We start from the raw sequence: 71,829 nt of genomic DNA on the forward strand, positions 1-71,829 counted from the left end.
AAAGTCAGGGAGTAAAAAAGCATTACCGAGAGGAATATGACTTTCCTAAAAGGCAGGGTTTGAAAGTTTGAAGGTCGAAGTCAGACTATTAGAGTGGAGAGCTGTGCATATATCACCTATTCATTTTATAAATTTCTAAGTGAGGAAGCTCAGATTCAACAAGGTATAGGACATGAACGAATTTGTGTTAGAACAAGGACAAGAACTGGGTCATGATCATATTGGCAGTTGTCTATGGATGTGAGGATAAGGAAGTTGCCATCCATTGTTCTGTTCTCCAGCTCCTAGTTCAGTGCCTGCATAGAGTACCTGCTTTATGAGCACTGACTGAATGAATGCATGAACCGTATGACTGCATTTTATATTCCCCGTTAACCAGCCCAACTTGCACACTGTCCATTTCGGACCTACTTAACCTAAGTAATAAGATGAGGGTTCTTTCTACTGGCTATGACTAACACTTTTGTTCCTCTGAAATATTGCTTCCTCTTTGTTGAGGCACCAGGACAAACATCATCATGTTCACAGGATATGTGGGGTGTGGTATGACAAACAACTGGGGCTTCTTTTAATGTGACTGAAGATTTAGCAGCGTCAGTACAGACATCATTGGTAGTTAGACACCCTCAAGTGTGGTCTGGCAATTAGCAGAAGTAGCTGCCATTCATGTGATTGTGGAGGAAAGAGACAGTTGGAGGAAACACTTAGTTCATCTGCAGAGTTCAAACTGTGCCTAAACAGAGTCATCCTCTGACTCTTCCTCTGAAGAGCCCATGTTTTCACATCTTTCTTTTAATGGTATCCTGTTACTGCTGCTGCTGCTGCTACTTACAAGTAAGTGTGGTGTGGTTATTTACAGTTGGAGAATGATGCTGGACGGAGGGCAAGATAGCAAGAGATGCAAGGTGGTCCTCACAACATCATTTGTTGAGGTACAAGTTTGGAAGCCACCTAAATGTCCACCGGTGGAGGAGTAGGTAAATAAATGTGATATTTCATGATACACACAGTAAGCCTGACTGAATATACTGGTATAGAATGTCTCTCAATCACAATGCTTTTGAAAATACCAAGGGGTCAGCATAATGTACGGCAGGCTCCTCTTTGTGTGTATGCATTGGGAAGGAGAGGGCAAATCTAGACATTTCTTAATGTGGGCTCTAGGGAGGAGAACTGGGAAATGGGAAAAAGGTGGGGGAGGAAGTCAGACTTCTGATGCACTTTTTATACTGTTTGAAGGTCTTAACCTATAAATGTGTGTGTGCTGTAAAAGGAATTAGTTTTAAACCTCAAAACAACCTGTGAGTGGCTTCAAATATACAAGCTTCTTATTTGGCCAAAGCTATTTATTCACTGTGCCCCTGGACCTTTTGAAAAAAAGAGAGATTTGTGTTTGGATAGCCACCCTTGATTCATGAGTAAGTAGTTCCTGACTGACAATGAGATTTTCTGTTCGTCTGTTCCAACAGCTGTGTCTTCTCATGTTCACAGAACTGTCCACAATTTTCTCCTAGTTCTCAAAGTGGTGGTTCTGATAGGAAGGGTCAAGGACCCACGATACCTGGAAACTGTTAGAAATACATGTTCTCAGACTCCACCGCAAACCAACTGTGCCAGGAACTGCAGTGGTGGAGTCCCCCATTCATGTTTTCACAAGGCTTCCTGGTGATTCTGTGGCTGCTCAAACATTAGCATAGTGAACCATCCTCCAAAGGGGGCATCAGCCGTGTTCTCCTCTGCATTCTATAGAGCTTTGTTTGCTGTATTCCTAAAATAAACTAGCCTTACTCAAGGTCTTGCTCTCCTTCCCTCTTTCTTCAGTGTCTTCAGAAGGGGAATACATAGTTGAGGTGGGTCAGGATGCCAGTTTGCCCTGCAGCTACAACCCCATCTCTTCAGAGAGTCTTGTGCCTGTGTGCTGGGGCAAGGAGTCCTGTCCTGTATTTGGATGTAAGGATTTGGTGCTCAGCACTGATGAAACGAATGTGAAAGATCAGAAATCCAGCAGATACCAGCTAAAGGGGAATTTACACAAAGGTGATGTGTCCCTGACCATAGTGAATGTGACTCCAGCTGACAGTGGGACCTATTGTTGTCGGATCCAGTTTATAGGACCAATGAATGATTACAAACTAAATGTGGAGTTGATCATCAAACCAGGTGAGTGGAATCTTTGCATGCCTTCTCTATGCCTAAGATTCACATCTTAATCACAATAAACATTGATTTTTTACTACCTCTGAGTCCCCTAATTACAGTTCTGGGGATGGACCCTGAAGACCTAAAGTTTTATAAGCCCTACCTATGATTTCCAGCAATGTTTAACACCCTCCAATATATTTTGAATGTCCTGGATGGTATCTACAGAACTGGAAGACAGCCTAGATTAGTGATTAGATACCCTAACTGCTCATTAGAATCACCTGGAAAAGCTAGAGTATGGTGGCACATGTCTGTAATCCTACTGACTTGGGAGGCTGAGGCAGGAAGATTGCAGGTTTGAGATTGGCCTCAGCAACTTAATGAGGACGTAAGCAACTTAGTGAGACCCTGTGTCAAAATACAAAATAAAAGGGCTTGGGATGTGGTTAAGCACCCCTGGATTCTCTCCCTGGTACAACAACAACAAGAAAATCATCTGCAGAGATCTTTTTAACTACTACAATGCTTGGGCCCCACCCACAAACAGAGAAATCAGCATTTCTGGAGATGGAATCCTGAACATCAGCTTTTCATGGATTCTACCCCAGATACAACCAGGATGTGAACCACTGGACTTTGCATGTGTGTTGGGGGAGGGGTTCAGGTTCTTGTATGTTTTAAGATTTATAGGGCACATACTTTGTGACCGAATGGGGCCAGGTTCCAATCCAACTCTGCATTGTACTAATTGCATAATCTTAGAAAAGTTATTTGAACTCTGTGACCTCCTCTGTAAAATATGATAATAATACTTACATATAGGCAACTGAATGGATAATATTTTATGCAAAACCTTGGGTATGGCCACTTGTGTGATTCTTAGTTCCATTAATATTTAGACTGTCACAATGATGACTGCCTCTTACCTCTGTCAAAAGTTTGAAGTGTGTGTTCTCCCTCAATGAAGGAGTTCAGCTTGGTTTGGAAGCTGAGGATGTGTCTGTCTTCATTTATTGTCTTTCACATTTTTTCTGCTGCTCCTTTGATTCTCTGAAACAAGCTCTCTGCACTCAGAGAAGTCTCATCCTTAATGTTGGTTTCTGACATTAGCCAAGGTCAACCCAGCTCCAACTGCCCAGAGAGATGTTACTACAGTCCTTCCAAGGATGCTTACCACCGAGGGACATGGCTCAGGTAATACATGGGGCATAGGAGGAAGCCTTTAGCTGGTAACTGAGCTCAGAGGATGAGGCATGGATGTTTTTCTGCACCTGAAATAGTGTTTGAGGTGAAGGTGGTAGTGAAGACATCCTGAGTTCAGATTCTGGATTAGCTACACACTAGCTAAGTGACCTGGGCCAAGTTCTTTCACTTCTCAGGACATTAACTTCCTCTTCTGTTCAAGGAATGAGTTTGGAGACTTTTGGATTCCATGACCCAGTGAAGTTCCCCACCCATGCTAAGAAAGAATTTTGGTGATCTATATATTTGCCAAATAAGGAAAGAAAAGTATCTATTGCCATTATTTCATTAAAAAAAAAAAAAACATTGTCTCTTAATCTTATTTAACTTTTAAACAATTAATAAAAGTATTTTATTTAAATATTAAGTAAATCTAACTTAATGGAAAAACTTATTACATCATCCTCATTATTTTCTGATTTATTCTTGGACCAGTGATATTTCTGCATGTATTCACCCCAATCCGTGTTCAGGGACTCTTAGATTAGATGACTTTTAGACTTCTCTCTAGCTGGAATAAAGCCATCAGCTTCCTCAGATTAATTCTTTAGCTAGTTCACCAAGGTACTTCAGAAGAGAAGGTAGGACAGAATACAGACCTCAGGTCACCTTGATCAAGGATGTTAATACTATGATTCCTGGTCCGAGTCTTTGTCTCTCTCAAATTCTATGAAGCTCGTTTTTTTTTTTTTTTTTTTTTCTGTAAATTGAGGTTAAAAATAGGGAAGTGTCACCTCATAATGCTATAGACCATATAAGTCATGCCTTAAGAGTTTTAAGTCAGAAAATGTATCTAAAATGCTTAGTTTCAGTACTGATTATAGTACTTACTCAATATAGGTTAGCTATTGCCATGAATAATATCAGAAGGAAGAATGAGATTATGGTTAACTACTTCAGTGACAAGTAGAATGGGTACAAAATCAAGCTCTTCTTATGAGCTCTGTAAAGTTTCCCACCTCTCTGAATCTCAATTTTCTCATCTGTACAAGGAAGGCAATACCAGTGTCTACTTCATGAGGTACTATAAATAATAAACAGTAGGGGCTGAGGATGGGGCTCAGTGGTAGAGCACTTGCCTAGCTTATGTGAGGCACTGCGTTTGATCCTCAGTACCACATAAAAATAAATAAATAAAATTAAGGTATTGTGTCTAACTACAACTAAAAATAATAATAATAATAAGAGTAAACAGGATAATGTATGTGTAAATACAGCACAGAACCTGGCCTATAGAATTCATTTAAATATTAGTTATTATTATTATAGTGATTAACTTCACCTCTTTAAAGGTTCAGGCTTTGGTTGTTCTCTAGTGACTGGAAGCCGTCATCTCTTTTGTGATTAGTGAGGAAATTAAATACAGCAGGAACAGATAATCACCCACATTGTGGGCTAATCAATCATACAGGTGTTTATTATGTGCCATTGTTTTATTTTAAAGAACTTACAAATATAGACCTAGGTGGGACATCAGGGATCATTTAGTTCCACTTTTCCACCCTGTGCTTCCATGCATCTTCCAATATCACCACTGAGTAGGTACCTGCTGTATATCACACATGCAGGCATACAGGACATAGGGAGTTCACTTCCTTGCCTATACCATGAGCCGAAGTCCCCTTCCCCTTAGATTTTGCTTGTTAGTTACTCTCCTCCAAGACAACAACAAAGGGGCCATCTCTTTCATCAGAGAATATAGGGACTTTACCTAGATAGAATTTCTGAGCTTTTCAAGGGCCTGATTTAAGAAAATAGTTGAATAGACAAACCAACAACGCCGCCGCCCCCTCCCCAAAAAGGCAATTGCTCCAAAACAGGAAAACAAAACTAAAAGTGAAGTTAATGAACATCTAACAACTTGCCTATATGTAACATTATGTCAATTAATCAAGGTGAGTCAATTCATAGGTAGTCTATGATTTTGTTTAATGTGATGTGGTTGCTTTTAATGTGTTCAATATAAAGTGGAGTGAAGCCTTAAAAAGCCAGGGTTCCCAGGGCTGTGGAATGTGCTAAACCCACCTGAACACAGGACAAGTGTCCTCTCCCTTCTTCCTAAAGGAGGTGGGACTGGGTCATGGGTGAGTCCTCAGCTCTGGGAAGACTAGTTTGAATTCCAGATTTCTCATAGGTAAAGTACTTCTCTAAGACTCAGTCTCTTCATCTGAAAAAATGGGGAAAATACTCTTACATACCTGTTGTGGTGAGCACTAAATGGGATTGTGGCTTTAATAGTGCTAAGCACCATGTCTGGCACACAGACAGTGCTGAGCAGATAGGGACCACTGCATTTATACACTTTGATATTCTCTCTGCCTGCAACCCACCCACCTCCTGGGTTCTCCAGAAAGAAACACTGCAACTTCTTCCAACTGTCCCCCCCCCACCTTGGCTGATGGGCAAATCTGTGAAAATAGGCTTTGATAACTCAATGTGCTCCATCCATTTTATAAATCATTGTCATAGCAAATGAAGTTAAAAAAGAAGAAGAAGAGTCAGTCTTAACAGTTAGGCCAACAGCCAAAATTATAGGGAAGCAGAAACTGGATTTTCATTTGAAAATCTTGCATGTGGTTAAGATTCATGTTTACTTAGCAGTTCCATTGTAGTTTTTATACTTTAATTTGCTAAATTCCTTTCAGGTAATAGGCAAAATATAATCTTGTTCATATCTGTTTCTTAAATAATTTTAGGACGAGAGTATACCTTTATAATACTGAAATCATAGTCTGCTAAACTATTATTTAGTTGAACCTGATATGCATCTTAAAGGGTTTAGACTTCAAGGTTTCCAGGAGACAGCCATGGTGTTTAAGGAGTTTAAGAGTCTCTGACTTAGTCATAAAAATGAGGAAGCATGTTTTGTTTTCCCAAAGCTGACAAACAATTTGTGTTTAGAATATAGTGTCCACAAGATCAGGGTCTGGGGCCTGGGTTTGTGGCTCCATGGTAAAGTGCTTGCTTAGCATGTATGAGGTACTGGGTTTGATTCTCAGCACTGCATATAACTAAATAAAATAAAGTCCATTGACAAAACTAACAAAATATTTTTAAAAAAATATCAGGGTCTGTTCCATCAGGTTTGCTGCTCTCCCCTAAACCTGGCATAGAGTTATACATTATTCCTTGACTACTTAATCAGATAAAAGAAATAAACAAATCAACCAAAAGGAAAGATGGTGAGTTGACAGCTGAGCAGCGTGGTCTTTGAGGTTGTGAGGGTAGATGGTAGAGAATGTATGCTTGAAACCAAGTGGACCTAAATTGGAAGGTCATTTCTATCATTCACTAAACTCTGTGACCTTGGAAAGTCACTTAACTTCCCTAATCCTCAGTAGCTTCATCTGTCTAAGGGGACTAACAGTCCTGACACTTTAGGATCCTTATTTCGAATGCTAAGTGAGATACTTCATTAAGAGTTTGGCACAATGCCTGGGTCCTGGTAAATTGTAGCTAGAGTTCTTATTTTCACTTGAAGGTAACCGAATACTCTGTCTCCCTCCTAATGAATAAATGTTAAACTTTTTCTAGAAAATGGATTTTTTTCATTTCTTTCAAAGTCTAATTAGAATATAATGACTGTCATCATTGCTATTGAATTTTTGTAGAAGCCACTAAAGCCCCTGTGGATAAAACAAACTACATATTCAATATAAGTCTTCCTGACAAAAATCTGTATTTCAGGAAATAGAAATAGGTAGGGTTCATTATCTAGATGAATGTTCCTGGTCATCCAAAGTTGATTTATAAGCAATCAGTAAATTATGTTGTCTCTCAATTAGTTATTGTGAAGACGATGGGGAAGAATTAGTTTTAAGTAGGATTATAGACATCATTCAGCTTTTTCTGATACAAAAAAAATTTTAACTATTGACTATCTTCCCTCATTTGTGTGTGTTTGTGCTTGTGTAGTGGAAACACAGACCCTGGGGACCTTCCATAATAAAAATCAAACAGTAAGTAATTTTTTTGTGTGTGTGCTAACAATCTCAACTGCATAAAGAAAATCTGGCTTTAGACGTCTTCTCACCTACCATTTCCTTGGGATGGAGGAGGCTTACCCCCCTTAGCTTCAGATTCCTTGTCTGTAATGTGTTGATGATGACAAACCAAAAAGAAGAAACATTAGCTTGTTGTCCCTCTTCTCAAATTTTACAGTTGTTACCACTGTGGAAGTTTCTGAGACTTTCCAGCTTCTTCCAATACACTTCTTCTTGCTTCCCTTATATCCCAGGCAAAAGGTTGATTCTGAAATTTGTTCATTTATATTGACAGAACATCAATCCGGAATATTCAAAGCCAAGAATTTATGTCATTTAAGCATAAAGTAATACTTGATTTTACCATAGTTTTAGTGTTCCCCACATTTCCAGAGTGAAAGAAAAATCACAAGAAATCAAGCTTGTAATGGTGACTTAAAAATTCTTTGAGGGCACATCTGGGAGTCTGTGTTACTTTGACTGAATCTCCTACCTGTATGTTCACATCTGGCCCTCAGCATCCCGTTTTTGTCCCTCCCTCTTTGCAGTACCTCTGTGTGACCACAGCGCTTACTGCACAATACTTTGCAGGCACAGTCCAGCTGCTGCAGAAATAATGTGCATTGAATAAATGTGTACATGTTTATTGAATAAATGAAAGGTTTAACTCTTCCCCAATTGTTTTAAAAGTCCCCACTACTACTGGTTTTAAAGGAAGACATGGACTGAAATTTTTGAAATAGGAGGATTTTTTATGTCTCTCGATTATCATAAAAATAAATTAATTAGAGAAGTAGCAATAATGTCTACCATTGATTGAACATTTATCATGTGTCAGGCCTTGTGCTAAGCATTTTATATTATATAAACTTAGGTTTTCCAATAATTCTGGAAGTTCACTTAACACTTGGTGGTAGAGCTGAGATTTGAATCCAGCCCTGTTTGATTGCCAAGTCCTGGTTCTTTTGTTACATTATTTCTGGGAAAATAGGGGTTTCACTGCAAGGCATCCAGTGTGGACCACTCTGAAACTCTCTGGGGGGACACAGGGTATGCTAAAAGAGCAGGACTCCACTCAAAAGCCCATTTTTTGGAGTGTGGGGCGAGATCCATTTATTAAGAGCTCTTTCTACAACCACAGTACAGAAGAGAATACTCCATTTCTTTGTTAACTCCAATAATTACTAATCCATTTTTTTCGTGGTTTGAGGCTTGTCTAAAAGGAGACAGATCAGGGGTAGTTTTAAAGTCCCTTCCATACTGTGATGCTGTGAAAGGGATGGTCTGACTCCAAATCTTGGTATTGGCTGAGTATACAGCTAATTTCTGAACATTTGCATCTTAAATCCTGTTTTGTGTTTGCATAGCAGATATCCACATTTGCTGATGAGTTCCAAAGCTTTGGAGCAACCACCAGAAGAGGCCTCTATATTGGAGTAGGAATCTCAGCTGGGTTGGCTCTTACGCTTATCTTTAGTGCTTTAATTCTCAAATGTAAGTTGTTGGATATGGTTTATCTTTCCCTCCGATAGGAACTGGAAATGTTGGAATGAGAACAAACCGAGATAAAATTTGACTTTGTGCTGGGCATGGTAACTCCCAGCAACTCCAGAGGCTGAAGCAGGAGGATTGCAGGCCAGCCTCAGCAACTTAGGGAGACCCTAAGCAACTTAGTGAGACTCTGTCTCAAAATTGAAAATAAAAAGGGCTGGGGATGTGGCTCAGTGGTAAAGTGCCCCTGGGTTAAATCCCCAGCACAAATATATATATATATATTTGTGTATATAAAACTTTGTACCTAAAGGTGATTAGGTAGGCTAAATACCCACTATACTTCTAAACCCTCACAATAGCTAATAATTATTCAGTGATTACCACATGTCAGGCAGGTCCTGTGTCAAATGTTTCACATACATTTTATCATCATCACCATTAGCAAGTTTCAGAGCTGGGATTTAAATTCAGGCAGGCTGATTCCAGTATCTTTTCTGCATATCATTAATTAAGAAGACTTTTTTTTTTTCAGTGCTGTGAATTATTGAACCCAGGGGTGCTCTACCACTGAGAGACATCCCAGCCCTTTTTAAAAAATTTTATTTATTTACTTTTATGTGGTGCTGAGGATCGAACCCAGTGCCTCACATGTGCTAGGCAAGTGCTCTGCCACTGAGCCTCAACCCCAACCCCATCCCAGACCTTTTTATTTTTCATTTTGAGACAGGGTCTCCCTAAGTTGCTGAGGCTTGAACTTGTGATCCTCCTTCCTTAGCCTCCTGAGTAGCTGGGATCATAGGCGTGAGCTGCCATGCCTGACTCCTGTCAGCTCTTGAAGTGTAGCTATTCCTTGTCTAACTGCCCAGTCAATAACTCCACTTGGATATTTCACACATTTATCAAAACGGAGCTTCCAATTCTGTGTTATTCCACCTTCCTTCTCTGGTCTTTTCCATCATATTTTACCATTGTCTGTCTCGTTGTTTAAGCCAGAAATGCAGAAGTCATCCTGCTCCCATTCCTACCTCTTAAGATACAGTCCAACTTCAGTTCCTGAAGTCTTTCTCCAAAATATATTTAAAATCCCTCATTCTGCATGTCTTGGCCACCACCTTACTATAAGGCACTGCCTTCTCTGCTTTCTTCCCATTTCTTTGTTCCTCCTCCCTCCTTCCTCCACATAGCTGACAGTGATACTAACACCCAAACAGACCATATCTCTGTCCTTCAGTGATTTCCTATAGGTCTTAAAATAAAACCCTAACTCCTTATCACGATGGAAAAGTCCTGTGGCCCCTAGTCACAGCTTACTCCTCAGCCTTCACCTGGGGCCGTTCGTTCTCTTAGCCACTTTTTGGTTTCAAAGAATCACCAAGATCTTTCCTAGGGCTTCTCTCTTCTTGGAAGGCTCCCCGTGGCTCTTGACAGAGCTGACTCATTCTTTTCTTTCAGAGCTGAACTTAATGATAGTTTCTGAGAGTGTTGCCCTATTCTCTGTTTCAGTGTGTTTTTGGTTTCTCTCATACATCACACTTTGAAATTATTTCGTTTTTCTACTTACTTACTCTTTTCTTTTCCTTCTACCCTATCTGCTTTCTTCTCTTTTTTCTCGTTTCTCCCATGCAAGCTTTGTGAAGTTAGGACTCACAATTCACCTTTGTGTCAACCATGCCTAGCAAATTGCCAGACACTTAGAAGAGGCCTCGTGGTATTTGTTAAATAAGAAAATGCATCTTCTTTATTTTCTAGCATAGTACATAGAATAAACTAAGATACACATGGGGAGTTTGATTTAGTTTCTTCTAAGCAGAGACCAGATTTCCCTAAACAACAATTACCCACAGTGAGCCCATTTTATTTCTTATTTATTTTACCTAAGCACATTTATTCATTTTACTTTCCTCTTTACCTAGGGTATTCTCATAGGAAAAAGAAGTTACAGAATTCAAGGTAAGAATAGGAATGGGAGAAGGAGAATCTGAGCGGCCCCCTACCCTAATATAGCTTTGATTTTTGCCCTGAGAAGGTTTGGCCTGGGGTTTGGGGGGTCTAAGCTTGTATTTCTTTTGCCTGCAGTCTAATTATGAAATGCAAATTTAACATGCTGCTCTGTTTGCTCCCTGATCCGGTTAGCTTCCTTAGTTCTAACATTAAGGTATAGAATTTATCTCCCTATTATTAAGAAATGCTTATTTATCTCTGTATTAATGGGGATTTTTTTCAGTGAACTGAAACCTCAACTTATTGAGCACTTACTATGTCCAGGGGGGTCAGGGCTGGACACTGAGGTAACCAAAGTGAACAGGAAAACCAGTCTGTTTTCAGGGTTTTTATAGCCCCACTCAGGCTTTTCAGCTGATGATGTATAGGATCACCAGGGCACTTAAGCCAACTGATGCAGGACCAGCCCTGTAGCAACTGAATTGGAATTTTGATGATGAGGACTGAGCAGGTGTTTCTCTGAAAGCTCTCCGGGTGGTTCTGTTGTGTAGTCAGGGCTGAGAGTTAATTCGGATCCCTGTCTTCATCATCATTCCTTACTATTTACACCATCCATTCCTGATCGACATAAGTCACACCCTTATCAGATTTTCCAGTTTTAGTAACATTTGGTGCATTACAAGAATGTAATGTATTTTGAGAAGCAAATGACCGTCCATTAAATACTATCTAAATCACTGATCATTTTAGACTAAGATAAATGTGGTATATTATAAAGACAAAATAACATGTAATTAGAAGTCAAATAAATTAACAAGTAAAATATTCAATGATTAGTGTTCTTCATTAAAGCAGAAATTGGGAAATATGATTATTATTCAGAGGTAACATTGATAGGAATTAATTCATCATTTATGAAGTTATATGATTAATGTTCATCCCTGTCTACAAATTGTAAACTCCACAGAAAATTAGGAACTTGTCTGCCATATTAATGACTGTATCCCCAGAATAGTGCCTGATCCTATTAACAATCAATATTAATGATGGAATAAATTAGTATTTTTCACGGTTGACCTGTGAGGCAGGACTCACATTATTTCCATATTACAGACAAGGATACTGAAACACAAAGTTTACTAACACTTAACCTCTATGGGATTTTTGTGTTCCATTCAATTCTATCTCTCTAGTTGCATAGAACAGTGTGTAACATACTAATTATTTCTTGAATGAAAACAAAACATAGTGCACGCCTGTAATTCTAGCAACTCAGGAGGCTGAGGTAGAAGGATTGCAAGTTCAAGGCCAGCCTTAGCAATTTAGTGAGGCTCTAAGCAACTTAGTGGGATCCTGTCACAAAATTAAAAACAACAACAAAAAAATATGGAAAGGGCTGGGAATGTGGCTCAGTGATTGACAGCCCCTGGGTTCAATCCCTGGTACTCAAACAACAACCACCACCAAAACCAAAAAAACAACAACAACAAAGATTTATGCAAATCTTAAAGCTAGCATGTATCAGAGAATTTGAATTCTAGTCTGATTGGATCTACAACATAATTGTTCCCATTTATTTTTCCTTTTGAAATTGTTCAAGCTCACAGAAAAATTGGAATGACAGTGCAAGGAACAACAGAACCTCCACCTGAACTCCACATGTGGCATGCGGCACATTCTGGCTTTGTCCATTTCTCCATATGCACAATGGTTTTTCTGAACTATTTGTAAGGAAGTTGTAGACATCTTGACATTCACCTAAACATTTCAGCTTTTGACCACTAAGAATAAGGATATGCAGTTTTTCTATCTAAGAAAAATGAAGTTAATTCAGATTTTCTCAGATAGTCCCCGAATTATTTTATGGCTTTTCCCCCCAGTCGACATCCAATCAAAGATCATACATGTCTCTTCAGCAAAGCCTAATCTTATTATTATTATTTTTGGTATCAGAAATTGAACTCAGGGGAACCTGGCCACTGAGCCACATCCCCAGCCCTATTTTGTATTTTATTTAGAGACAGGGTCTCACTGATTTGCCATTGCTGAGGCCGGCTTTGAACTTGCAATCCTCCTGTTTTCAGCCTCCTGAGCTGCGGGGATTACAGGCGCATGCCTCCACACACATCTTAAAGCCTAATCTTTTAACCTCGTTCCATGTTGCCTGCGGAATGCTTAAATCAACCCCAACACTTTTCTTTTCACAGTCTCATCACACTGGCCAACCCCCGTCCCTCAGGATTGGCAAATGCAGCAGCAGACAGGATGCGCTCAGAGGAGAACATCTACATCATTGAGGAAAACATATATGAGATGGAGGACCCGAATGAGGACTACTGCTATATCAGCAGTGAGCAGCAATACTGACCACCTCTGGGTTCTCACCTTTTTATGCCATTTTATCCAGCACCTTCATTTTTGACCTTGGTGTTGTTTTTTTCAAAACTAAGACGTGTCAGCTAACTGGTTTTACAGGTTCTGTCCAGGGGCACGAAGAAGAGTGTTCCTATTTTCTGGAGATAATTAGCTCACATTGGGGTTCAACCGTGACCTTTGCTGTACATCATTACCTCTGTATCCCAGCTAACAGGGGTATCCAACCCAGAGACTGCCAATCATGGGCATTAGACTTCAAATGTACTTTTATGCACATTAGGGATTCTTGATATGAAATCTCTCCAAGAAATTCAGGCTTATGATGTGACTGTGAAGCTCCTGAAAATGTAGAGTATACTGTGTGTCGAGACATGTGCTTTTCTTCTTCAGTACAGACAGTCTAAAGGGGCACTGATTTTCATGGAGGTCTATAATCCTTAAAAGGGTCCAATAAGCCGAATGTTGTGGTACATACCTGTAATCCCAGCAACTTGGGAGATTGAGGCAAGAGGATTCCAAGTTGGAGGCCAGCTTCAGCAACTTGGCAAGGCCCTAAGTGACTTATGGAGATACTATCTCAAAATAAAAAATAAAAAGCTTGAAAAAAAAAAGAAAAAGAAGAAAGAAAAGAAAAAAAAAAAGGTTAAGTTACGAAAGGAGGGGCTGGGGCTGGGGCTAAGCGGTAGGTTGAGTGATCACCTAGCATGTGCAAGGTGCTGGGTTCGATCTTCAGCACCACATAAAAATAAAGGTATTGTGTCCAATTATAACTAAAAAATAAATAAAAAAGAAAGGAATGATCTTGAAGTTTCCCTCTGAGTTTATGCTTTTTTGAATGTTGCCTGTCCAATGGTAAGTGCTCACCTCTGCCTCAGTTAAGAAGACAACTCAGCAGGCCTGTGGTGTGGCCGGAGAACATGGGGAAAAGGAGTGTGTGTGTGTGTGTGTGTGTGTGTGTGGCCAAATTTTGCTTGTTGCACTCTCAAAGGGAAATATCTCTGCCCAACTTCTCCATTCATGGAGAGAACTGGAGCTGTATTTTCACAGAAGAAGAACTAGTGACTGAGACTCTGTTTCCTGGTGAAAAGGAGGCAAAGGCTTCCAGCAATCTGTCTTGTCAGCATCAGACCCCTTAATGGAAAGACAGTGGTCCCTGAACTTAAATTCTAAGATAGCGGAGACTATCCTTGTCTTGTTTATTGTTGCCTTCCAGGCTCTTGCCTGACTCTGAAACTTACTAAATAACTTCAGAATGCAGAAAGGGAACTTTCTGGAGAGACTTTCCATTGCAGAGCTCAGACAGAGCATGCGTCTGTAACTTCTCGAAGAATTCACAAATACTCTGAAGCTTCCATATCTGTTCTTATCTGGCCAAAGTGGCCTTTGTTTCTCAATAACATCTTTCTATTCAGGATCTTGTTACTCTTTTATGTTTTTCTCTTTCTGCCTTCCTTAGCACATAAAGAATGTGAAATATGTCTGTCATCCCTGACTCTGGAGGCTGAGGCAAGAGAATCACAAGTTCAAGGGCAGCCTGGGCAACTTGGTGAGACCTTGTATCAAAAAATTAAAAGGCTGGGTGTAGCTCAGCGATAGAATTCCCCTAGATTCAATACCCAATACTGGGTGTGTGTGTGGGTGGTGGGGGGAGTGAATCAACAATATGGACGTGTTGCTGACTGAAAATCACTCCTCCACAGCTAGCTGAGGAGGAAATTGCTACTGGATTGAACAGAGAAGATGTTGGTCACTGAGCATGCAGGCAGCCTGTTTGTTTTTACAAGTCTTTCTGGAAGTCTTATTGTGTGAATTAGATGGAATTTCGGCTATAAATAAAGAGATTTGGAGAGCACTGGCTTTCTATAGCTGATATGTAAGAGAGATCATTTTGCAAAACTAATATTGTAGGCAGCAGTTCTCATACAGGCTGACAAATTAAACACAAGTGTTTTATAAAAATCATGAAATTCTAGTGAGAAAGAACATGAGAACACATTTGGACCAGATCAATGGTTTCTCCCCAAAGATATTCCTATCCTATAAAAATCTTTAAACAAGAATATTATACAAATATGATTACTGCAAGGGTATTCATAAGAGATTTTCTATATCAATCGAAAAATTGTTGATTAAATGGTTCAGTTAAAACGAACTAGGAAGTTTCATTGAGTTTTTTGGTTAATTCAACAAATACTTATTAAGTGGTTACTATGTTCTGGCACTGTGTTTGGTGCTGGGATCATGGAGCGGGGCCAAAAAAGGCAAATCCCTGGCCACATGAAATGTCACTTAGTCTGATAGGAAGGAGAATTCATGTCCATTTGTCCATTCAATGAACATTTATTAGCAACTACTCTTGGGCAGGCATTGTTGTGATATCTAGAACAGCAGTGACCAAAGCAGTCAAAACTCTGCTCTCAGCAGGGGACAGTGGCACACTGTAATCCCAGCTACTTGGGAAGCTGAGACAGGAGGATCAAGAGTTCAAAGTCAGTCTCGCAACTTAGCAAGGCTCTAAGCAACTCAGTGAGACCCTGTCTCTAAATAAAATGCAAAAAAGGGCTGGAGATATGGTTCAGAGCCCCTGAGTTCAATCCCTGGTAACAATAACAACAACAAACATAACAAAACAACTCTGCTCTCATGACTCTGATGCTACTTGTCCTCTGACAAAGCTCTGCGATTAAGCGAAAGGAAAAGTAGTTCTAGACTAAGTGTATGTAATTGATTTTTTGTTTGTTTTGTCCTTAAAATTATGGGAGACTGAGCTCAGTGGTTGCATGCCTATAATTCCACTGCCGTGAGTCAGGGGAACTGTGAATTCAAGGCCAGCTTTGGCACCAGAGCAAGACCCTGTCTCCAAATTTAAAAAGGGTCTGGGAATGTAATGCAGTGGTAGAGTACTCACCTAGCACATGTGAGACCCTGTGTCCATTCCTAGTATGGAAAAAAAGAAAAGAAAAACAACAAAAAAGAATATACCAAATAAACCAAAATTAATATTGTTATATCATTGGGACAAAAGGTTGGGAAAGACTTTCACTTTTTTCTTTCTTTCTTTCTTTTTCCTGTTATACTTTAATTATTTTATCCATTTTCTTTGGTAATAAAAATTGAATTTTAAAGATTATAGCAGTGTTTTCCTGTCTGCTTTCCTTTTCATAGGAAGAAATGAGGACCTGGATGGGTTAAGGTCAAGGTCGGCAGTAGGATGTGACAGTAAGCCAGGCCTGGGATCTTGGTTTTTGAGAGTAGGATTCACTCTACACTAGTATTATAATGGAGAAGGTACACAGGGAAAAACAACAAAAACAAAACCAGAGAAGGGGAAAGGGCCCAGGAGATGGAGAGTAGTAACTTCAAGTATTAAAAACAATGCCACCACCATCCCAAGGCTTTAATGAGGGTTTTGACAGAACAGTGCACATCTCACAAGTGGCTGCAACTCAGCTTGGTGCCCAGGTCTTGGTTTGGGAGTGTACTCTTTGGGTGTTCTTTAAAAAACTATCCTAGCCTAGCACCATGGTATCCAAGCACTGGAATCCCAGCATTCTGGAGGCTGAGTCAGGAGAATTACAAGTTTGAGACCAGCCTCAGCAATTTATGAGACCCTCAGCCATTTAGTGAGGCCCTATCTCAAAATAAAAAAGAGCTGGGGATATAACTCAGTGTTAAAGTGCCCCTGGGCTCAATCCTCCTTATCAAAATAAGTAAATAATATTTAAAAAAAAAAAAAACTATCCTAAACTTATGTAGTAAAATCCTAATGCTATTAAATCTCTTTGACCCATTTTCTTCCAAAGATGGATATAGAGGAAATGCCTTATCTGCATATGATGATAATGCAGCAGGGCACGCTGGTTAAAAGTGAACATCTTAATCCAGAAACAAATGTGATGTTATCTTCAATGTCTTTAAGTGGACAGTGAACATAGTTTTGGTTCCAGGACTGAGGAGGCCCCACAATCTCTTAATTCTCTAAGGAAACATTCTGTAGTACACAAGGTAGTTCCAGCGGCCTGAACAGGAACTGGTCACTCCTAACATCCTTGTATACAACTTCAGAACCCTGGTCCTCTCAATTAATGTTAATGACATCTGAAGGGTATATATAAATCACACTGGGACCTGCTATGCTTCTAATTTTCTTTCTTTTTTTTTTTTTTTTTTGGTACCGGGGATTGAACCCAGGGGCACTCAACCACTGAGCCACACCCCCAGCCCTATTTTGTATTTTATTTAGAGACAGGGTCTCATTGAATTGCTTAGCCCCTCGCTTTTGCTGAGGCTGGCTTTGAACTTGTGATCCTCCTGTCTCAGCCTCTGGAGCTGCTGGGATTACATGTGTGCGCCACTATGCCTGGTGTGGTACTGATTTTTGAAGACGTCAGTTTATTTTCCTAAACTTCTTAGGGGAGAGATAGTAGTTTTTTATTTGCATAGAATGTTCCATTCTTACTTAGCCTGGGTTGATTAATAAACATTTATTAAAATAACATGTTGAATGGCAGAACAGTGGAGCAGAGGTAGTTAAAACCGGCTTTCACTTCTGCATCTGCCCCACTGATGTGGACGGGTCCTTGATGCTGTTCCTCTTTTTTGATTTGTTTATTCATCTGCACATTGAGGGGGGTTGGCCCAGGTGTTTAAAGGAGCTTCATGCACCACCATCTCAAAGTCTGCGTGATTTTTTAGACTTAGATTTTGATTTAAAATTTTTATCTTTGTTGAATCTTTTTAAATAGCCCAGCAGAGTCTCCTGGTGCACGCCTATAATCCCAGCTACTCAGGAAGCTGAGGGAAGAGGATCGCAAATTCCAGGTTAGTTTCAGCAACATAGTGAGACCTCGTCTCAAAATTAAAAATAATAAAAAAAGAGCTGGGGATGTATCTCAGTAGCAGAGCACTCCTGGGTTCAATCCCCAGTACCACAAAAACAAAGATAAACCCCTCACTGGGTGCTGTATGAATAATTCTTAGGAATTATGGAAACAGGGAGATCATTAAAAACAAAAACAAACAAACAAACAAACAAAAAAAAAACACAACAAACAGAAGAAAACAAACAGCCCAGCAGAAAACAGATATATTCTAGTCCACTAATATTTCCCTAGAATGTGTTTAAATTAGCAAGTGGGTCAAAGATTGGCTGATTGAAGAGACTCTGTTTTCAAACACACTTCCCTGTGCTCTTATTTAAGGGTGTGGCCAAGAGATAAGGAGTGGAATCCGGGAGAAGCCGTCTTTATCTATGAAAACCTTTGGAGGGAATGTGACCGACCACCCAAAGGAAAGGTTGTGCCAAGACCTGTCTGCTGACTCATCGCTGAGTGGGGCGAGTGGGGCACTCTGCAGACTCACTCTAAAGACAAAGCCAGAACACCCACCGCGGCTTGGACTTTCTCAGTGTTACATGGGATTAGGACACTAGGCCCCATCAGGACAGAGTTGGTAGAATAGGGGAAGTGTACATAAAATGGAGCTCTTTGGACTTGGGGGAGATATTTATATTTATTATTATTTTTAGTACCAGGAATCGAACCCAAGGATGCTTAATCAAGGAGCCACATCCCCAGACCATTTTATTTTTTTTTAATTTTGAGACAGGGCCTCGCTGAATTGCTGAGGCTGGCTTTGAACTTGCAATCCTCCTATCTGAGCTGCTGGGATGACAAGCATGTCCCACTGTGCCTTTCTGAGAGAGTCTCATTTAAATAGAATAATAGGCTTATATAGCTGAATTACTGGAGCTTTTTGTGAACAAGGTTAGCATGAGAAACAGGGAGGAAGAAACCCGTCGTGTGGAACCTTTGGATTAAGCTATATTACTTAGGCCAGTATATGTAGGTATTTTATAATATTACATGATATGGAAACAGCATTTTATGAATAGAGGGCATAGTCATATTAGCAGTTTTGTTCATTGACTTTTGTGATTTGTAAAATATTTATAAAAAAAAACTCAATTTCTAGTGTTATGTTGGCTGATGTTGGCTACTGACTTTTGCAGGTTTATGGTAGAAACCACTGAACTTTTAACAGGGGTCCACTTTATGCTTTGCAGATAGCCCTGGCTGTTCTGCTACTGCAACTAATTTTTAAAATGGACGTGTTTCTTTCTCTTGTTCTCTCCCTGTTCCTTCCTAATCTCAGGGGATACAGGATTACCTTAATTCCCTATTTTGGGCAGTTAGTTGTCTTTGAGCACCCACCCACCATAGAGGAAGGAAGTAGTCCATACTTTGGGAAAGGTACAAGAAGATCTCAGGAATGGTTATCTCCCAAATTAACAAGTGAATTACAGCTCCAACAGAGGGCACCTGGAATGTAGCCTTTGACTCACTTCTTTAAAACCCCCTGTTCCTCCTGATGGGCAGAATCACAGCTTCTGGAACAGGAGTCCCTGTGTTTCTTCTTTGCTAGCAAAGCAACAAGCCTTCTTTTTCTTTTTTTCCTTTTTCTCAAAACTGTGTCCTTATTATTGGCTTGACACTGGAGACAAGGACCAAACTTTTGGTGACAAACTGACAAAGTTCAATAGGAGCAGGCACAAGTGTTTTGGTTTGTTTCAGGTGGTGCGAGGAATGGAGTGGAAGGGTGTGGCCTGCCAGGGAAGGTCAGCATCTTGGATTGCCTCCAAGGTAGTGGGAAACCATTGAATGATCTTAGGGTAGGGGAGATATTTAGAGAAATGCCTGAGAAGATTGAAAACAGTTATCTCCCCCAGGGCCTGCAGCTGCAGAGAGCTGGAGACCTTGGTCCTCTTGGATTGGGTTCCCCTTCTTGACCCCTTAATTACAGTGCCACCCAGGTGCTCCATGAGGGTTGCACATTCGACCTTAGTGCATCCACTCTCAGAAAGCTTTTCTCAGATCTCTTTTCCATTGTCATTGTGAGCTTTTGACGAAGTTCTAACTTCACCAAGGAAGCCATCAACCCAGAGCTTCCATAGACGTACCCACTGAGAGCATGCACCCGTGAGACTGTCATGTGAGAATATGTGTTTCTGAAGAAGGGTCCAAGGAGTCCCCAGAGAGCTGAGGGAACTTGACTCAGGGCCAGCGGGGGTTCTTGGCATATGGGATGGAAAGGGATTTTAGCAATGTCCAGTCAAAGGCATTAGACAAAGGTTTATTTAGGAAAGTAGATACATATTCAAGGGAGATTGGGAGCCACCTCAAGAGAAGAGAAGCTTTTGGGGAAAAGCAAGGAATAACGATTAAGAGGAGAACACCACCATTTCCAGAGGGAGAGACAGTATCCTGTCGTTGGGGGTGTTGATATGTACAGAAGGGTGGTTGCTGGGGTTGGAGTAGAAGTGGAATCACACAGTTCCACACCAGTTTCCCTGCACTTGAGCATTGTTCTCTTGTTATAAGGGCATAGGTCAAGGGTGTGGTCCAAGGGTACCTCCCTGAGGAGCTGCAATTGTTCATGGGTGTATCCTGTATTTCAGGGTTTTGTAGGCACTCCTGAGACTCTATATCTCTTCCTTTATTCCCAAATTCCTATCTCTGATGCGATAGGCAGTGGGATCTAAACCAAACCCTCTAAGAGGCACTAGATTCCTTTCCTCCATTGCTCAGCAAAATTTCCCTTTCTTTAATCATTTTTTCTTCCTTTTCTAGATCATTTCCAGATCATACATATATATTGTTATTTTTCTCATTAAAAAATATTTCTCTTACCATACTCTCCAACTTACCTTCCTTCATTTTTGCTGTTTGTAAAACTCCTTGAAAGCATTCACCGTTTCCAATTATCTCCTGATTTTATTCTATTTTTTTAATCGAAGTAAAAAAAAAATTTTTTTTTTTTTGAAGTAAAATTCTCAGTAACACACTCAGGTCACTGGTGATCTCCAGGTGGCTCCGTGCTACGGGAATATCTCAACTCCTGCTGCTGCAACTTCTGTCTTGTGATATTTGCCAGGTGCATTTGCTTCTTTTGACTTCCTTTTACTTTTTCCTCTTTCCTTTCTTAGTCCACCTCCAGTCTAATGTTGGTTCTTCTTCCTTTTCCTGGCAGAAGGCCCCGGGGCTTAATTCTTGGCCACAGGTGCTCCTTTGCGCATCCAATTCAGGCTCATGGCTTTGAAATACTGTTTTTTTTTTTTTGGCCTGTGGCCTGCCCCCTCCCCCACCATGGTAATTGAACTCTACCACTGAACCACATCCCCATCCCCTTTTTATTTTTTATTTTGAAACACATAAGTTGCTGAGGCTGGCCTTTTACTATTGCTTCTCCTGCCTCAGCCTCCAAAGTAGCTGGGATTACGGGTGTGTGCCACTGTGACTGACTTCAAATGCCATTTCTAAGCCAGTGATCCTAATGTGTATTTTTAACCCAGACCTCCCCCCTGAATTTCAGCAATCTCCACTTGGGTCTAGAAGATACCTCCAACTCCACCTGTCCAAAACCCAGACTATTTCCCGGAATGCCTGTGATCCAGTGTTCCCCCTCTTGGTGACACCTCTTGTCTTTCCACAGCTTAGGCCCAAATCCCTTGAAGTCACCTCCAAGCTCCTCCTCTTCTCAAATCCCTCAGAGAGGTGTTTGTTGAACCTTCTGAACACACAGCACCTGAGTGCCAGAGGGTCTTTTGTCCCCTCCTGCTATCCCTTCCTTTCTGAATCCCTACAGCAGACACCCCCGGGGCTTCTCTGCTTCTCAACCAAGTGGCCACAGAATCCTGCTCAAAGGAAGTGAGATCCTGTCACCTGCAGGACACTCTTTTCCTTTCATGTGGAGAGTCCTCATGAAAAGGAGAGTCCTCAGACAAAGCCTCATGAGTCCGTGAGTCTGTCTTCCCCTCCCCACCTGCTCCTCAGCATTATGCTGTCTGCCTCACTCTGGTGGGGGGGCTCACTGGCCTCTCCCAACACACAGGCCCTCCCCTGTCACGGGGCTGGTGCTCTCCTACTTCCCTTTTCACAGAAAGCTCTTTCTGGAGTGACTGACTCTGTTCTTTGGCCTTGTTTAATAGAACCTTCTCAGTGGAAGTGGAAACCCTGTTCAAACCCGACCACGTTATCTAAAGTTGTACCCCCACCTCTCTCCAGCTCTGCCTCCCTAGCTTCCTTACCTCACTCTGTTTCTTTTCCCTCTTCTCACCTGCTCACTCATGCCTGTCTGTCTGCACTCACACACTCATGTGACGGTGAGCAAGCTGTTAACCTCCTTGAGCCTTGGCTCTTTTCTTCTCCTCCTCCTCCTCCTCCTCCTCCTCCTCCTCCTCCTCCTCCTTCTTCTTCTTCTTCTTTTATATTAGCACTCATCGCTTCTCAAATATACTAATAAATGATACTTTTGTTATTTTTCTAAATTTATACACTTATCTTCTAAGTTAAATTTAAGATACACCCCACCGAGGTCTTTGGTTCATTGGTGTATCCCAAATTAATAGAATAATGTCAGTAAATTACAGATAGTCCATATTTATTGTTTGAGTACATTTTTAGTTATATTTTTATTATCCATTATCGTTATATTTTTATATTGCATTATATAATATTATTTATATGATGTTATATTATGTTATATTGTTATTATCCACGATAAACATGCATAATTTGAAATTTTTATATCTGTATTTATGATCTGAAAAATGAATATCATTACATTTTGTTAAATCAGTGTATAAGAAAAGGAAAATCGCCAGGTCAGGGCATTGGGTGGGGTGGGAAGAGGGCTGTGGAAGGTAGCGAGGCAACAGTGAGGGGAACTGTAGGATTCTAGGCTATCCAGCTTTGGTATAGAGTGATGGGAATGAGGATAGTGGGTGGCTGTAATGATTCCCTAGTTGTGGAGCTGGGTTAAGGGGTAAGTCCACCAGGCATAGTGATGCACACCTGTAATCCCTGCAGCTCAGGAGGCTAAGACAGGAGTATCACAAGTTCAAGGCCGGCCTCAGTAACTTAGTGAAGCTTTGAGCAACTTAGCGAGAATCTGTCTCAAAAAATTAAAAAAGGGGGGGTGGGTGCTGGGATGTTGCTCAGTGGTTAAGCTTGCCTGGGTTCAATGTCTGGTACCAAACCAAACCAAACAAACAAACAAACAAAACCCTTAGCTACTCAGGAGGCTAAGGCAGGAGGAATGCAATTTAAAGGTTAGCCTGGCAATTTATAAAGACTCTGTCTCACAATAAAGTATAAAGGGCTGGGGTGCAGCACAATGGTAGAACATTTTTTGCCTAGCATGTGAAAAGCCCTAGGATTCAATCCCCAGTATTGCAAAAGAAAACCCAAACAAAACTGAACACTGTGGAATTGTATAGCTATTCAACGTCTCAGAGCTGAGGTCCCACATCCTTGTCTTGACTTTCCTTCCTTATTTCCTCCTCTTCAAGCACCTTCCACCCCTTCTTGTTTTTCTTCAACTATTAATCTCACATGACACTTTTTAAAGAATTTTCTCTCACCCCCTTCTTCCTCTACCCTTGCCAAAATGAATCATCTCTCCCCATGACTTGGACTTCCATTTATTTATATTCAATCAATATTTAAATTGCCTTAAAGAAGTTTATAGAGTTGGGTGCTGTCCAACAGTGTAGCTCTGTGTAATAACTAAAATCTTAATCAAAATCAAAGTAAATGAAAAATTCTAAAAAACAATATTTATTTATTTATTTTTGGTACTGATGATTGATCCCAGGGGTGCTTTACCACTGAACTACACCCCCAGCCCTTTTTATTTTTTATTTTGAGACAGGATCTCACGAAGTTGCTCAGGGCCTTGCTACATTGCTGAAATTGGTCTCAAACTTGCAATCCTCCTGCCTCAGCCTCTTGAGTCACTGGGGTTACAGGCATGAGCCACTATACCCAGCTGATTCCCAGAGGATTGAAATAGTGTAATAATAGACAGAGGGGCTGGTTGGCTACTTTAGATTGAGAGTGGAGGAGAAGAAATGTCTAAAGAAGTGACATTTAACCAGGTTCAGAAGGCAAAAGGAAGATGCGAAATGGGTGGGCTGAAAGAAGGAGCCCTAATGCAGAGATAAATGTGAAAGAAAGTCCAAGTGGCTGGGGTCAGGTGGCAGGGGACAGCATGGTAGAAGAAGATATTTGAGCAATAGGAAGGACCAGATTACTAGGACTTTATAAAAATCTGAGTAAGGAGTTAGGATTTTTTGTTTTCTTCCAGAGAGAACTATGGGAGGGGTTCCATAAGTGGGAGATGACACGGTCTGATTATACATTTACCATTTATCTCACTCTGCCTGACTTCATTAGTTAGTTGCTTACTTACCTGTGTCTCCAACTGATTGTACAATCCTGGATTTTTGCATCCTTAGTATTAAGTCATGCTCCGTTAGGTTTGGTGTAATAGTAACGACTCATAGACTGGGATTAAGCTCTTCAAAACGTCGGCTCATTTATTATCTTTGAATACGGTAAAACTGGTCATGGAATATTTTGCCTCCCAAATAAACAAGGCAGGATTTCATTCTGAGTGAGCCAATTTCAGCATCGCTTCTCCTCCCTCTGGTAGGCGAGATGGGGTCAGCAGTGTTCTTCATAAAAGGTGGAGAATAGAAAAATGATCAGAAAAGTGAATATCATTACATTTTGTTAAATCAATGTATAAGTAAAGGAAAATACAAGGATAGCAAGTCTCCAGAAATGTGCTCATGCCTTGGTAGAACTCATCTTGTTGCTCAGTTGAATTAAAGAGCCTGGAGGTTTCCTTTGGAAATCAGGAAGGGGCTAAAGATCATGATTCAATCCCTTCATTTTCTAGAAGAGAATTTCAAACAATAGTCCATGAAGGCCCCATGAGACATCCTGCAATGTGGGGCTGAGACAAGCCAGAGGACTCTAAGGGCAGAGAGTAGTATAGCTCTTATGTGGTCATCTGATTTATTTAAAAAAAAAAAAAAAGTAAAAAAACTGAGTCTGATGTGGACTCTGAATGTTGAAATCTTAGTTTTGAATGAAGAAATGAACTTTTATTTATTTATTTTAATATTTGGCTGCCAACAGCTTTTTTAATTTTTATTTTTAAAAATATTTAATTGATTTTAATTTTTAAATACATGACAGAATGTATTACAATTCTTATTACACACGTAGAGCACAATTTTTCATATCTCTGTATATAAAGTATGTTCACACCAACTTATGTCTTCATACATGTACTTTGGATAATGATATCCTTCACATTCCACCATCATTGCTAATCCCCTACCCCCTCCCTTCCCCTCCCACCCCTCTGCCCTATCTAGAGTTTTGAGCGTAGGAGAAACAGAAGAAATGAAGTTTTAAACACTGTCATGGAAAACACCCTGCAGGACAGATAGAGTCTTTGGGCCACTGGTTTGTAGCATCAGGCTTCAGGTCTCTCCCAAGGAGAGACTGCAAAGTCAGCGCTTCCCACTCTTGGGCAGTGAGGGACCCAGGGCCTCAGTATGTTTCATGGAGACATGGACGACAGTTTCCATGTCTCCATGAAACCAGTTGTGGGCTGCAAGGAGGCTAGAAGTATAGCACCCCTGTCTCCCTGGGAGGAAGTTACTGAAGCTTTAGCCCGGAAGAGGAGTTAATCAAGTACTAGGCAGGCTTGCTTGTGTTTCTGTGGTTTAATGATTAAGAGTCAAAGTCAGAAGCCAGAAATCTGAAATCCAAGCATATCAACCACCCCAAGCCTGAGCTTCCTCCTCCACAGATGGGGTTAAAAGCAGCTGCCTTTGGGGCTTTGTGAGGATTGAATGCTTGTATGTGGGTGCTTGGCACAGGGTCTGCTCCACAGCAGATTCTCAAAAACTTTAGCTAATGTTATTAGTGCACTGTTTAGGTTAGTTTTCAAAGTTCTACCACAGGACTTTTTGCTTATCTACCCATTCCTTTCTGAGAGACAGAGTAAGTAATTTTAGTGTTATTTTATAAGTGAGAAAATCAAGGTTTGGAGTTCAGTTAGCTTTGCTTACCCAGATTTGCAAGTGGCACAGCTCAGATCCAAGCCCAGTACTTCTTGAAGTTTTCTCTGGATGGCTTAGTAAGATGTAGCCTGAGTCATAATGTTGGGTTCCAGAAATGGTTAGGCCTAGTGCTTCACATTATTGTTGATTTCATTGTGCTAGTGGACCACCCTTCAGAGACCACTGATTAGGAACAGCCCTGTGTCCACTAGAGGACAAGGCCATTTCTGCCATTGGAAGGCTGGTCTTTGCTCAAGTTGTGCCATTGAGTCACACTTTATCTCTGCTTTCAGTGTTGCTTTTTTTTACTGCCTCATGTCCTGTGTCAGGACCAGGAGTTAGACTGAGGCTGTATGTGGGGGAAAGAACTAGGAGATAAGAGATTGTTTTGGAGGACAACTTTCCCTATCCATTAGGAATAGGAGCAGAGCCCTCTTGGGAGCTGAGGGAGCCCTGAAGCCATTACATGTGGCCTTCTCTCATCTCCAGCAGAGGAGGCTCACGTGGTTCACAGTCAGGGCAAAAGGAGAAGTTGCATTCTGAGAGTAAGACCTGTTCCGATCCTATCTGGTGGGGGCCACAGTCAACCAGTCTGTTTTCTCATTTTCCATCAGAACATCATAATGCACCTTGAAGTTGTTGTGTTAAGCCTCATACTGCTTCTAACAGGTAAGTGAGCAGGTGGGCTGGGGGGTTGGGTGGGTACTTGGTATGGTGGGTACTTGCAGTTTCTTAGATGGTTATGGGTTATCTGATGAGCAGAACCAGGATGAAATCTTACTCCAAAGAAATTGCTTAATGGCTATCAATTACAAAATCGATTGCTAAGTGAGCAGGACAAGATGCAGAAACATATTTCACATGCTGCCATTTGTGCTTGAACAAAAAGAGGGGCGGTAGATGTATATGCATAGCCAAATGTGTGTAAGAAATAGTAATTACCCTGGGGTGTGGGGGGGCTGGGCAGAGGAGGTGGGGATGGGGTAGAAGGGAGAGTTAGCCTGTCATTACTTCCTTTTTTGTCTTTTGGAGTTTTTAAACAATGTTCACTTATTTCATTTAAAAATAAATGCTTGCCTGTGGCTCATGCCTGTAATCCCATTGATTTGGGAGACTGAGGCAGGAGGACACACATTCAAGGCCAACTTCAGCAATTTAGGGAGATCCTCAGCAACATGGCTAGCTCCTGTCTCAAAATAAAAACATAAAGAAGACTGAGGATATAGCTCAGTGGGAAAGCATAAACAAATTAAAAAAAAAAAACAAATAAAATATTTTAATTCAAAGCTTTCTGTACACAGGGCGAAAGTTTTGAATAAACATTTCCTAAATTTTAAAGTCTAATCCTGGAGGGTGGGATTATGGGAGAAAGTTCTTTTTTAAAATTATATACTTCTATAAACTAATTATGACATCATGTGCTATATTTGCAAAAATCATTAGGCAAAATCAAGAGAGTTTCAGAGCTGGGTTGTAGCTCAGTGGTAGACTGCTTGCCTAGTATGTGTGAGACACTGGGTTTTATTCTCAGCATGGCATATGCATACATAAAAAAACTAAAGGTTCATCAACAACTAAAAAAAATTCAGTGAGAAATATACCCTTATTTTATATAATAATGATCTTTTTTTTTTTTTCTCTCAGAAAATTTCCTACTCACAGCCTGGTCCTGCCTGTTAGTTAGTAAATCTCAAATTAGTTCTCATTTAAATATTTTCCAATTCTGTGGCTGCCTTGTGTTAGTAAGCCTTGCTTAGTTGCTGGGCTGTCATCAACTGATGACAAGATCCCTGCTTAAAAGGCTTTTGGATTGATCCTAACACTCATGTAAAACTCAGCAGCTCCTGGAAGTATTGTAACCCCATTTTCCAAAAATCAATTTCTGAAGAGTCTGTTAGACTTCAGCCCTCAAGCCAACAATGTTTCAAACAAACATCAGTCCTGCTTTTGTGTAAGAGAAGTGGAGTAGTGAGGAGGTGATTTCATCTGCAATAACAGTTTTCAAAGGCCATGAAAATTAAAACATTGAAATTTAAGTGCAATAGAATTAATTCTTTTTTTTTTTTTAAAGTATTGCAATGGATACAAGTGAATTTGGAAGAAAGAACTGAGGCACTGGAGTGGGAAGGAGACTTTTCTCTAGGCTTCAATATCCTTGGTGTTATTTTCATTTTTAAAAACCACAAGTTTACATTGCCTATTTAAAAATCAATAATATGCAGGTACCTGGTGAACACAGGGTAAAATACATACATGCAATACTTGAGTATCATTTGGTTAAAACCTTTTGAAAGCAATTTGGCCATCTTCATCAAAAGATGAAAATATTCCTTCCCTTTATCCTGGTCATTTCTCTCTTAGAAATTTATCCCCCTAGGGAACTTAAATACAGTAAAGGTTTAATAGAAAGATTTTGTCACATTACTTACAATGGTAATAATGAGGAAGAGCTTGAAAATCATCCAGTGCAAATAAATTGTATTGTCTACAAATATATCCATTAAACAAAACATTTATTTGAAGAATATGCTAAAAACTGTTTATAGTATCAAAATTTCAAAATCAATCTATAAAGCCATGCCTACAAAACAAACTGTAAAAAGAAACATGAGAATAAATAAATTAAAAAGTGAAAAAAATATTTTAGGAAAATATCAAGACCTCATTCTCAGTTTCTGCTCCCTGTGTTTCAGATGCTGTGGTTTCTTATACTCAAGTGAGTGGAGTGGTGGGTCATCGGGTCATTATTCCCTGTAGCTACTCAGTCACCAGTGGAGTCACATCCATGTGCTGGGGCCGAGGGGCATGTCCTACATCTAAATGCTCAAATGAACTCATCTGGACTGATGGATCTCAAGTCACCTTCCAGAAACACAGGCGTTATAAGCTGGAGGGGAACCTTTTGCAAGGGAATGTGTCTTTGACCATAGAGAATGCAGCTAAGACTGATAGTGGCCTATATTGTTGTCGAATTGAGCATAGCGGGTGGTTTAATGATATGAAACTCACCTTATCCTTGGAGATTAAACCAGGTAAGCTTGTTTTGTTTCCTTTGATCTTTTCCTGGAAGTTAACTGAGTTTTTTGTTTGGTAATAATTTCTGTTTTCCTTTAATAGGAAAATAGAAGGTTCACATAATCCTGTTTGCTGACAAATACTTGCTCTTGAGAAACAGAATGACTTATTTGCGTAGATGAAGTCCTTCGGCCAACCTTGATTCAAGGCCAAAGGCTAGAATGAGAGACAACCCCCTAAAGCCTCCTTCAGACACGCTTGCTCGCATTATTCTTCCATAGTGAAACATAATGAATAGTTTTATCAAGCTGAATCTATTCAACTTTAAAAACTGTCCCTTTTTTCCCCCTGAAATCTTGTCTTAGAAGAATGTTAAAATGTCCATTCTTCACATTTTAAAATCACCAAGGATTTCAAAGCTCAAAAATGAGTAATCAAAGGTACTGCTGTGTAGACATACAACATCTGGTTTTAACAGCTGTCAACTCAATCTTGTTGAACATTTACATATATATAAATTTTTATAGATATAAAATTATTTATATAATTTATATATAAACAACTATATATAAATTGCTATAATACTTTAAATGTAAATTATTTATGTATGACATTTATATGTATGGAAAACATATGTATATACACACACATAAATATTGTTTAGGCATATAATTCTAACACTTTCCTTGCCCTACCTTGGATATCATATCATATCACAAAACCCCCCTTTAAAAATTAAAATGACCTTATATGAAAGCTTTTGCCACCCAATGCCTATTAACCAGTTGCTCATAAGAAGTTCATGAAATCCAAAAATCTGGGAACATTATATTTTTCTTCTTTTCTCACTATTTGATGAAAGGAGTAGATTCTTGAGGATTTCCTGGTTTCTGGTGTTGTTTCCTAATGAATCTCCTTCTACTAAGGTTTTATTTTGACACTCGAATCTAATACCTGTGGCCTCAATAAACTGTCTCTCTTGCTCTCATTTTATTTTATTTATTGGGGCATTTGAGATTGAACCCAGGTCCCTGCACATGCTAGGCAAGCAAGCGCTCTGCCACTGATCTACAGCCTCAAAGCCCTCCCTGCCCTGTCTTTGTTTTAAATTAAGGGGAACTTTATTTTGCAATCCCTCAGCTTTGGGACTTGGTTTGTTTGTCTTATAGAGGCAAGCAAGATGAGGTCAATTCTATTGGAATAAATAGCTGACTCTGGAGAAACTATGCCTCGGAGGCAATTTAAGGAAGCCAAAAGAAGCTGGTGATACAGTGTGCTGTAGGAAGATGTGGAGAGGCAGCTTGCGGAGAAGAAATAATAGGATTATGATTGCAGCCTTCTTGAGGTTGTGAAATTATCGACCTGGCTAGGTTTTAAAAAACAGCATAGAATAAAATTAGCAGGAGGCTTTTATAGTGTTTAGAAATTCTTCAATAGGTAGATGTTTACAATAATGTTTGGTTCAGTCAGAACATGAGTCCATAACTGAGCCAAAGTGACAATCTCTAATAGCCAATTCTTTGCTTAAGTGTTTTTGTGCTTTTAAAATTCTAAGCTTCCTCTTTAACTCTCCAAGGGCTTCTTAACAGCCCTTTCTACCCTTGTAGTTTCTTACTGAGGAATATACCCTAAGCAAGAAAAGTTCATGAGTTGATTAGAGTTTCTCCTCCCCATCCTTTGATCCGCTTTTTGCATGTATTCTTTTTTTTTTTTTTTCCTCAGAGATTAGATTTTAAACTGTGAAGGGTTGGAAAGTGGATATGTTCAAGCCTACAGCTCTGCTTTAGGTTAAATCAGCAAACTATAGCTCCAGGGCCAAACCAGATTATATAATTGGCCCACCAACTGTTTTTATAAATAAAGTTTTATTGGAACAGCCACACACATTCATTTATACATTGTCAGTGGTGGCTTGCAAATTGATAGGGTTGAGTAGTTGTTACTGAAACCATATATTTTAGGTTCCCAAACGTAAAACATTTACTATGTGGCCCCTTATAGGAAAAGTTTGCTGACTTCAATTTCTAAATAATGGGTTGAGCATCCCTAATCCAAAATGTCAAAATCTGAAAGTTTTAACATAGTCCTGGTACTACCTACAAGTGGAAAATTCTGCAGTATGAAACTTTGTTTTATGCACAGCATTAATGAAAGCATTATGGAAACTTACCTTCAGGCAATATGTATAAAATGTATATGAAACATAAATGGTTTTATATGTAGATTTGTGTCTCATTCCTAAAATATCTAATTATGTATATGCAAATATTCTGAAATTAAAAAAATCCAAATTCTGAAATACTTCTCAAACATTTTGGATAAGGGATACTCAACCTGTATCTCTTAGATGGGAAGCAACCTTAGAAGGTCTGGTTCACCTTGTAACCAAATATACAATTCCTTTCTACAAGTTGTGGCAGGTGTTTTAGCATAGTAGATGAGTGTGATTTAGCCCTGAGTTAAGATGAAAGCCCTTGGGGCATCTACCCTCAGGATGGACAGAATGGACCACTATTTGGTAAACACAGTGGGCTTGAGAACTACTGTTTAAGTCAGTCACTTATCACCAAGAGGGCAAGGAATGTACATACCAGGAGCTGCCACATAGGAACCGAGTGCCCCTTAGACTTGAGCGATGAGAATGTAGATGTGGCAAGCCAGTCATGGGCTGTATGTGTGTGAACTATGAGCACTGAGTGCACAGGGTGGACTGAGCCAACGTTGCCCCTCTCTTTGGACAAGGAATGTAAGCATCTTTCTGTTGCTCTGCCTCTGATCCCCACACAGCACATGAGATGGGCATGGCCTTCCTAGATGTCAGTCAACCTGCTGATAGCAAGGCATCAGGAAGCTAGCCTTAACCCTGACCCCTTGCCTCATTTGAATGGCTTCTCCCCAATAAAAGGGTTCAGCACGTGCTTCTCGCTCTCTTTCTTGCCTGCCTTGCCTCCTTTGTGGGAGCTGGGTCAGAGGAGCTATCACAGAACCCAAAGGAAAAGGTATTTCTCTGTCTCTATGTGATTATTTTATGTCAGCCCATGTTTCCCCTGGAGTGTCCCTGACTGGTTTAGTCGTGTGTCCCAACAGGTACAGGCTCTAGACACCTTCCCTGTCTCACAGTCATTTATAAGGATGCATAATGAATGATATGCATGACTGGTCTTTTAAAAATTGCTTCATTGTAAATGTGAAATATCTGTCCTTACCTCCCCAATCTTTTCAATGCTGCTGCTTCCTTTTGGCTTATGGCAAAGAACAAGCACTCAGGACAGAGAATTCTGCCTAGAGACCATCTCCCATTTGTGTGCAAGGGGACAGTTTTTGAATGGGGTGCTTGCTTTCCTACTGTTTGATTAATCATTGTTTTCATGTTGATTTCTAACTCCAGCCAGAGACACAAGTGTTCCTATGACACCTAGGGTCTATACCTCTGCTTCTTCAACGCCAGCACACACACAGAACCACAAACCAGGTAAAACAGATGAGGTTTGAAACCCTAGGCATTCTAATGAGAGGCTACAGGCCATACTCTGCATTGTGTCAAGACAGAAGTACAATCGAGGGTGAGGGTTCTTAACTGGGCTCCCAACCTGGGCTTCCTTTGGTCTGTGATACTACCCTCTTCTCAAGTTACCTGAATGTTGGGTATGTTTAAGCATTTATGTTGGATATGTATAAGCATTTGAAGAGTGAGGGCAGTCGTTGCTTTTTATAAAATTCTAAAATGATTCATTACTAGCCAAAAAATTATTTGGAGCACTGATCCAACCTACCCAATGGGGATGGTGTGGATCTGGTTCAGCTGGGTATCCATTTATGATGAAAACATGGGGAATTCCAGAAGCCAAGAGTTACACTCTTTGGATTCAGAACTCATTTCGTCCATTCTGAAGTTGGGCCCTGCGGTTGAAAATAATATTTCAACCAAGTTGATGTTTCTGTTTCCTGTTCACGAGACACTGTGCTGCATGCTTTGCAATGTTCTGTCATTCATTTCTCAGGAAGGTTATATCTATTATAGGTGTGATTCAACCCTGTCTTATAGTTATGGGAACTGAGACACAGAATCAAAAAGTTCTTGGTTGAGTGGTGCAGGTCTATAATCCCGGTGGCTCTGGAGACTGAGGCAGGAGGATCCAGAGTTCAAGGCCAGCCTCAGCAAAAGTAAGGCGCTAAGAAACTCAGTGAGACCCTATCTCTAAATAAAATACAAAATAAGGCTGGGGATGTGGCTCACCCCTGAGTTCAATTCCCAGTATCCCCGCCCCCCCCCCCCCCCCCACAAAAAATGTTCATGATTGAAAATCATAAAGATAGCAAGTAGTTGAGTTAGGGTTCAATCTCTATTCATTTGAATTTGGGGCCGGTACTTTTAACAGCTGGATGGTGCCTTCTATCAGGAACACTGAGCTTTATGTTTGAGTGAATTTTCTTGTTTTGACATTCTAAATGATAATGGCTTTATAAAGCTACCTTGTCTTTTGGGGGGCAGTCAGTGTCTTACACTGCTTTGCTTCAAGGACCCTTTAATTTATTGATATAGCGTGGAAATCACAAAAGTGCTACTTATTTAATAAGTGAGCATTATATTTAAGGATGTCAGGGATATCAAATATACCTGCTCATGCTCTCAATTCATGTCACATTGTCCATACTTCAAATTCAACACAGATAAGTTAAGATTGAATACAAAATAGAAAATGATTTACAGGGGAGGGAAACGTGTCCCACAGACACATTTAAGCTCAAGTCTTCTATTTCCAGGATTAAAAAAATAACCTTTAGAAGAGATTCTCAAAGCCCCCTGAAGCACTTTGACCCCTTAAGGTGACTCTGGATTCTGAGGAGTAACCTAAGTGTCACAGCCTCTTAGTGAGAGCAATCTGATGGAACATCTTGATTTCCCTGGACTCCCATTAAACTATGTATCTAACCAAGAGGGATCTGAAGGATTGGGCTATGACCTGAGTTTGGAAGAGAGGATGTTAGGTTATAACTGGCATTTTTGAGCCATAAAAATTTGTAAGAAAAGTAGGTTTGTTGCAGGCAATTGAACACACTGGAGAATCTCTTGGACTTTCTCAATATTGCTAAGGTGGGTGTATTTGTGGACTTGGTTTGGAAAACATGGAAAAGTTACTGGCTTCATTTCAAGCTCCATGAACCTCCTGGGGTGTGGTATTAGTAGAGTCTTAATCTTATCCTGATAGTTTCCTAAAGAGGTTGGGTTCAAAGTTGATCTTCACAGTCCGGGAGGGAGGTGAGCACCCTAGCTAATCTTACGCAGGGACACTTTGTTTTACATCTGTGTCTCTCGGTGCATAAGCTAGTTGCCTAAAATATTCATGGAAGAACCGAAAATAAGGTTGAAAGAGAAATGAAAACTGTCACAAAGACCCAAACTTGGAGGAAAAAATTAAACTCAGGAGATTTCTTGCACAGAATTAAATTGGGTGAAGAATGGCCATCTGATTCTCTTGTGCTGTTCTGGTTAATTTGGTCCCTAAAGAGCCAAATGTTTGGGCATGAGAAACAAACAAGAAAACAGGTCAGAACACGAGAAAGGGAATGTTGAAACATAAAATTTTCAAGACTGCATTGGGGAAGCCAATGCAGAAGACCACTGAGCGGCAGTTAGGAAAGCCCAGGGTCAGGAATTCTTGGTCAGCCACTACCACTAATTGGCTCCAAGATTCTGTGGTATTCTAAGGGAGTCACGTAAACATCTTTTAAAGAGCCAGGTGACCAAGCCTGTATATCGGTAAGCTGTTTAATAGGGAAGAAAGGAAAGATTTCAGAAAAGGAAAAGGAAATAGCTTTGTATTAGAGAGTTCGCAGTATCAGCTTTCTGGTGAGACATGAATGATAGATGCTTGCATAGCATTCACAACACCTTGGGTTCAATAAAGTTCTGACGAGAAATGGAAGATGAGTCAGATAACACAGGAAATCACTCTTAACAAAGGAATGGTTAGAATGCAAGTGCAGAAGGAGAGGGGTTCAGGGTCTATCTGAAACTCTGCTTTTAGGGTTGCAAATCATTAGCTAGGCCAAGATATTGTGCAACCTTGTCATCTTGAAGAGACCTCAGTAAATTAAATTTTGTACCTGTTGGTCAAATATGTGCATCTGTCCAGAAAAATGTGTGGACAATCTGGTATACTTAAATAGGGTCAAGAAATCCAGAGTGACATCATAGTGAAGAGACTTGGGCAAGTTAGTGGAAATTTCCAGGCCCTGTTCCCTGAAAGTGAAATGTCACTCGTATTAATAAAATGAAACTTAACTGGGTATCCTGTGTAGGATGTGCTGTTGTAGACTCTTTATTTAAAGGAAGTATAAATGACTAGAAGAATAGAAAGGGAAATAATTCTGTCTCTTGTTAAAACTATCTAGAATTTTATTTAGATGATTTTTTAAATAGTTTTTGTCTTGTTTTTAGTTGTAGGTGGACACAATTCCTTTATTTGTTTATTTTTATGTGGTGCTGAGGATCAAACCCAGTGCCTCACATGTGCTAGGCAAGCAATCTACCACTGAGCTACAGCCCTGGCTCTGGGTCACATTCTTGTCATTATAATAAAGTGACTAGATAGCAGTACAAAGCCTGAAGGCCATCTTTGAGTAAATCTCTAAGAGGAGTTAGAATGGCTGGAAGTGGGTAGGTGGGAGCCATGTTTTCCTGAGGAAAGCTAGGTGAGGGAACTGCGGGAAGTTGGTGGTAATTTATAATTTCAGTTTTGTTTTGTTTTTTACTTTTGTTCGGGGTGCAAATTTCCCTCCACAAATGGAACATGGTTCTTCTGTTGTTTTTGTTCTAGTAGCTACTTTACCTACTACAACTCAGGCTGCAGAGACCCAGACTAAGACCCTGCAGGAAACAAGGACATCCTCTGCCAGCTTACCACTCTACTATTGCCCAACAGGTAAGTACATTCTCTCCCCTGAATCCCTGGGAGTATCCGAATCTTGATAACCATTGACAGGGAGAGCACTCACTCTGGAGTAAGACAGTTCTGACATGAGGGCTGAGGAGGGCCACTCTCTCTGAATCTGTTTTATTACATGTGAATGGATGTAATGCCGCTGATCTTATAGAATCCTTAGGAAGATTAAATGAGATGAAGGGCCTGGGACATGGTTACACAGGGGTTAAGTGATAGATACAATGGCAGCTACTACTATTACTTGGGACATCCTGAATCCATAAGACCAGTACAGGCAACACGTATGATTTGGAAATATCTACATACATATGACTCAATTTTCCTAAGTCAAATCAACCAGTTTTGACTCCAATCTCATTACTGGGCTTGATCTCTTGGGTCAGGGCCTTAAAAACAATTAAATCCAAATACCAAAATGTCCATCCATGTTGTTTCCTCCAAGGTTCCTCCTAAGTACAACCTGGGGGATCCTAGCTACCTTGGCAATCTTGTATTTACATGGGCATTCAGAGGTGGTGCTGCGGTCTACATGTTTATGTCCCCCCACAAATTAAAATATGGATATCTAATCCTCAAAGCAATAGCATTTAGAGGTGGGGCATCTGGGAGGTGACTAGGGCCCTGCCCTCATGAATGAGATTGGTTCCTTTATCAAGAAGCCTGAGGGTGCTAATTTGCCCTTTCTTCACTTGGGGACTCACAAAAGACACTGTCTCTGAGGAAGTGATGAACTTCATCCTGCACTTCCTGGCCTTTAAAACTGTGACCTGTAAATTTCTTTTGTCAACTAACTTGCCTGGGGCATTTTGTTATGGCAGCCCAAATGGACCAAAACAGCACCAAGGATGTATGTCACGCTGAGATCCTGCTTCTCCCTCTGAACATTCTGCCTTATTGCCCAGGCCCCATAAAATCTCTACTCTTTAGAAATATGGAGTTAATCTGTCTTTTCTTGATGAGGAAAGGTGACACAGAAGCCTGTCATATTTCTCAGCTAATGCACTTTGTTACCCACAGTGCTCAAGTGTAGAGCACATGGCATACAGAACCTCTTTGTGATTCAGAGCTGGCTTACGTGTCCTTGTACCTGTGCTGTAACCAAACAAGGTCAAGCTTTGCAGGACTCCGTGTGTGTGTGACTCATTCTACTCAGTGGTTGCAATCTGTGGGCCCTCACCCCCTTATGGCCTCCCTTTTGCCAAGTATTCCTGGAAACTGGTTAATTTAAAATGGACCTGCCGTGAAATTCACACAGGGACACATTCAGTAGGGATTAGATAATGGTGACATTTGGTTTGGAAAGTGGAGTCCTTAGTGGAAACTATTTCCAGGCACAAAAACAAAATGAAAATAGATAGAAACACAAGGTAACAGCAGTGGGAGCAGCTGCACCCCATCTTTGAGTATGTGGGGAGGAAAAAGGTAGGAATGGGGAATCATTCTCTAAAATATCATGTCACCAAAACCTGGTCAGGGTAGGGTCTTCCAGAATGAAACAGACACCTGAACAGCTGTGTCCCCAGGATTTGTGTGACTGCCAAGTCCTCACTGTGTCCATGTCAACCCTCAGCCGATTAAACCTCCACATAGGCAAAGAATGTTAGGTCTGGAAGGGATTTAGGTTGTCATATGGCCAGCCACCCACCTTCAAAAGATGTGTGCCAGGAAGCTTACGCGTTATCTCATTGAATTGTTTCAAAGCAGAATAGGGAGACTTATAGTTCTGCTTTGGAGACACACAGTTCCCAGTTCAGCCACCAGTTACTAGCTGCATGCCCCCGGCCATTCCACTGGATGACAACAGCAAAGGATGTGGGGGCATTGCATGGTCTCACCTCCACCCTCTGCTCCACTGTCCTACAACAATGGTGATGATGATGATGTTAAAACGGATATTTTCCAACATAGTGTTAAGTACTTTACATGCATCATCTAATTTAATTATACCAAATTAAATATATACTTTTAATAGCTTATAGTTTAAATAGATGCTGGCTAGAAACATCTGTATATTTGTGTATATATTTATATATAGATTTACACACAAATGCATATGCATACATGTATATGTGCCTATGTGTGTTTGCAAAGGGCTCTGATTATCAAGGTCACATTGCTACTGAACATTGTAAGCATTGAATAAACACTTTTATCTAATTCAAGTTCATAATATTTTTACTACTTCACCCAGGTCTATTCTGAAGGTGATAATAAGTCACAGAGCCTAGACTCTAGGTCTGTCTAAACTAGATATTGCCTTTGATTCTGTGTAAACATAGTAATGTAAATATTTGGTGGAGGGGAAGGATTCATCTGATTTTATTCCTGCTGGGGCTGTGTATTCTTAGGGAATTGCATAGACCTCAGTGTTTGCCTTTGGTGAGAGTGCAACGTGTGTGGTGCTCACTAAGCAGAGGCTCATGTCATTTGCTAAAGCTGGAAGCATGTTTCACCAGTCCATTTGTTACAGCACCCATAGAATAGGACTAAAGAACTGGTTAGGATGTGAAGTGCTTAGTATATGGTAGATACTCAGGAGAAACACTTCTGTATTTGACCTATAGATGCCAACAAAGGACAAAATGATTTATTCTCTTATAAACTAAATGTTCCAAAAACACTTGGAAAATTTGAATGTTCAAAACATCAGGGTCAATATATCTTATTATACAAAATCCCATCCCTTAAATAGTAGATTGTGCATTGGTCTTTCGGCTGATAATAGCAAATATTTTCTAATGTGCTTCTGGACCAACATCTAAATACTTTGGCATATAACTTGAGAATTGCATGCATCTTGTTTTACACATCATGATATATTTTTTTTAGTTGTAGATGAACACAATACCTTTATTTCATTTATTTGTTTTTATGTGGTGCTGGGGTCTAACCCAGTACTTCACACGTGTGAGGCAAGCACACTACCGCTGAGCTACAACCCCAGCCTCTAAAGTGCATTCTGAATAGGGCTGTTCTAGCCTAAGGTGCACAGGTAGCCTCTGGGTGCTCATCTGCAGTTTCTTAGCAGCATGAAAATATTGATTACCTTCAAGTGTGATTTAGTCTGGTTGCATGAATGAACTTTTCTGATTCCTATGAAATTGTAAAACTTTGTGTTCATATATTTCTCCCCACAAAAAAAGGAGTCCAGGGCTGGGGTTATGGCTCAGTGGTAGAATGTTTGCCTTGCATGTGTGGGACACTGGGTTTGATCCTCAGCACCACATAAATAAAAATAAAATAAAGGTATTGTGTCCATCTACAACAACAACAACAAAATTTTTAAAAGAGATTCTATTGTCAAAGAGTCCATGATAGAAAGGTGAGGAACCATGACCTCATAGGATAAGGTTTTAAAATGTTAATAGCTTGGCCCGACTCTTGGGAGGCTAGCAGCATTTGGTGGTATAATTATTCAATTTTCCATTCATTGCCAGAAGGCAGTGCAAATATATATATAGTTTCTTCAGTGAAAATCCAATATTTTTGTAATTCTAATTAATTTTTCCTTCTTGTTAAACAGATGGGAACAGCACCATGACACAGTCTTCAGATGGCCTTTGGCAAAACAATGAGACTGTAAGCATATTCCTCCCTGTTTTATTAGTCAGGCTCACTTGTCTGTCTTCCTGGAAGCAAACTTGCATCTAAAGACTAGTTCTGTAAGAGTAGCCATAGATTGAATTTTTTCTCCTTAAAAAAAGTTGGAGAGAAGGAAGAAAAGAATTGGAATCTTAAATAGGATGCTTTAAGTTGAATAGTTCATTGAGGTGTGTCAGTTTGTTAGGTGATATTTTACTAAATAACGCATATGCATGCACGCATACACACACCACTCAAACTTAGCTGTGGTCAAAAATTAGGACAAAAAGCAATGAACTAATTCAAGGAAAGCATGTTAATATACCATGAAGGGTTTTATTTGGGATGGAATGGAGCAGAGGCCCTCCCAAACAGAAACACAAAGTAAGCAAGAGTCCTGCCCAAGGACAGACCCACTAATGTCCTTTTCCCACACAGGGACCATTCTATGTGGAAATTCTTAAGCCTCTGTGAATTTTTTTTTTCTGCACATATCTCTTCTCATATGATGACTTATTAAAGGTATTAAGGTCTTAATTTTGATTCTGTAGGGTATTCTCATACTTTTTCTGCAGTGAGCACAAGAAAAATCAGAGGAGCCCTAGTCTCATGATACTTATCAGGGTTTTTTGTCTTTCCAAAGAAGTTAGACAAACTTATCAATCAGGTCTTTTCTTTTGCCTCCTGAAACAGCCTTTGTTTTAGTATGTACAAGTAGTTCAGAGGCAACAAATAGAGTCTGAGGGCAGAGAATAGTCCTTCTGATAGTGAATTGTGAGAAAGGACACACACAGTCATTGAAAGAGAACTTCCAAAAACTCTGGCAGGGTGGAATTGTTTATTGTGGGACCAAATGATCTCATGCTGTATACCTTAGTGACAATAAGACTACATAGCAGCTTGGAAGGTCGAGGCAGGAGGATTGCAAGTTCAAAGCCAGCCTCAGCAAAAAGCGAGGTGCTAAAACTCAGTGAGACCCTGTCTCTAAATAAAATACAAAATAGAGCTGGGGATGTGGCTCAGTGGTTGAGTGTCCCTGAGTTCAATCCCCAGTATGCCCTGCCAAAAAAAAAAAAAAAAAAAAGACTACATAGGAGTGATATTTTAGAAATTATCTTACACCACCAGGCCCTGATTGGTCTGATGAAGGTAGATAGAATCTGTAGGTATTGGAGAGATATCAGAACTACCATTATATGAATTTTTATTGTGTTGCTAAACGATCAGACTTATAGCTATTATTAAAAAACAAAACATTGAATGATGAGTGACCTTAGTTATGTGCAGAACGGGTATATATAGCAGCAAGTAGAGGCAATTTAGAAGCATGTTCAAGATCAACAGTAGCAAAAATGTGCTTTTTTTTTTGTGCTTTGAATAAACATGTCAAGATCTAGATATCTAGCCCAAACATACAGATTCTATCTATATTCATCAGACTGATCAGTGCCTGTGCTGTGTAAGATAACTTTTATATATATAATTATATATGCAATTTAGTAATTTTTCCTGTTCAGAAAAGACCCTGGAGAGACAAAACTTGAAAAGAATCCATAAAGCAAACTGGTAATAGTACTTGTTTCTCGATATTAGATATTGGTTGAGTTTAATTTCCTTTTTTATGCTTAGCTGAGTATTCTAAAATAAACATGCAATATTTGTGTCATATAATCAAAAAACGAAAGCAAAGCCTGCTTCCTTGACCTCCATTCTCCAACTGCCTATCCCTTTTCCTCCTCATAACAGCATATTCTTTCCCTCCCATATATTTTCTAGGTCCCTTCTAAGCCATGATGACCCAGTTACTTTCCTCTATATTCTTTATAGGGTTCACCAAGAAATACCTAATAGCACCTTACCCAAGAACCCTATTAAATATGCAAAAAGCAAAAATTCCATGAGACAGAGATTTATGGCAAAAAAAAGAGACTTTTTGTAAGTAAATAGTAACAGCTGTGAACTTACTATAAACTCTATTAAATATGCAAACAGAGGTTCAAAGAGGCTAAATAACTTGTCCACAGCAACTAAGTAGAAGAGTAGGGATTCTACTTCAGAGGTTAACCTCTTATATGGGAAAACACTTGATCTGTTTCTCTGATCCTTCACTTTCACTATCCAATGGACTCCCCTTGGAATTAGAGAGAAACTATCGTGCCTAACATGATAACCTGGTATGTTTCAGGGTTCTTTCAGGATGTAGCATCCCCTTATGATCTGCACTAGGAGATTTAAACACAATCCTACAATTCCACCCAATTCCACCTGATTACTAAAGTGTTACTCAGGGTCATGTTTGTGAGCAGGGCTACTTTCCAAGTCTTTATCATAACACAGAATCTTGAATTATATTTAAAAAAAATACAGACTACAGTAAAGGATCGAATTCAAAAATCAAGCACATCGTATATCAGATCAAGTCAACTTATATATGAACAAAACTGTTTATTTTCTTTCTTATATCATAGGACCATGCATTTATGGAAATAGCCTATTGACTTTTGAAACATACATAATTTGCATGCATTATACACAAACCTGCTTTAAGCAAACAGTTTGAATGTTGACAAAGGTTTCTGTTGTCCTAAAGCACATTTTGAATTTCAGGTCATCACAGAATTTCACTGAAATTCTTTGGTCTTGTCTCAATTTCTCGAAGTTGTGTCTGGTGCCAATGGATGGGGGGGTGGCAACATATGCAAACAACTGCCTTCTATTCATCATTCTCAGGGAGACTCTTTCAGTCTGCTGCTGTTTCCTTAGCAGGTCTTCCCAGCACAAAGCCCAGGGATGACCAATGGCGGACTCTACGTCGGAATCACAATTTCCACCTTGGTGTTGCTTGCTGTTTTGATTGTCATAATTATTAAAAGTAAGTCATTTCCAGGTTGTTCCCAATGACTAGAGCAAGGGTTCTACAGACACTGTCTGCACTTAAGTGACTCCATGGGGCATGTGATTGGAATCACATGACTTCCCTGAGTCCCCAAATGCTCATCTGTAAAACACACGTGGTAGTGCCTCTTCCTCAAGGGTTGTGCTGGGAATGATTTCTGGCATATGGTAAGTCCACGGCTGTTACTATTTACTTAGAAAATATCTTTTTTTTTTTTTTTGCCATAAATCTCTGTAAATCTCATGGAGCTAACATTTTAGTGGAAGTTTTGCTTCATATCATTGTTTCTTAACTTTGTTCTTTGTTTTTAAATTATTGGTTCCCTGAAGAGAAAAATTCAATATCAGTTCTCCATAAAAGAAATTAAATACTAAGAAATAAGAGTTGCCAGGTGTGGTGGTGTATGCCTGTAATCCCAATGGCTATGGAGGCTGAAACAGAAGGACTGAAAATTTGAGGCCAGCCTCAGCAACCTAGCAAGGCCCGACGCAACTTAGTGAGACCCTATCTCAAAATAAAATAAGTAAATAAAAAGGGCTGGGGATATTGCTAAGTGGTTAAGCATCCCTGGGTTAAATCCCCAGTACCAAAAAAGAAGAAAGAAAGAAAGAAAAAAAAAACAAAACAGAAATAAGAATGTGCTGCATAGATTTGAGATTTGGAGGTGACAGGCCATTGTAACACACACAGTGTCCTCTCTCCTCCCCTCAAGATATGTTTTTTTGTCCCCGTGGGGTGATATTGTTGATGACACCAGAATACTTATTTAGTACATGAAGCATGGAGGGGGAACTATTTGCAGAATAGGATTAGAACAAAGGTCTTCAAGAAGCAGCCACCCAGGGCTTCATGCCCCTTTTGTGAGGGGTGTGTGTGTGTGTGTGTGTGTGTGTCTGCTGTGTTTCTCTCAATGTAAACTGCCCCTCATGAAAGAATCTCAGTCATCTATTTTGTACAACATTATCCATGAACTCATTACCAATCTACTCCATGGGTCTGGGCAGAAAACTGAAAACTGATTATACTTGTTAAATTTAAGGAAATTTCTACCTGATAATTTAGAACTTGGTTAGCCAAAATGATTATTTGGAAATTGGGTAAAATACCTTAAATATGTTCCCCTCTTTAACAAAAACAGTTACTTATTCTCTCTTAAGGAGATGGATTACTGGGAGTATAAAATTTGAAAAAAGTCTCTGATAAGAGGTGACCTCTTGGATGGGATCTTATGTCCTAGGTAGCCTAGGACAAACCTGGTTTATGCCTGTTTTCTAGTAGCTTATTAAAAAAGTCACAGGCTTTTTCAGTTTTTTAAATTAAAAAAAAATTTTTTTTTTTTTTGGTACTGAGGACTGAACCCAGAGGTGCTTCAGCACTGAGCCACATCCCCAGCTGTTTTCATTTTTTATTTTGATAGAGGGTCTTGCTAAGTTGCTGAGGACCTCATTAAGTTTCTGAGGCTGGCCTGGAACTTGTGGTCCCTCTGACTCAGTCTCCTGAGCCAGGTGTACACCATCATGCCTGGCTCATTTTTTTAAATGAAAGATAATTTAGTAATTCCCATTATAGCAAGTCAGGATATGTGGGTGAACATCCCAGACATTACTGAAAATGAGACACTGAGCAATAAAGAGTGTGCCTGGGTCCTGTAGACTCGAGTGGGGACACAGGAAGGAATTGCTGAAGTCATGGGGGAAGGGCTCAAGTCACAACAAAATAATAGACTTGATTGCAAGAAGATATCATGGACTCTTTTACTAAAATGTTCAACCCATCTTCCTCCCCTATTTAGAGTATTTCTTATTCAGAAAGAAGATGCAGCCACTAAGGTAAGCTTGAAAGGTTTGGGGTAGATATCTTTTGATGTCCTTACTGGAGTGAAAAATAAAGAGAAATTCCTCTCCACTCTTCTCCTAAACTACCCATTCAACACCTTGGATCCTGAAATTCTAGTTTAGTGAGCACCTCTGTTGTTATCCATACCTTGCAGTGACATTTTTGGCTTTCTGTATTTCCGTACAGTTGTGGCAGAACCTGTGCAGAAGGGGCACCTCAATCCTACGCTCTTAGGTGAAAAGAAATGAATTGCTTGACAGAGCTGTATATTGAAGGAGTTATATTGATTCACTCTTACACTTTATTCAACCTTTTATTTTATTGAGCATTGATTGAGCACCTATTATATTACAAGTTGATGAACAAAACAGAGAAAAATAAAAAATAAATAAACAAGGCCCTTTTCATGCCTGCAGACAAACACCAAGGATAACAGAGCAGGGAGATGAACTTTTGATTGAGCCCAAGGGAGCAGATGATTTGGAGGAGGATAATTCCTGGCTGAAGGGGCAAGATGGGCAAAGGCTCTGACCACAGCTCCCCCCACATGCAGCCTGCTCCACTCCTTTACCCCTGAGGGCACCGAAGTTTACTCTATTTGTGAAGCTCTTTCTGTCTGTCCTGCCTGCTGCCCAGTTAAAGCTTAGATTCCCCTCTAGTGCATCTGTGGCGGGCAGTCCCCTGCCCCCAGTGAAGCCAACTAGCCTGCTTCATTCCCTTCAGCATGGCTCTGAGCAAGGACATTCTTTGACTCAGTATCCATGCCTCTTGGGCTGCCCTCCATTATTCCTAGTTCTCCTTCATCGGAGGCTTACACAGACTCACCCGTGTCTGAGTTAATGACATGGCAATCCCTAGACCGTGCCTTGGACAGGGTCCAGCACATTGCGAAGGACACGCTGGCTTTTATTATTTCAATCATGCCCTTCACCACCATAAACCTAAGAGGTAGGCAGTATTATTAGCCTCATTTTACAGATTAGAGAAACAGGTTCAGAAATATGGAGGGACATCCAAGGTCACACTACACAGTACATAAAGGACTCAATCTCAGGGACCCAGGCTCATAAATAGTTTTCACCAACTGCTTCAAAAAAGGAAAAGGAAATGCTTCTTATTGGTGAAAAGTCATGGAACATTGTATCCTTTTAGCTATTTGTTTTCTATTCTTAAGAATATTCTACAGTTATCTTTTTTTAAGAGGTTCACTTTTTGCATTAAATCATAAAGAAAAAACATTATATAAAATGTAAAATATAAAAAAGTACATATTTTAATGTGAGATTTCCTCATGACATTTTCTTTTTGGTGTTTATATCACACTGACTCATTTGAGCTTATTGACACCTAAACTGTTTTCATAGATCTATAACTAAGCCATTTTAAGGACCATAGAGAGGTTTTATCTCATTTTTTAAAAATTAATTGAATTTTTTTGCAGGGTTGGGGATGAAATCTAGGGTCTTGCACATGCTAGGTGAGCCCTCTACCACTGAGCTATACCCCACGCCTTCTGATGTTGCCTTAAATATATCAGTGGGGGCTTGTTCTTCATCTGGGGATGAATGAAGATTCAGGTTCCACATTTTCAGTAGTAGAAACTGTCACTATATACAAATTACAAAATGCCAGCCATATCAAACCCCTCACAGGTGTTAAATCTGTTTCTTCCCTGGTTTGTACCTCCTTGATTCCTATGAGACTCAAACATCCATCCACTGTGGGTACCCCACATAACAGGAGGTACAGAGTAGACTCTCCAAGTAGTCCTACTAAAGCATCTCCTGGCACTCATGTGAAAGGCAGGCACATGGAACACCAGCAGTTCTCTCCAAAAAATTACAGCCTTCCTCTCCATTGTCTGCCCTTTTGTGCACTTGGTGTGTGTGAGCATATGCGTGATAAAAGCAATCAACCCCTGATTTTGAAATTTGATCATCAATCACAGTAAGGTTTTCTGACACCATGATCTGGTACACATTAGTAAAACAGTACTATTCCATTACATCCAAGACTTTTCTATATCTTCCAGGGTATAGATCACTAAGCAGTTAAATAGCCTTTTACAGAAGGTCACAATCCACAGTTGTAAACACACCAGTCAACCAGTTCTTAGCCACATTAAAAAATTATGCATCTTTATTTAGTAACTCAGTTCCGTGTCAGATATCTGTCTTTTTACCTTTCCCATTATTGTATTCTATTATAGGATACCCTGAAGGACACCAGTATATATATTTTTTAAATAGTTCTTAGGTTGTTTATATACTCTCCTGTAGCTTAATCTTCAGGGCAACACTTTCTCATTTCCAGAAGGTACAATTGGTTTTATAGTTTTTGTGAACGGGGCTCTTAGATTCTCAAATATCCAGTCTTGCTGGATCATAAATACAAGTGCTGCTCCTTCCTTAGAAGTGATCTTCTTTTTCTTTACTCATGTTATTCTTCAACACTTTCTGCAGCATGGCTTCATTGACTGGTCCTCAAATTGGAGTCCTGCAAAGTGAAGCAAATGCAAGAGCCCGAGCAGAAGACAACGTGTACATCATTGAGGATAATCTTTATGTCATGGAATAAGACCCAGGGGCACACTTGGGGTTTTAAGTCCATGTCTGCAGAAGGTAGTGACCGGATATCACCATGTCTGCCTCCTTTTAAACTCCAGGATCACTTTTCTCCATCATTTCTCCTGGCATTCCAACAAGTCAGCCACATCAGATAGAGTGACTCTCTAGCTCAAAGCTCTGTACAAACTCATTAACAGCATTCTAATTTTTATACTAAAACTAGCTCAGTTTTTCCAGGCATTGTAGAACATTCTTTCACCCATGAACAGTTTAGAATTCTGTATTTTCTTTAGAACCCCCCCCCCCCCCAATCATTCTTATATCCATTAAAAAATTGATTAGTGATACAGGAAGGGAAATTTGTCCAAAACTGTCAAGAAAAAAAAAAAAAGAGAGGAACAGTTTTTAAGAATAAAAAAAAAATTCAACTGAAGACTTCCTTTGGAAGCCTTTCATGATTACCTCTTATTGTTATATTGTAACTCCAAATGTTACCTTTCTTATGTTTCCTAAGTTCAATTCATAAGGGACTGCAGGTTTTTATTTCCCCCATGGGGACATAGAAATGGGTGTAATTTCACTACCTTAGGAATATATGTTTTCTCCTGGCCCTGGAAATGTTATGAATGAATGGACTGATCTGTGGATCAGGATGGATATTTTAGCCACGAAGACCTGCAGTAGGAAGTGTGGACCAAGTAGACTCCAGGGGAAGAAAACTATTTACCTTGGGGTTCCGTACATTTATGCTACTTCTACTTGCACTTGTGCCATGGTGCTAGGCAAATTTTTTCCCTCCCTCCTTCCCTCTCTTCTTTCCTTCCTTCCTTCCTTCCTTCCTTCCTTCCTTCCTTCCTTCCTTCCTTCCTTCCTTCCTTCCTTCTTTTATTTCTGGTATTCGAATTGAACCCTGGGGTGCTTTGTCACTGAGCCACACCCCTAGCTATTTTTATTTTATTTTTTTACTTTGAGACAGGGTCTTGCTGAATTGCTCAGGGCCTGTCTAAGTTGTTGGGGTTGGCTTTGAACTTTTGATCCTCCTGCCTCAGCCTCCTCAGTCACTGGGATTATTGGCCTGTGCCACTGCTCCCAGCTGATGCTAGTCATTTATGTAGACAACCAACAGGCTCTCTGAACTAATTTTCAGAATGAGGAGGGTCAGAAATGAAGGGGAAAAATGAGGGAGTAGGAAAAAGGACTGTCTGCCTTCTCTACTGCAAGTCTAATAATGCTTAAAATTATCATTAGTGTCTTCTAAAATTCTATATTTCTAATTGATTTCCAGACCACTTTCATATTTAAAGTTATTTCAGAAAGCTGAAAGTTGTAGGGTCTTTTTCTTCTCTAATTAATTCCAAGGTCTTTTTTCTTTTTCTGGTAGTTCCATGACACTTTGGTTTTGCCAAGAGTTAAAGAGAGGTGTATTATAAGGAATCTTCAGTCTTCAGTCACTCATGTGATTATTTAGAAATTTAAATGTGCAAGAGCTGGTATTGTCAGAAAAAAATTTCCATATGAACACTTAATAGGGTTGGGTATTAATTTCAATTTCAATTTGAGTGAACCCTGAAATCATGGCATGGGTTCAGAGCTACTCATGCCATAGTGGTCTGGGAGCGTGCTGTCAAAGACCACATTTTCACACTGTTCTGCAGAGTTCTAGGAAATCACGAGGTCCTCTGAGTGAGGGTTCTGTGGGCAAATGAGATCTGTATACATTCTATTCTGGGTTTGCCAGATGGAGTCAGCCTGGTAAAGTCTAAAAATGTATTATGTTCCAACTAGAGTGTATTCTTTCTTGCCTCAGATTCTTTTTCTTGAATCTGAGGCAACATGCATTAATTTGTGGCTTTGAAATAAAAATCTAGATTTGCAGTATCATTGGGAAAGCTTGTCAAGTAGACAGTACTCTTTTGGTTTTGTTTATTTTGTTTTGTTTGCACATGCTGGGGATGGAACCCAGGTCCTCCAGTCTGGGCTGCATGCTTAAGTGGTCCAGGGGTCTCTTAGCTGGGGCTCTACCCTCAGGGTGCTGCTCTCTGGCCCACTCACTTTTGATTCTTGCCTGTTTTCTGTAGGGCTTTGAGTTTATGATGTCTGCTCTAGTCTCCACATTGTTCCTGGAGATTTATTATCCACGCTAAAAGATCTGGGAATCTAGTGTACTGTTTAATCTTGCGTTTCCAAAACTTGTTTGAACACACAAGCTCAGTATCTAGTAGAATTGTGTGAAACAAATTACATGGGAAGTGAGTGGAAGCCCATCAGTACACAGGATTAAGAATAAGACTTGATTTTTAATCTTTTTATCAGTGACACTAGATGACATTAGGATAACTTGTTCTTTATGCTCAGCTTTTTCACCTATTAGGTATAATCTTCTCCATACCTAACTTGGTGTTTAGTGGTAATTCTAATGTAATGTTACTTGTAAGAAATCTTTGAAGCTGGGTGTGGTTGTGCATGCCTGTAATCCCAGCATCTTGGGAGGCTGAGGCAGGAGGACCTTGAGTTCAAAGCTAGCCTCAGCAATTTATCGAGGACTTAAGCAACTCAGTGAGACCCTGTTTCTAATAAAATATTTTAAAAAAAGGGTTGGGAATATAGCTCAGTGGGTTAACTGCCCCTAGGTTCAATTCCCAGTAGCAAAAACGGGGGTGGGGAGAAGTCTTTGAAAAGGCAAAAACACTAAAGAATGCATAATTTTCTCCTAGTAGATTTTGTAGTAATAGCAGGGCTAGCATGCATGCTTGGTAATTATAATATATTACATTCATAAATCTCTTGTTCTATGATATCTCTTTAAAAAACAATGTTTCTTTTTGAAACAGTTAATGTTGAATAGTTTAATTATTACCTTATACTACAGAAAAAATTGTCAATAACTGGGATGGAGGATGGTAACAAAGAAGAAAGGGGAGAGATTTCATTATTATGACTTTTTTCTGTAAATATATCAACCTTATAGATCATCTTGAATTTTGTTTTTATCCTTCAAGATACAATTGAGGTTCCATTACCTATAATCTGTCCTGAAGGAAGAGGATGTGGCTATGATTAAGACTGTGTATTCAAACTTAGGAACATTTGCACATCTTTAAGAAATAGCATAACCGTTCATTCACTGATAGCTGTAAAGATGGGGTGATTCTGTGAGCACATGAAAGCGGGGGACTCCTCGTGGTTGTACGTGCATTTGTTAATAAATAAGATTTGTTTGCTCTTTTTGAAAACTGGCTTGTCATTTTCTCAGACTCATCTTTCAGGTTGGGCCAGGAATCTTCACCTTGCTGGGACATGACCAAAGTGTCAAAATTTGGCACCAGGTGCTGTTCTGGAGATATAACAACAACCATTCTGGAACTCCAGTTCTTATGAAGTTGAGATTGAGCAGGGAAGAAACATAAAATCCACCATTCCTATTAATCATTAGTGCTAAGGCAAAAGAAAAAATTGTGATACAGACTGGCTTCTTAATGGCATTTGGGGTCAGAAAACTTTGTTGCAGGGGTGTCCTGTATGTTGTGAGATGTTTACCATCATCCCTTAGCTACCCATTTAGATGCCAGTCACACACCTTCTGGTTGTGACGACTTGAAATGTTTCCTGAGGGGCAACACCAGCCCAGATGGAAACTGCCATGACAGAAGGCATCTGGTGGGGTTGGGGTGGGGTGAGGTAGGGATGGGGGGTGGGGCACTCGATGCACTTTAGCCCCATCAGGCTGCCTTGGGGAAAGACGTGACATTTGAGGTGAAACCAAAACAAGGTGTGGGCAGCACAGTCACATGAATATCTGCTGAAAGGAATCTACCAAGTGAAAAGGGCCTGGGTCAGGAAGAAGCTTATGTAATATGAGAGGGGAAGCCGTGTTCCAAGAACCAAAATACAAGTAATGGCTGCAGCAAAGCCATAAAATAGAGAGAAAATGAGAGAGAGTGAAGCTGGAAAGATGGGCAGGCTGTTCCACCAGGGCTGCATGAAAGCAGGGCCCATGAACACATCTGTTTGAGCAGAATCTTGGAAAACAAATCACTTCAGCATATTGAAGGTTAAACCTGCTATCCCTAAGAAGAGTCAGTGACTCTGTTCTAAGTTCAGGGTTAGCCCTCTGAGAAAAAGCCAGCATGGTTGGGGTGTCAGAGGGGGCAGGTAGGACAAGGACAGAGGGGAAGGATACATTTTGCAGCCACAGGCTTCCCATAGGGCTGAGTGATGGCCCCAGGCCTAAGAAAGGGGGTCCTGGAAAAAGAAGGGTTAGCAAAGTTTGTCCCTCATTGCACTGGACCTAGCAGCAGCTGAGTAAACTTCCCAAACTTGCAACTTTAAAAAAAAAATTTGTTCTTCCTAGATATACATGACAGTAGAGTATATTTTGACGTATTATACATACATAGAATAAGTATGACTTGTTCCAATTAGGATCCCATTATTTTGGTTGTGTATAACATGGAGTTACACTGCTCATGTATTCACATATTAGGATAGGAAGGTTATGTCCGATTCATTTTACTGTCTTTCCTATTCCCATCCCTCCTCCCTTCCGTTCATTCCCTTTTGTCGAATCCAATGAATTTCTGTTCTGCCCCTCACTGATTGTGGGTTAGCATCCATATATCAGAACATTCTGGGGCTGGGGATGTGGCTCAAGTGGTAGCGCGCTCATCTGGCATGCGTGCGGCCCGGGTTCGATCCTCAGCACCACATACAAACAAAGATGTTGTGTCTGCCAATAACTAAAAAAATAAAATGTTAAGAAACTCCCTCTCTCTCTCTCTCTCTCTCTCTCTCTCTCTCTCTCTCTCTCTCTTTAAAAAAAAAACAGTCTGCCTTTGGTTTTGGGGATTGGCTTATTTCACTTAGCACGATAGTGTCCAGTTCCATCTATTTACTGGCAAATGCCATAATTTCATTTTTCTTTATGGCTAAGTCCTATACTGTTGTGTGTATATGCCACATTTAAAAATAATCCATTTGTAGGGAACCTAGGTTGGTTTCATAGATTGGCCATTGTGAATTGTGTTACTATAAACATTGATGTGGCTACAGCACTGTAGTATGCTGATTTTAAGTCCTTTGGGTATAAACCAAGGAGTGAGATAAGTGGGTCAAATGGTGGTTCCATTCCAAGTATTCTAAGGAATCTCTATACTGTTTTTCAGAGTGGTTGCACTAATTTGCAGTACCACCAGCAATGTAAGTGAACCTTTTCCCCCACATCCTCACCAACATTTATTCTTACTTATATTGTTGATAATTGCCATTCTGACAATTGATTTGAATTTCTCTAATTGCTAGAAATGATGAACATTTTTTCATATTTTTTTGACAATTTGTTCTTCTTCCTCCGTGAAGTGTCTGTTCAGTTCCTTAGCCCATTTATTGATTGGGTTATTATTTTTATTTTTTGGTGTTAAGTTTTTTGAGTTCTTTGTCTATCCTGGAGATTTGTGCTCTATCTGAAGTCCTGGTGGTTAGAGTTTTTCTCCCATTCTCTAAGGTTCTCTATCTTGATTACTAACCTTGAAACTTTGAGAGGCAGTAGTCACTTTGGGGGCCAGGGGAGTGTTGCAGGAACTTTAGTTGATCCATAAGTGGATTTTCAGAAATAGTTACATATTTTAATGTGTATTTTAAAAATGTATTTATTTATTTATATGCAGTGCTGAGAATCAAACCTAGTACCATAAGTGGATTTTCAGAAATAGTTACATATTTTAATGTGTATTTTTTAAAATGTATTTATTTATTTATATGCAGTGCTGAGAATCAAACCTAGTACCCACACATTCTAGGCAAGTACTCTTCCACTGAGCCACAATCCCAGCCCTTACTGTGCATTTTTAAGAAATTCATCAAACCCATGATTTAATGGTTGCTGTTTAAAACTAAAATTTTAGAGTTAAATAATCTAAAGGAATTTGAGTGAATAATAGTGGAGGATAAAGTGAATATGGCAAAGGTTATGTGGACACCTGATGCCCAGGAGCGATAAATGAGATCAGCTGGGAGCTTGTTAAAACAGATTCTGATTTGGTAAGACAGGTGGGACCTAAGTTTTGTTTGTTTAAATGACAGGAGATAAACTCTTAGCGATTATTTTTCATTTCAACAAAAATATTCAGCCTTGGTGACAGCATATGTTGAAAGAATAGCATAAAATGATTCTTCATTGCTATGTATTTCAGAAGTAAATCTTAGGAAATGAATGCAAAAATTATATTTTGGACTGCATGGATGATATTATAATGACACTTTTGAGGCCAAAGAAAAGACTTCACTCAGATTCCCTTAAGTATAAGAAAACACTTGTAGAATTGTAGGGGAAGCATTTACATCCTGATTATCATAGGTTTCATGCTTTGTCTAGGTTCATAGGGCTTCCTGGAAGGAAAGAAATGGCAGTTTGTCATTCAATCTCCCTGATCAATGTCTTCTTTTGTCACTTGATTGTGAACAGTTTGGGGAGGTTGTAGGATATATGTCTCCCAAGATGATATGTCCTTTTTTGACTTTTGATCACATCATATTTGTGAGGAAAATATACATTCAGAGCCCTTGGTTTGCCCACGGCAAAATTAATGATAACCAACCGAAAAAATAAGGTGGCCTTGGCAGCCTTGATGTAGTATATGAGCAAAGTATATGTGAGGCTGCAGGAAAAAGACTCAGATAAGGTTGGCCCTCCACTCCTGTGGGCTCTGCCTCTTCAGATTCAACCAACAGTGGGTCAAAAATGTTTGGAAAAAAAAATTCTCTCTGTACCGAACATGTACAGACTTTCCTTCCATTGTTCCTTGAACAATATAGTGTAACAACTATTTATGGAGCATTTGCATTGTATTAGGTATTATAAGTAATCTAGAGATGATTTAAATTATGCAAGAGGATTTGCAAATAGAATGGTACTTTATATAAGGTATCTGAGCATCTATGGATTTTGATATCTGCCTGAGGTTCTAGGGCTGATCTCTCCTGGGTGACCAAGAGACTACTGTTGTTACTACTCCTGAGCTCCAGGGAATCTTAATTTTAAGATTCCCTCAGTGAGTCTCAAGTACACTGAGGGCCTTTCCAATACTTTCTTGGAGTCTTGGTGGCCACTGTGCCCTTCCCCAGTCTTCTGAGATCTTCCTTTACACACCACCAGTGTCATCAATATAAAAGACAAGATCTGACTATACCATGCAACTGCTCCCCATTGGGTAAATCTCCCAGCTCCATAGCAAGCCCATAGCAAGCCCATCAGCACATACCCTGAGCTCACCTTTCCTGCTCCCTGGGATCCCTCACCACTGTCCTCCCATGCATACAAATGCTTCAGATGCCAGGGATCACCCCACCTGCCAGGAGTGCTTGTCTCCCGTTTCTCCACTGGATATGCCATTCTGCAAGCTCTGCTTCAGTGTCCTGACTTCAGCCCTCTGTATCCCATCCCCCTGGACAGAATTAATCTTTTGAGCACTTACATGCAGCCTTGTTTCAGTTACTCACTAAATATGGAAAAACAGGAGAGACTCCCACAAAGTTGGGTGTGGTGTTAGTGCCTTGCTGGATCCTTTGACATAAGAACAGGGTCGTCTGGCCTGTGTGGTATCCTTGGATGAACGATAAAGAGACCCCTACCTTTTCTGGCTGACACAGCCCTGAGTCAGGAGGTTATATACAGAGTCTGATCTGGGAGCTTTGTGTTGTACAAATGAAAATCATAAATGGTGACCCTGTAACATAGTTCCTTAAATTTGAGATGTTTAGGTTAATGATGCTTTTTATATTCTGAGGGAGGTGACCATATTTTCTGAGCACCCTGTTTATACTTAGTGTTATGTATATTTCTATGAACACTATTGAATAAATTGACAGGAAGAAGGTGTCCTAGAACCTTCTAGGGCATGCTGGGGATGGGAAGAAACAGGGAAAAGAATCTTTACAAATGTCTGATAAGTTTATTTGACTGATTTGAGCGCAGAAGTCTTAGTGAACCCCAAGGACTCTTTGAGGTCCATAATTTGAAGCCTTGACTGAACATTAGTTACCTGGGTAGGTTGGAAAACTACCCATGCCCAGATGAGCTAAACCAAAATCTCAGAGTCAAGAGCAGTGGCCCATGCCTACAATCTAAATTACTCAGGAGGCTGAAGCAGGAGGATCACAAATTTGAGGCCTGTCTTGGCAACTTAGCAAGACCCTCTTTCAAAATATTAAAAATGGCTGGGAATGTAGCTCAGTGGCAGAGTGCCTCTGGGTTCAATATCCAGTACTGAAAAAAAAAAGAATTAGAATCTCAGGATGAAGGGGCAGGTGTTATAATTTAATTGATTTTTGTGTGTAGCTCAGGCTGAGAACCACTGACCTCGAGAACTTGGAAAGGGAGGATGATGGCGTGTTTTCATATTCTATATGTCAAGTGTTCCGGAAGAACGTAAAGAAAAGAAAAGAAAAAAACAGGAAAATACCAACAGTGGGCTAGGACAGTTGAACAATCCCAAGGGCTCGGAGCCAGGTGACTTCAGATGTGTCCTATGGCAACTGCCAGGGAATAAGAGTCTAAACGCTTCGAGGCATTAGCAATGCTTCTCAGGAAGCTGATCCACAGCTGTTCTGCTGAGTTGTCCTTGAACCGTCTAAGAACACAGTGTTTCACCCACAAACCAGAAGAATAAGCAAAGAAGAAAGTCCCTGTTGGCTTGGAAGGAAATGCTCGAAGGTAACCTCTGTTTTATACTATGGATTGCTGAGATGAAGCTTCCTCTATCTGGTGGTCCCTGCACCTGCGTGGGCCTAAAAATATTTTGATGATGACTGATTCGCACATTTTTTAATAGACTTTGGATTTTTTTCTTTTTTTTTTAGATCAGTTTTAGGCTTACAGCAAAATTGAGCAGAAAGTACAGAGTTCTCATATGACTACCCTCCCCATCCAACACAAACACACACACACACACACACACATACACACACACACACACATCCTTCCACATCATCAGTATTTCTATCAGTGTGGCACACTGGTTAGAATTAATGAACCAACGTTGACACATCATTGCCAATTAAAGTCTATAGTCACTAAATTAGAGTTTACTCTTGGTGTTATATGTTCTAGTGGTTTTGACAAATGTGCCATGACATGTATCCAACACAAGTTTTGCACAGAATAGTTTCACTGCCCAATAAACTACCTGTGCTCTGCCAAACTATCTCTGCCTCTCCACAAATACCTGATCTGTTGCCACAGTTTCACCTTCTCCAGGAAGTCATTTAGTAGGCATCGTCTACTATATAGCCCTTCCAGATCAGCTTCTTTCACTTATCAATTTAAGAGTTCTTTGGATATTTTATCAGCTATGTTGATTTAAGATGTTTTCATATGCATTTAAGGTTCATCTGTTTCTTTTTGTTGCTTCATTACTCATTTATTTTTATAGCTGAATGATTTTCCATGGTCTGAGTGTGCCACTGTTTATTCATTCTCCTATGGAGGTACATCTCGGTGGCTTCCAAGGTTTGGCAATGATGAATCAAGCTACTATAAATATTCACGTGCAGGCTTTTGTGAGATGTTAAGTTTTCAACCGACTGGGTAAGTATCAAGGAGTGTGTTTGCTGTCGATGAGAAAGAAAATGTTTAGTTTCATATAAAACTGCCAGACTCTCCTCCAAAGTGCCCGAATCATTTTTCATTCCCACCAGCAATGAATGTGAGTTCCTGTTGTTCCATGTCCTCACCAGCAGTTGGTGTTGGATTTTAGCCACTCTAATAGGTATGCATGGTATCTCATTGCTGATTTCCCCAGAACATGATGCTCATCATGTTTTCCTATGCTTTTGTTACCATCTGTATAGAATCTAGTAGAGGAGTTTATTTAGATCTTTATTTAGATTTCTTGGTCATTCTAAAATTGACCATTAGCTTATTACTGAGTTTTAAGAATTCTTTGGATATTTTATCAGGTGTGTTGATTGAAGATATTTTCTCCCAGTCTGTAACTGTAACTTGCTTTCTTGTTCTCTCTCTCTCTCTCTTTGTTAGTTTCTTGTTCTCTCTCAATACCCCCTCCATCTTTTGTTTTTAGTACCAGGAATTGAACCTAGGGACATTCAACCACCAAAACACGTCCCCAGCCCTTTTATGCTATTTCTACATTTGCACTTGTGCCATGGTGCTAGGTATTTTCCCTCCCTCCTTCCCACTTTTCCTTCCTTCCTCCCTCCTTTCCTTCCTTCCTTCCTTCCTTCCTTCCTTCCTCCCTCCCTCCCTCCCTCCCTCCCTCCCTCCCTCCCTTCCTTCCTTCCTTCCTTCCTTCCTTCCTTCCTTCCCTCCTTCCTTCCTTCCTGGCACTGGGATTGAATTCAGATTGGTCTGTCATTGAGCCACATCCCCAGCCCCTTTTATTTTATTGTTTTTACTTTGAGGCAGGATCTCATTAAATTGCTTAGGGCTCGTTAAGTTGCTGAGGCTGGCCTTGAACTTGCAATCATCCTGCCTCACCTCCTGAGCCACTGGGATTACAGGCATGCACCACAGAGCTCGGCACCTTCTTATTTCTCTCTCTCTCTCTCTCTCTCTCTCTCTCTCTCATTGGTTCTTTTTAGTTTTACATGATAGTAGAATCCATTTTGACATAATTATAAAAGCATGGAATGTATCTTGTTCTGTTTCAGGTCCCAATCCTTCTTGTTCTCTGGATAGCATCTTTTGCAGAGCAGAAGTTCTTTAATTTTTATGAATCCTCTCCAAAATTGTCATTTCTTTTTCTTTCATGGATTATGTCTTCAGTGTTGTATCTAAACAGTCATCAGCAAACCCATGATTATCTCAATAATCTCTTATCTTCTAGGAGTTTTGAAGTTTGGCACTTTATACTTAGGGCAATGATTTGCTTTGAGTTAGTTTTTATGAGGGGTGTAAGATATGTGTCTATGTTTATTCTTTTATATGTAGATGTCTTGTGGATTCAGCTGCATTTGTTAAAACTCCCTTTGCTCCATTGTGTTGCTTTTGCTGTTTTTTTCAAAGATGAGTTGACTATGCATATATGGGTCCATTTCTGAGATCTCTCTTCTGTTAAACGTATCTCTTTGTCTATGATCATAACAGTAACATGCTATCTTGGTTACTGTAGCTTTATGGAAAGTCTCTAAGTTCCGTAGTGTTCATCCTCATTGCTGTTTTCTCTTAATATTATTTTTGCTACTCTAGATCTTTTGTTTCTCCATATAATTTTAGAATCAGTTTGCTGATTTTCACAAAATAAATTGCTGGAGTTTTGATTAGAATTGCAATGAATCTGTAGATTAGTTTGGGAAGAACTGGCATCTTAGCAATGTTGAATCTTGCTATCCATTAACATGGAATATCTTTTCATTTATTTAGTTTCTTTCATTTTAAAATCATTTTTAAGTTTTCCTCACATAGATCATGAACATGTTTTGTTAGATTTGTATGAGAATATTTCATGCTTTTGGTACCAATGGACATAGCATGGTTTTTAACATCCAATTCTAATTTTTTCATTGCTGACACATAGGAAGGTAACAGAATTTGGGTACTAATCTTATATCCTACAACTTTGCTATAATTATTTATTAATTCTAGTAGTAGAGGATTTTTTTGTTTGCTTTTCTTCAGTTCTTTGGGATTTTCTTTCTTTCTCTTTTTTCTTTTCTTTTTTTTCTCAGTTCTGGGGATTAAACTTAGGGCCTTGTGCATACCAGGCAGGGACTGTACTATTAAGCTATTCATTTCCAGAAATTCTTTGGAATTTCTGCAGACAACCATGTTACATGTGAACAAAGGCCATTTTTTTTTATTTCCTAATCTTTATACCTTTTATTTCTTTTTGTTGTCTTATTGAACTTATTTCTCTTTTCTATCGGACTTTCAATATGATGCTGAAAAAGAGTGGTGAAAGTAGATATTTAGTCCTTGTTCCTTAGTAAAAAAAAAAAAAGTACTGAGTTTCACATCATTAAGTACAGTATTAGATGTAGAGTTTTTTTTCTTCTCTTTTCTTTTCTTGCCTTTGTTTTAGATTTTAAAACCCAAGTTGGGGAAAGTTCCTTCTGTAGACTCACACTATTTAAACATTGGATTCAGTCTTTTTCTTTTTTTTTTTGAAATGGAGATTAAACCCAGAATGACTTTACCACTGAGCTATACTCACAGTGGTGTTTATTTTTATTTGAAGACAGAATCACAGTAAATTGCTAAGGGTGTCACAACATTGCCTAGCTGCATTCAAACTTGTAATTCACTTGAATTATGAGTCAATGAGATTACAGGCCTGTGCCACCATGCCTGGCATAAAGGATAAGTTATAAGAACTCTAATGGATGCTTAAAATGAAGGATAGTACTGAATTTATATATAAGATCTGCAATTCTGAAATAGTCAATTCAATATTCCAGATAGCTACAAAGCGGCAGTGTGTAGAGTGTGGGTATGCTGGACAAAAATGATGACTCACATTCTAGGCTGAATGTACTGGGCCATGAGAGACTTCATCATGCTACTCAGAAGAGCATGCAACCCAACAGTTATGAATTATTTATTCCTGGAGAATTTCATTTAAAATTTCCAGACTGTGGTTGACCTCAGGTAACTGAAACCATGGACAGTGAACCTGTGGATAAGGGGGAACTACTGTAGCTGATAAAAGTCCATGATCCTATGAGGCCATTAAGTGAAGGTTCAGTGTAAGTGCAGGGGCTATTTTTCAATCCTTGTTATGCTTGACCTCTTTGTAGCACTTGACCCTACCAACAAAACCATTCTTCTTATAAATCTCTTTTTCCCTTTTATTTCAAGGAGTGGCCCCACTTTTCTTGGTTTTCTTTCTGACTCTGTATTTGTTCTTAGAGTCTGTAGCTGGATCTCCTTAAATGTCCAGGTGCCCTAGAACTCAATCTACCTCCTGTTCTTCCTTGACATTTCCTCCCCATTCTCTGGAGATCTCCAAACCTCTATAGCAGTCAGATCTCTCTCTTGAGCTTCAAATACATGAAATTCAAAGTCATAAAATTCTGGCTGGGAAATTTCCCCTGTATATTTCACAGGGAGCTGGAGGCTTGTGTTTCTAGATTCGAATTTAGAAACTTGTAGCCTTACTTGTCAAAATAGCTTCTGAATAAAAAAACCAGATGCTTCTAGGATTGTCATCTTTTGCTTCATTCTCATGCAAAGCTCTGTCATCATCCCTTATAAGCAATGCATAGAGCCTGTTGATTATGTCCCCGGATAGCTTTAATCTATCCACATCCTTCTCTTCCCACAGGTGTTCTCTCAGTCCAGGCCTTGGTTAACTTGGATAGGTTCCTGCAGTAGCCCCACCCCTCCTGGCCACTCTTCCTTTGCTTCCCTCCTGTTCATTCTCCACACAGTTACTGTAGAGACATGCTTAAAGTACAGAATATGCCACATTTCTCTCTTGCTTAGACGTCTGCACCCCCCCCACACCCACCCATTACCTAAAGAAGCAATGGATCTTCATGTGGCCCCATTATACCTACTTGCAGGTCACTGTTGTGTCCCTTCCCCCACCCCACCCGGTCCTCCCTGTTTCCTCCACCTTATCTTTCAAATAAGCCAATGGCTTATCTTCCTCTCAATGCATGATGCTGTTTCTCACTCTTGCTCCTTTTCACTTCCTGGTTCCACACATTACCTTGCTTAACTCACTTCCCATTCACCTCTCCGTACCTTGCTCAAGCTTCAACTTTTTCTGGTAGTCTTCTCTGTGTTGTTCTCTCGTGCCTTTCTGTAGATTGTGTCTTCATTCTTGCATTTATCAAACTGTGATTTCTGTAACGGTCTTTCTTTCCTGTTGGCCTGTGATTGTTCTGGGGGCAGACACTGGGTTTTATTTATCCCCATTTGTCTTGAACCTCCTTTAATGCCCTGGGGGGGGCACATTGTTGGCACTCATTACATATTATTTAATATGTAAATACTTGTCATTTCTCCTTTAGTCTTTAGTCTAACCCCTGTGGTAGATTAAAGATAACCTACTTCTTTGGAACTTGGCGTGGGAAGACTCTCTGGTGGCACCACTGGTCCACACTCCTGACATTCACATCCTTGGGAAGCTCCTTTTCATGAGTGTGGGTCAGCCTAATGATTTGTTTCTAACCAACAGAACGCAGCAAATGAGAATGCACCTTCTGTCTTGCTAGAAGCTTCTCTGTTGACTCTCCCTTGTACAGTTTTGATGAAGTAAGCCATCATAGGAGAAAACTACACAGCAAAGAACTATGACAGCCAGCAAAGTGCTGAGGCCCTCATCTGACAGCTCGCAGGGAGCTGAGTTCTGCCAACATCCCTGAAGATGAGTGGTGGAGTCTTTCCAGGTGAGCCCCCCAGTGAAACTCTAGCCCTTGACATTAGCTCCCACTCCTTCCTCTGGCTCTCCTCTGGTAGTCCTTCCATCCTGACACACACCACTTCTTGCCTACTCATTTTCTCATCACATCAGCCTTTATATTTCTAGGAAATTCCATGTTCCTTCCCATCTTAGCGTCTTTGAATTTTATACCCTATCTTCTCCATCCGGAGACCTTGACTTTAGCTCACTGTATGGCCAACACCTCCCTTTTTCAGTTTAAATGTTACCATATTTAGTCTGGGTTCTCCAGAGAAAAAGAACCAGTAGAAAACTACCTATCTGTAGATAGTGATATTTGTAATCTCTTTCTCTCTCTACCTGCCTATCCACCTATCCAGGAGGAGATTAGTGAAAGGTGTTGACTCACACAACTGTAGAGCCTAAGGATCACTCAATATGCTGCTTTGCAAGATGAAGACCTAGGAGAACCAATTGGGTAAAGTGCAGCCTGAGAGCTGGTAGGCTGATGGTAGAGATTGCAGTCTGGGTCTGAAGATTTGAGAACTAGGAGGGCAGAAGGTTGATGTCCTAGTTCATGTAGTCAGACCAAGTTAATTCAACCTGCCCCTTTTCTGTTCAGTCCTTCACAGATTGTCTGAGGTCCACCCACACTGTGGCGCAAGCTGCATCATTAACATGGACCAAGTGTATTTGTGTCTTTCTGCAATGTCAGAGTTTATTGAGTAACAAAACATTCACAGGCTATACCACTTTCATCAGTGGTATAGTTCACTGAGTAATTGGGGGTCAACTGGTAGTCATAAACTGGGTAGTCACAGGTCTTTTATTCCAGTCTTAATTTCTGATATCTGTAATGCTCAAGTCATACATATCAAGAAATATATATGCGTGTGATATATGTATATATTTTAAAGACACTAAGGTGGGAAAGAACATGGAATATATATCAGAAAGGCAAAGCGGTAAGGTTGTCCTAGGGATTTAGAAGGCTGAACTCTAAGCAGAGGCAGAGAGCAGACATAAATGTAAATAGTCACTGTAGGTGGTCATATAAGATTTGGAACCAGCTGAAGAACTTGTTCAGAGCCAAAGTCTGGATGGATGGCAGTCTCATAGTGTCAGCTTGGAGTGGGACTTGCATGGTTTTATCATGGGTAGGAGAAACCACACTCTGCTAAAGACTGAGGACAGAGACTCAAAGGTTCATCTGTGTGGCATTTTTTCTGGTCAAGGCTCATGATGAGAGACCAGGTGATGTGGTCAGGGTGCCACTGTGTCTGGTCTTGACCTGTCTTTTTATGGGTGTCCAGTCTGGGAGTTGCATCACTTTGTGGTCTGGTGTGATCTCTAAGCTCATGGTTCTGGTTTTCTGTTATGAGTTTGATATTCATATACATCCATGTGTTTCTGACTAATTTGATAAGTTGACTTGTGGTCATTCTTATTAGGACAATTAATTTATTTATCTGTTTATGCTTTAAGGTTATGCTAGGCAGATGGTGTTTGCTTACCTGCATAAACAAGGTGTGGAGTCATTCCACCTCAGCCCTTAAACTCAAAATGGAGTAGCTTGTGGCTAACTACTGTGTAACAAAAAGGACTAACCACAGATTTAGGTACAACCTGGAAACTGCTGTTCTCTACATCATGGAGCGACTCAGAGCAGAGCACAGCCTGCCCTCCACAGTAGGGTCATCTGCTTTCCTGGGTTCACTAATCCAATGCCAGGCTCCTCTGGAAACACCCTCACAGATACACCCAGAGATGATATTTAACCAGCTCTGTGGGCACCTTGTCACCCAGTCAAGTTGATCAATTTTTTTCCCACCAACTTTAATCTACATTGATATCTATACATCTTTGTTTCATTTATTCATCACAAAAATTAATTTGATAGTTTATATTTTCTTTCTCCCCCACCACTCTAAGCTCCATGAAAGCATGGGCTGTAGAAATTCTAAAAGGTTGAACAAAGGGGGAAAGGAGAGGAAAGTAGCTCAAGGAAAGAAGTGACCTGGGATGTGGGCAGGGGATCTTCCAGCAGTGCCTCAGGGCTTGCTTTCAGTTCAAGTCAATGAAGTTAACTGGGAAATGTAGGCTGAAGCCAGGGCAGTCTCAGACTTCTTAGGAACACTCAATCTCTGCCCTTTCAGACTTTATACTACTTGTTTATAACGTCAGCCTTAACTGATGAGAGGGTAAAGAGGGTATAAGGGAAAATGGGGTTTAAGTTAGTATGTTTTTCTATCTGTGGAGGAAAGTCTCTACCAAGCTCGTAAAGGTTAGTTTTCAAAAAAATGCATTTTATGAAAATCATGAAATATGTGTTTACTGTGAAAAATTCAAATAATACACAAAGCATTACATAAAAGGAAAACTTATTATGTTATCAATATTGAAGTATAGTTCTAAACAAATTGCATAAAAATCTTAGCAGTAGAAAACTGATACCATCCCAGGTGGATAGCTTAAGAAATTGAAGCGTTCAGAAATGTTCTGTTGTTTAAACAATACGAAAGGGGATGTGGATACATTCATTTTGATTTTAGAGCTGTGCGGTCCACTAAGTTAGCCACTAGCTAACTTTTCAAAATGATGATTATTATTGCCATTGTTATTGTTATTTTTGGTACTGGAAATTGAACCTAGGGGCTATACTCCTAGTCCTTTTTATTTTAAGACAGAGTCTTGCTAAATTATCCAAGGCTGGACTTGGTTTTTATTATAGTCACGTGCCACTGTGCCTGGTTCTCAAATATTATGTTAAAAGAATTGAAATTAAAAATTGAAACCATCAGTTATGCTAGCCCAGTTCAAGTGTTCAACAGCCACAGGAAGCTAGTGGCTACCTTTCAGAACAGCACAGGGTAAACCTGCCTCCCCAGAGTGATCTGTTGTAGGGGCTGCCTCTAACCACATCCCACAGCCGAAGACCCTGTTTCCTGTCTCCCTTCTCATTCTGTAAGGGAGATGTAACCACCAGGCACAGTTACCATGCATACTCCAACAACTTTTTTCTAAGTAACGCAAATATAAATACCCCCACAATACAAATTTTATTTTGTGTTGTGTTTTTTAAAATGAGATGCATATTTATATATAACTTACTTTGTTACTTAACCATTGATTTTGGTTCTACCTCTGTGTCAATTTTCAAGAAACTGCCAAAATATTTTCCCGAGTGGTTCTAGCATTGGCATTCCCCATATGCCAGCAATTCTGGTGAGCTGATGTCTCTGGGTGTTTGTCAGCATTTGGTGTTAACTTTTCAAATTTCAGCCAATTTGATGTATGTAGTACTGCCTCATTGTTTTTTTTTTTTTTTTTTTTTTGGTACCAGGTGATTGAACCCAGAGGTGCTTAACCACTTAGCCACATCCCCAGCACTTTTAATTTTTATTTATTTATTTATTTATTTTATTTTGAAATAGGGTCTTGCTGAGTTGCTTAGGGCCTCCAGAAATTGCTAAGGCTGACTTTGAACTTGAGATCCTTGTTCCTCAGCCTCTCTTCCTTAGCCTCCTGAGTCCCTGGGATTTCAGGCATGAGCTACCCTGCAGGCTTATTGTGGTTTTAATTTGTATTTCCCTATTGATCAACAAGGTTAAACATCTTTTCATGTGCTTGTTTGTCATTCATATATCTTCCTGGTGCTTTTTTTTTTTTGTCCATTTTCTAGTTGTGTTTTATTTTTACTGTTAAGTTTTGAGGCTTCTTTATATTTTCTAGGTATTAGTCCTTGAATATATGGTTACCAATTATTTTTCTCTCAGTATGTAGCTTCCTTTTAATGGGTTTTTCGCAGAGAAAAAAATTTTAATTTTTTTAAAAGACACTAACCTTTATTTTTTATTTATTTGTTTTTGGGTGGTGCTGACGATAGAACCCAGTGCCTCACACATGCTAAACAAGTGCTCTGCCATTAAGCCACAACACCAGCCCCAATTTAATTTTAATATAGGTTAATTTATTTTTATTTAATGGCTCATGCTTTGGATGTCTAATTTGAGAACTATGTGCTGATCAGTAAATGCAGATTTTCTCCTTTTTTTTCCTGAAAAGTTGTACAGTTCTGTGTTATATACCAACTTAAATCCATATCCATTTGAAGTTTAATATGTGTAAAAAGGGTGAGATTTGACTTTTTTTTTTCTTTTTGATTATGGATATCCAAATGTTCCAGCACCGTGTTTTGAAAAGGTTATCTTTCCTTCATTGAATTGTGTTTGTATATTTGTTGAAATCTTTTGGGCATATTTTTGTGGGTCTGTATCTGGGATCTTCTTTTAGTTCAGTTGACTGATAAGTCTGTCCCTCTGTCAGTACTGAATGGTACTTGAGGCCCATAGCTAGATGTTTTAAAAGTGGGTAGAATGATTCCTCCAAGTTCATTCTACTTTTCCAAAATTGTTTCAGCTCTTCTAGTTTCAGTGTCTTGCCCTACAATTTTAGAGCAATTTTGTTTCTGATATTTTAATAAGAATTACATTAAATAAGCATATCAATTTATGGATAACTGATATTTTCACTGTGTTGGATCTTTCAATTCATGAACAAAGTATGTCTCTCCATTTATTTAAATCATCTTTAAAGTTACTTTCCTCAGCATTTTGTAGTTTTCAGCATGCAGATCCTATACACCTTTTGTTAGACTTACATTTAAGTATTTCTTTTTAAAATAATGTTAAATGGTATTATAGATATTTTTCAATTTCATTGCCTTCATGGTCATTATTAGCATATAGAAATGGTTACATTTTATTTTGATGTTTATCTTTTATTTTGCATAGTTGCTGAATGCACTTTGTAGTTCTAGGAGTTTATTTTTTTTTAAGACTTGGGAGTTTCCTATATAGACAATTATTTTACATGCGAATATGAAGAGTTACTTGTTCCTTTTTGATCCACATGCCTTTCATTTCCTTTTCTTGCCTTATTGACTTGGGTAGAACTTGTAGCTCTACGTTGAATAAGGGTAGTGAGAGTAGACATCCTTGTCTTCTTCCCAGTTTTGGGGGAAAAAATTCATGATTTCTCTTCAGTATGATGTTAGCTATAGATTTTTTTTTCCTATATGCCCTTTCTCAAGTTAAGGAAGTTCTATTTTTATTTTTCTGAGAGTTTTACTCGTGGATGGGTTTTGAATTTTATCAGTTTTTTTTTTCTTGGTTACTGTGCAGGACTAGACTGATTGATTATTAAATGTTGAATCAGTTTTATGTTCCTAGAACAATTCTACCTTCCAATATTTATATCTATATTAGTGAGGGATATTGGTGTGTAGTATTCTTTTTTATATTGTTTTATTGTTCTTCTTTTTCTTTTTATGTTTGGTGTCAAGGTACTATCAGCTTTAAAGACAAATTAAGAAAGTGTCCCTTCTTATTTTCCGCAAGAGCTCATGTAGAATCGGTGTTAGATGATCTTTAAATGTCTGGTAAAATTCTATAATGAAACTCTCTAGTCTTAGATATTTCTTTTTTGGAAAAAATTTTAAAAGTTATTAATTTACTATATAATAGTTACAGGGCTGTTTATTTATTTCTTTTTCTTTTTTTATTTGGTACTGGGGATTAAACCCAGAGGCACTTTGCCACTGAGCCACATCTCCAGTCATTTTTATTTTGAGACAAGGGCTTGCTAAGTTGCTGGGGCTGGTCTTGAACTTGCCATCCTTCTGCCTCAACCTCCCGAGCAGCTGGGATTACAGGCCTGCGCTACAGCATCCAGTTTAAAGGGCTATTTAGATAATCTGTTTCATATTGGATAAATTGTAATAGTTTGCGTTTTTTGAAGCACTGAACCATTTCATCTAAATTGTCAAATTTCTTCGTGAAGTGGTTCTTATTCTTTCGATGTCTGCAGGGGTCGTAGTGATATTCTTGTCTCATTTGTAATATTGGTAATATATGACTTTTCTGTCTGGCTGGCTGCAAGTTGGTTAATTTTCTTGTCATTTTCAAAGAACCATGTCCTTGTTTCATTATTCGCCGATTGTTTTTCTGTTATCAGTTTTATTGATTTATGCTCTCATCTTTATTGTGTTCTTTCTTCTTTTGTCTTAGGTTTCTTTTGCTTTCTTTGGATTTCTTTTGCTCGTTTAAAAAAATATTCTTTAGGTAGGAGACTAAAGTACTGATTTGAAAATTTTCCTCTTTTGTATTCATATAGTTCAATAAACCTCACTTTGTCTCATTGAAACAATTTTCATTCAAATCATTGCATTTTAAAAAATTCCTTGAAGCTTTTTGATAGATGGGTTAAATTCTGGACTTAGACTCCAAGTGTTTGGAGGGTTTTCTATTATCCTTCCATTATTGATTCCTAGTCTGATCCCATTGTGGTGTAACACTGTAATTTCAGCTCTTGAAGATTATTTGAGGCTGTTTTATGGCCCAGGATGTGCTCTACCTTAGCACACATCCTGTTGTCACTGAAGAGAATGTGAGTTCGGCTGTTAACACATTTTACAAATGTCAAGTGGATCCTGTTGGCTGGTAGTGTTGCTGAACTGTCCTGTCCAGCTATTTAAGTGGTTGAGAGAGGGATGTTGAAGGCTCCAACTATGACTGTGTTTCTTATTCTATTTCTGTCATTTTTGATATTTTTTGCTTCACAGATTTTACAGCTGTGTTGTTTGATACATACTAATTTAGAATTGCCATGTGTATTTGTGGGTTGAACATTTTTATTCATATCAGTGTCCTTTTCCATCTATGGTACTATACTTTGCTCTGAAGTCTACTTTACCTAATATTAATACAGTAATTCATGGGTTTTTTCTTGAAGGGGGGCGGTTAGTACCAGTGATTGAACCTGGGGCTGTAACTACTGAGCCACATCCCCAGCCCTTTTTATATTTTATTTAGAGACAGGGTCTTGCTATATTCTTAGGGCCTTGCTAACTTGCTGAGGCTGGCTTTGAACCCATGATCCTCCTGCTTCAGCTTCCCCAGTGGCTGGGATTACAGGCAAGCACTATAGTATCTGGCCAATTTATGTTTTTTTAAATTTATGATTAGTGTTTGGTAGGTTTTACTGCCTTTTTATTTTTATTTTTAACCTGCATTTAATCTTTATATTTGAAGTGTAGATAGCCAAAGTTGGAACATCTTTGAAAAAATTCACTCTGACAATCTGTTTCTTAAGTCATGTATATAGACCATTTCTATTTAATATAATTGTTGCAATTTTATTTTGCTTTCTGTTTCTTCTGTTTTTTTTCTTTTGTTTGTATTTTTTCCTGCCTTCCTGTAATTATTTGAATTTATTTAGAAATATGTTTGATCTCTCTGTTCTCGTGTTTCAAGGTCTATATTTTTGTATAGCTTTTCTGGTGGTTTCTCTATTTTACCCATATGTAATTTATCGCAGTCTACTGGTATTGTTATTTTATCAATTTGAGTCAAGTATGGAAACCCAACCTGCCTTTGCTTTCCCCCATTTATAATATATTATCTTAAATATTTCCTCTATTACATTAAGAATCTCATTAGTCATTACTGTAATTTACTTCAACCATAAAATTTGTTAAGAAAAATTAAGAGTATGTCATTTACAGAAAGTGGACAAAAGCGAAGGATATTTTGTTAAGTGAAATAAGCCCAACACAGACAAGTCCTGTATGTTCTCTCTCATATGTGGAGGCTAAAAATGTTGACCTGTGTGTAGAAGAGTGACGGCTAGAGTCTGGGGAATGAGGAGAGTAGAAAAAGGGAGGCTGGATTTGATCAGTGCATGACACATGCATGATTTGAAATATTACGCTAAGCCCCAACAATTGTGATGTGTACAATTATTACATGTGAATAAAAATAAAACAATTTAAAATATTTTAAATTTGAAAAAAAGAAAACGTGAGAATATAAACCTGCTTTACTTGCCCTTAGTTTTGCTTATCACCTTCTCTCTTCATTTTTAATGTTCCAGGACTCCTTTCTTTATTTTATCATTTCTTTTTTTTTTGTTAGGAGAACTTCCTTTGGCCATCCTTTTGGGGTAGGCCTGCTGTCAACAAATTTTCTTAGTTTTCCTTCCTCTGAGAATGTCTTTATTTCCCTGTCATTCCTGAAAGTATTTGCCAGATACAAGATTTTTCTTTCATTGTTCTTTTACCACTTGAAAAATATGTACCATTTCCTTTGGCCTCTTTTGTGTCAGATGAGAAATTTGCTCTTACTCTGATTGGTATATCCCTTACAAATAATGCATGATTTCTTTCTTTTTATGGGTGTGAAATAAACTTTTGGTTTCCTACGGCAATTTTATTTTATTTTATTGGTATGGGGATTGAGCCCAAGGGGGCTTAACCACATTGAGCCACATCCCCAGCTCTTTTTATTTAGAGACAGGGTCCACTAGTTGCTTACAGCCTTGCTAAGTAGCTGAGGCTGGCTTCAAACCTGGGATCCTCCTGTCTCACCCCCAAGCTGCTGTGTTACAGGTGTGTGTCACGATGATGGGCCTCACATGAAATCTTGAGGTCTCCACAGCTTGTTAAATCTGCACATTTAAGTCTTCTGCCTAATTTGACATTCTAGTTGTTATTTCGTTCCATTATTTTAGTCCCACTCTTTTCTCTCTTCTCCTTCTGAAACTCCAATAAAATGAGTGTTTCCTCTTTCATTTTAGTCCCTTGGGTTGCCAAAACACTCTTTTTTTTCTCAGTATGTTTTTTTCCCCTAATGTTCAGGTTGAGCCAGTTCTATTACTCTGTCCTCAAGTTAATGTCTGTCCCTTAAAATCACTCTAGTAGAAGTCTACTCATCAAGCTTTTATTTCAGTTATTGTATTTTTCAATTCCACTATTTCCATTTGATATGTTTATAATTTCTATTTACTTGCTCCTACTTTATTTTCTTCTTAATTAACACACAGAGTTGTACATATTTAAGGAGTACAGTGTGATATTTCAATACATGTATATAGTGTGTACTTGATCAAAGCAGCCAATTAGCATTTCCATTTCCTTATTATTTCTTTATGTTTGGAGCCTTTGAGCTCCCTTCTTCTATTTCTTTATAAAATATACAGTAGGTCCTTGTGAACGATTTTTACCCTACTGGGCTGGAGAGCACTGGAATGTAATCCTTCTATCTGTTCTGGTTTCCACGATCCAGCCTTCCCCTATCATATTCGTATTTCCTCACTACCTTTCCCAGCCTCTGATTGACTTTTCTTTTTTTTTTAGCTTCCACATATATACAAAGAAAATGCAGTATTTGTCTTTCTGTATCTGGTTTCTGTCACTTAACATAGTGTCCTCTGCTTCTATGAAGTTTGCTGAAAATATAAAATTCCATTTACTTTTATAGTTAAATAATATTTCACTGAATGAATATATATGTGCATACATATATCTATACACATACATAATAAACAAATACATATATCTGTGCATACATATATATGAACAACGAAGTAGATTCTCTATATTGTCTATCGTTTTTAGTGCTGAAATAAATAAGGGACTACAAATATCTCTTTGATATACTGATTTCATTTCCTCTGGGTACATACCCAGAAGTGGGCTAGCAGGATTGTATGCTTGATCTATTTTTAGCCTTTTTAGGAATCTCCATGAATGATTGTATTAATTTACATTCCTACTAACAGTGTGTGTTTCCCTTTTTTTTTTTTTTTTTGCTTTCATCATTATTTGTTATATTTTCCTTTTCTGATAATTGCCATTTTAACTGAGGTGATGTGATGAGTCATGATGGTTTGGACTTGCATTTTTCGGGTGGCTAAAGATGTTGAACATTTTTTTCTTAGATTTGTTAGTCATTTGTGTTTCTTCTTTTGAGAATGTCTTTCAGATCATTGACCAATTTTCTAATTTTGTTTGTTTGTGTTTTTAGGTTTGTGAGTTCCTTATATTTTCTGGATATTGATCCTTTGTCAAATGAATAGCTTGCAAAGAGTTTCTCCCATTCTGCAGGTGGTCTCTTTCTACTGTTGATTGTTTTCTTTGCTTCATAGAAACTTCTTAGCTTTATTCAGTTCCATTTTTAAATTTTTTGCTTTTGTTGTATGTGCCTTTAAAGGTCTTACCTAAACACCATTGCCTATACCAATATCTTGAAATGTTTACTTTGTGTTTTCTTCTAGTGGTTTCATAGTTTCGGGTCTTACATCTATTTTAAATTTATTTTTAATTAACATGAAAGAAATAGGCATCAAGCTTTAATCTTTGGTATAAACATATCCAATTTTCCTAGCCCATTCCTGAAAAGGCTGTCCTTTCTCCAATGTATGTTTTTTTAAAACTTTTTTTTTAGTTGTAGATGGACCCAATATCTTTAATTAATTAATTAATTTCTTTGTAGTGCTCAGGATCAAACCCAGTGCCTCATTTGTGCTAGGCAAGCACTCTACTACTGAGCTGTAATCCCAGCCCCCAATGTATGGTTTTGGACACTTTTTTGACCATCACTTGGCTGTAGATGCATAGAATTATTTCTGGAATATCTATTTTATTTCATTGGTCTTTGTATGAGATTTTTAGGCCAGTACTGTGCAGTCTTGGTTATTATAGCCCTGTCATA

At 39.3% G+C, this 71,829-nt stretch overlaps 2 protein-coding genes across 7 annotated transcripts; both read left to right on the plus strand.

The window, feature by feature from the left end:
* Positions 1-593: 593 nt before the first annotated feature.
* Havcr2 (hepatitis A virus cellular receptor 2) lies at positions 594-13,943 on the plus strand. Of its 3 annotated transcripts, none has more exons than XM_027938705.2 (7): positions 594-834; positions 1,822-2,160; positions 3,253-3,336; positions 7,300-7,343; positions 8,735-8,861; positions 10,775-10,811; positions 13,010-13,943. In XM_027938705.2, exons 1-7 carry the CDS (start codon positions 774-776, stop codon positions 13,167-13,169), a joined length of 852 nt encoding a protein of 283 aa, XP_027794506.2. In that variant the 5' UTR covers positions 594-773; the 3' UTR covers positions 13,170-13,943. The 3 variants fall into 3 exon arrangements, with proteins under 3 accessions (XP_027794506.2, XP_027794507.2, XP_071468125.1); XM_027938706.2 differs by having other exon boundaries at positions 8,738-8,861; XM_071612024.1 differs by lacking the exon at positions 3,253-3,336.
* Positions 13,944-26,662: 12,719 nt separating this feature from the next.
* On the plus strand, positions 26,663-50,173 carry Havcr1 (hepatitis A virus cellular receptor 1). 4 transcript variants are annotated; one of them, XM_027938740.2, is made up of 8 exons: positions 26,663-26,766; positions 28,791-29,129; positions 32,501-32,584; positions 35,934-36,038; positions 39,583-39,638; positions 42,405-42,513; positions 44,330-44,366; positions 46,836-50,173. In XM_027938740.2, exons 1-8 carry the CDS (start codon positions 26,721-26,723, stop codon positions 46,948-46,950), a joined length of 891 nt encoding a protein of 296 aa, XP_027794541.2. In that variant the 5' UTR covers positions 26,663-26,720; the 3' UTR covers positions 46,951-50,173. The 4 variants fall into 4 exon arrangements, with proteins under 4 accessions (XP_027794541.2, XP_071468126.1, XP_071468127.1 ...); XM_071612025.1 differs by having other exon boundaries at positions 42,408-42,513; XM_071612026.1 differs by lacking the exon at positions 32,501-32,584.
* The last annotated feature ends 21,656 nt before the right edge of the window (positions 50,174-71,829 follow it).

Source organism: Marmota flaviventris, chromosome 5 (assembly GCF_047511675.1).
Source record: "Marmota flaviventris isolate mMarFla1 chromosome 5, mMarFla1.hap1, whole genome shotgun sequence".
Lineage (NCBI taxonomy): Eukaryota > Metazoa > Chordata > Mammalia > Rodentia > Sciuridae > Marmota > Marmota flaviventris.

What these genes read in the sequence shown, in the direction of transcription:
- Havcr1 (XM_027938740.2), top strand. Translation starts at nt 26,721, where the DNA reads ATGCACCTTGAAGTTGTTGTGTTAAGCCTCATACTGCTTCTAACAG. An exon ending in ATCCTTGGAGATTAAACCAG is followed by an intron (nt 29,130 to 32,500) that starts GTAAGCTTGTTT and finishes TTCTAACTCCAG; the next exon opens with CCAGAGACACAAGTGTTCCT. An exon ending in ACTCTACTATTGCCCAACAG is followed by an intron (nt 36,039 to 39,582) that starts GTAAGTACATTC and finishes CTTGTTAAACAG; the next exon opens with ATGGGAACAGCACCATGACA.
- Havcr2 (XM_027938705.2), top strand. Translation starts at nt 774, where the DNA reads ATGTTTTCACATCTTTCTTTTAATGGTATCCTGTTACTGCTGCTGCTG. An exon ending in TCCATAATAAAAATCAAACA is followed by an intron (nt 7,344 to 8,734) that starts GTAAGTAATTTT and finishes GTGTTTGCATAG; the next exon opens with CAGATATCCACATTTGCTGA. An exon ending in AAGAAGTTACAGAATTCAAG is followed by an intron (nt 10,812 to 13,009) that starts GTAAGAATAGGA and finishes TTCTTTTCACAG; the next exon opens with TCTCATCACACTGGCCAACC.